Source organism: Miscanthus floridulus, chromosome 2, assembly GCF_019320115.1.
Source record: "Miscanthus floridulus cultivar M001 chromosome 2, ASM1932011v1, whole genome shotgun sequence".
Lineage (NCBI taxonomy): Eukaryota > Viridiplantae > Streptophyta > Magnoliopsida > Poales > Poaceae > Miscanthus > Miscanthus floridulus.
This window is the reverse complement of record NC_089581.1, coordinates 89,592,747-89,664,835: the sequence shown is the minus strand read 5'-3', so window position 1 is coordinate 89,664,835 and position 72,089 is coordinate 89,592,747. Positions and strand designations below refer to the sequence as shown.

At 46.2% G+C, this 72,089-nt stretch overlaps 1 protein-coding gene and 1 long non-coding RNA gene across 9 annotated transcripts; one reads left to right on the top strand and one right to left on the bottom strand.

Moving 5' to 3' along the window:
- Nucleotides 1-31,311: 31,311 nt before the first annotated feature.
- Nucleotides 31,312-36,446, bottom strand: LOC136526647 (uncharacterized). 8 transcript variants are annotated; one of them, XR_010776552.1, is made up of 4 exons: nt 35,871-36,333; nt 35,479-35,637; nt 32,211-35,290; nt 31,312-31,985 (listed from the first exon to the last, which is right to left on the bottom strand). It is a non-coding gene; the product is annotated as an uncharacterized lncRNA (long non-coding RNA). The 8 variants fall into 8 exon arrangements; XR_010776559.1 differs by lacking the exon at nt 31,312-31,985 and having other exon boundaries at nt 32,853-34,613; nt 34,731-35,290; XR_010776557.1 differs by lacking the exon at nt 31,312-31,985 and having other exon boundaries at nt 32,854-34,777; nt 35,216-35,290.
- Nucleotides 36,447-36,751: 305 nt separating this feature from the next.
- Nucleotides 36,752-60,494, top strand: LOC136526638 (vacuolar-sorting receptor 3-like). Its single transcript, XM_066519242.1, is given in 13 exon segments — nt 36,752-37,217; nt 41,068-41,462; nt 41,464-41,761; nt 42,010-42,098; nt 42,266-42,335; nt 42,404-42,487; nt 42,580-42,656; nt 42,754-42,835; nt 50,951-51,033; nt 51,118-51,184; nt 58,492-58,620; nt 58,699-58,808; nt 59,998-60,494. Coding segments are annotated over 13 exon segments (1,890 nt in total). The 5' UTR covers nt 36,752-36,913; the 3' UTR covers nt 60,100-60,494.
- Nucleotides 60,495-72,089: the final 11,595 nt, after the last annotated feature.

The following is a 72,089-nucleotide window of genomic DNA, read 5'->3' as shown; positions in this document are numbered from 1 at the left end:
GTTGGCAAAACAAGATAGAGGTCATCGAGGTAGAGCTCTAGAAGCTAGTGCAGAATGGCCTCAATGGGCTACGGGTGTTCCACACCTTGTTCTGCCATCAAGCCCCCCCCACTGGTGGAGATGAGGCAACTGATGTGGATGTACTCTGACCTGACGGATCCTGACCATGCGTCGCTAGAGGAGCTGGCGAAGGATCAGGTCTAGAGTTGACTTGACTGGGTGCTGCAACTAAGGAACAAGGAGTCCCTCAAAGGAAAGCCCAGACTCCTCCACACCACAAAGCTATCCACTCTGGTACGATCCATTCTCCTTACTTTGTGTTTTTCCCTTTTGCTCTCCTATATTTTGACTTCGAATCATCTATTTTGGTAGGGGCTTGCCGGTTACAAATCTTGGCTGCATCTCCCAAGGTGGCCAGAGGGCATAGCTCGGCAAGCTGCCAAAAGGGTACATCGGGGCTGGCACCGGTGCATGACCCACAATGGGGGGATGCCCCGCTAGCTGCTCTGGTGGGCACGTCACAAGCCGGTAGTCATGCTGGCTCATGGGCCAATCGGGAACGGGCCGAATCAACTCCCCCCTCGGTCGATGTGAAGGGCGCGGGTCATGACCTATGAGCTGTCCTCATCTGGCTGGCTTGTTGCCAGCGGGTTGGGGTTTCAGGTCCCTACCCCTTGCGCCTAGGTATGTATCCATGTTTCTTTTATCTCATAGTTGAGTTTTTTTAGTGTGACTAACCTGTACTTTTTTCGACAGTGGACAGATTCTGGTGAGACTGAGCATCGCCTCGCCTCCCATGTGGGAGGAGTGGAGGCCAAGCCTATAGCGAGTCGTGATGAGCGATAGGGAAACCAGGCTAGCGGCAGTGTGACCTTCACCTCTAGGGGTCGTGCCCTCCCAGCCAAACACGGGCTCAGCGGTAGTAGTAGTGGTGGTGATGGCGACAATCCCAGTGGCGATGGTGGAGGCTAGGTTGGAGGTGACCCTCATGATCCCTCTTGCACCTGCTACGATAGAAGAAAGGAGGAAGACCGAGCTCCCTGCCTCACCTGGTGGAGGGACACATGGCTCACCCTCCTGGTCAGAGCTGGAGGTGTCAGGAGGTGATGTGGCCAGGCCAGAGGCAGAACTTCTGTTGGTGGGCCATGGGGTTGAGGCAATGGAGATCCCCTCCTCCAATGAGGCAGGCACTAGGGTGGAGCTGCCGACGATCCCACCATCGTAGGAGCTGGAGGTGGTTCGGTCGTTGGCTAGGCCTTATAGTGGGTTGGGGGAAACCCATGACCTGGTGTGGCCCTGCCCTAATGACCCAAGGAAGGTTTGGTTCATCCTTTAGGATGAGGAGGAGGTGCAGCTCTAGGACATACTTGGGGGGGAGAGGACTCACAATGGAGTCCGATCTCACCCAAACTAAGGTGAGGCTCAAGGAGGCCTTGGAGCAGGTCGAGTCCATCCATCAAGCAATTACAGTCGACATACCCCACATCATAGACGTAAGTTTTCTATGTTTTTAGCATTTGTCCTTGATTCCTTGGTCTCTCACTGGTTGTTTCAACGTGTTTGCTTTTTACTTTGTAGGGTTTAGAGGAGATGTCGAGCCGCAAGTCCTGTTTCATCCAAGAGGAGCACGCTCGGGTGGAGCAGGAGGCTACAATGTCGCGGTGGGTCAGTGAGCTCGAGCGCTAGCTAGAGTACACCCACCACGAGTCCTAAGACCGGGTGGCTAAGGCAGCGAGAGCACGGGTGGTGGAACTGCTCGTGGTTGAACGAGCGACTGCCATCGAGTGGGGACTCAACATGGCGAAGGTCTGGCTGGCGAAGACTGAGGCGGTGCTCCAGGAGTCTTTAGATGCTCTAGAGATGGAGTGGAAGGCCCGATCGGAGGTTGACCAGGAAGTGCTCACGCTCCAGGGGCGGGCACTTGGGCTAGAGGAGTCGAACACCCGACTGCTCGAGAAGGTCACCCAGCAAGAGGAAGGGCTCTCTATCCTCAAAGGCACCCACCTCGATATGTATCCATTCTATCTTTGGTTGATGTCTTGGTTTTTCCTTTCCCTTGCTTCTAAGCTTGTCGTCCTTCTTCCAGAACTGGGCAAAAGGGTTGGATCACTAGAGCGGGAGCTAGAGACAGCCAAGGTGGTGATTGGTCGAAGTACGGAGGCACTAGCGAAGTCCCTTGAAGAGCAACTTGCTCTTAAGGGGGAGCTCGACCAGATCCACAATGTCGCCTAGGTTGTTGTCTCGAAGGTGTTTGGGTAGACACTGAGCACCAGCACGCCTGCCATCAAGCTGGCGGAGTTGCCAAATGAGGTTTGGGCCCTTATCTTCGATGGGATGTTCTATGGGACGTCGGGGTGCTGACCTCAGTAGCGATGCTCCACCTGGACCTAGACTTTGCCACCATCTGTAATGGGTACACCAAAGGCTGGAGTGCGGACGCCATCCACGCGCTTAGGGAAAGCTTGCTACCACACGCACAGTTGGTGGTCGAGCAAGTCTCCGCACAGTGGGTGATGGAGGCTCGCCGTGCGAGCGCGGCTGAAGGCATGTGTCAAGAAGACGTCACCCAGCTAGCGAATGGAGTGGAGGCTGGGTTGGAAGCTAGTGTTGTCCCACCTCTGATCGAACCGAACATCGCCCCATAGAAGATCGAGCAGCCCTTATCCTCATTGGTCCGCTATCAGCCGATACCACCAGGTGGCCATAGTAGAAATTAGAGTAGAAGTAATTTAGCAAATATAAAAGTTAAGTTCATGGGGGAGCCCCCATGTGAATAGTTGTATTAATGAATACATCAATTTCATTTTGTGATGAATCACTTTGTGAGGGGAAGCTTGTCCCATCCATTCTTTGTTTATACCCTAGCATAGCTCTATTTTTTATCTTTTCTTTTTCGCACCTACCTATTTGACCCGTAGGCTGTAACCTTAAGAGCCCAGGCGTGGCCTGTGAGGCTCAGCTGCTCATAACTGTAGGTCATGGCAGGGTGTGATCGGTCGAGAGTTTAAAACAAAGTTACGTAGGGTAATTAAAGGAGTGGACTACCCTTTCGTTCAGGCAAAATGTATTTACTATATGATAGTAAAAAAGAGAGGTGGTATCACACCCTCGTGGAGCCCCCGAGCGACCTAGGCCAAAAGTATTCGGGCCAAGGTGCTTTGTAGGAGCGAACGTTGAATGAAAGAAAATAATAAGACCAAATTTTTAGAGGAAGAAACAACGTAACTGTTCAATGTTCCAAGTATTGGTGAGAACGTTGCCATTGTCATCCTTCAGACGATAGGCGCCCAGTCGGATCACTTCAGCCACCATGTAGGGTCCTTTCCATGGTAGACAGAGTTTGTGTTTCTCCTTGGTTGATTGGGTTCTCCGGAGCATGAGGTCTCCGACCTCGAGGATCCTCCCTCTGATTTTTCTTTTGTGGTACCTACGGAGAGTTTGTTGGTAGCGAGCGGAGCAGATGACGGTCATCTCACGAGCCTCCTCGAGCAGGTCGACCACGTCTTACTGAGCCTCCATGGCTCGGTCGCGGTCGAAGGCCTTCACTCTTGGGGCGCCATGGTCGAGGTTGGAGGGCAGCACTGCTTTAGCTTCGTAGGCTAGGAAGAAGGGTGTGAACCCTGTGGATCGGTTCAGGGTCATTCTTAGGCTCTAGAGGATTGCTGGGACCTCTACAACCCATCGCCTGGCGTACTTGTTGAGTCGGTCGAAGATGCGTGGCTTGAGTCCTTAGAGGACCATGTCATTGGCTCACTCGACCTGACTGTTAGTACACTGATGTCCGACCGAGGCCTAGTCGATCCTGATACTGTATCCATCACAAAAGTCCAGGAACTTCTTCCCAGTGAAGTTAGTTCTATGGTCAGTGATGATACAGTTAGGAACGCTAAATCGGTAGATGATGTCAAGGAAGAACTTGACCGCCTCTTCCGAACAAATGTTGGTGATGGGCTTCACCTCTATCCACTTGGTGAATTTGTCCACTGCTATGAGTAGGTGAGTGAAGTTGCCCGAGCCCTTTTTGAGGGGTCCAACCATGTTGAGGCTCCAGACCACAAACGGCTAGGTGATGGGGATGGTTTGGAGCTCCTGTGTTAGCAAATGAGTTTGCTGAGCATAGAACTGGCATCCTTCACACCTGCGGATGACCTCCTCTGCATCTCATAGCATGGTGGGCCAGTAAAAACCTTGCCAAAAGGCTTTTTCGACTAGCAACCTCAGGGCTGCGTGATGTCCGCAGATTTTGGCATGGACCTCGAGGAGGAGCTATTTCCCTTGGTCGATAGGGTCGCACTTCATGAGTACTCGCGATGGACTTCGTTTGTAAAGTTCATTACCAAATACAATGAACGTCTTAGCGTGTTAAGCGATCCATTGTGCTTCAGTCCTTTCGAGTGGGAGAACCTCCTCGAGGAGGTAGGCGAGTAGCAGAGCTCACTAGTCGGCTTTATCGAGTGCTACCACAACGACATCGGCAGATGACATCATCATGGAGGCACCAAGATCGGAGCCCCCAAGTGCTAGGTTGGCATTGGGCTGTGTCTGGATCGGACCCTCTAGGATGTGGGTGGATGGCTCATGAAGGTCGTTGATGAAGACCCCCATCTAGAGACAGAACCCGCCTTGCTGCCAATTTTTGTGAGAAAATCTGCGGCATCATTGTCCTTTTAGGGGACATGATGTAGTTCGATCCCCTAGAACTTGTCCTCGAGCTTGCGCACCCCCTGGCAATATGTTGCCATGAGGGGGCTTTTGTAAGAGGACTCCTTCATGACTTGGTCGATGACCAACTCTGAGTCACCGCGGACGTAGAGCCACATAGCGCCGAGCTCGATGGCGATGCGCAGTCCATTGATGAGGGCCTCGTATTCCATGGCATTGTTTGAGGCTAAAAAGTGAAGGTGGATCACATAGCGGAGCCTGCTCCTATCCTGGGAGATTAGAACCACTCCATCACCTGAGCCGGGTGCCATTATAGACCCACCAAAGTACATCGTCTAGTACTTGTGGGTGACATCTGGGGTCGGTAGCTGGACCTCCATCCATTTGGCGATAAAATCCATGAGAGCCTAAGACTTAATACCGATGCGGGGATATACCTGATGTCGTGGACCATTAGTTCGAGTGCCCACTTGGAGATCCATCCCGTGGCATCGCGGTTGCGGATGATGTCTCCTAGTAGGTATGAAGTGATGACCAGGACTTCGTGGTCGATGAAGTAGTGTAGGAGCTTCTGGGTCACCATCAGCATGGCGTATAGAAGTTTTTGCACCTGGGGGTATCAAATCTTTGCATTGGTGAGTACCTCCCTGACAAAGTATATGGGTCATTGGACCTTAAGGTGGTGTCTCAGCTCCTCCCTTTCGATGACTAGGGCGGCACTCACCACGTGGCTGCTTGCCATGATGTAGAGAGGGGTTCTCCCTACTCGGGAGTGATGAGGATTGGGACCGACGTCAGTGACACTTTAAGGCTCTCCAAAGCCTACTATGCTTCCTCAGTCTAGACGAATGCGTCCATCTTTTTGAGAAGTTTGTAGAGAGGCATCCCCTGCTCGCCTAGCTAGGAGATGAACTGGCTAAGGGTGGCCAAACAGCCAATGAGCCTCTATACGCCCTTAATGTTGCATATAGGGCCTATGTTAGAGATGGCCATGATTTTTTCAAGGTTGGCCCCAATACCGTGTTCAGACACAATGTACCCTAGCAATTTCCCCTTTGAAACCCCAAAAACACACTTTTCGGGATTCAATTTGATGTTGAACCTTCGGAGGTTCGTGAACGTTGTGGCTAAGTTCATGATCAGGTCACAAGCTTAAGCCGTTTTGACCACTATATCATCGACATAGATGGCGATTGTTGGTTTTGGCCGCTCGCCTTGGTCCGGTTGGTCGAGTGGGTCAATTTGATCGGTGAAGCATTGCTGCATGCACCGTTGATAGGTGGCACCAGCATTCTTCAGGCCGAAAGGCATGGTTACGTAATAGTATGAACCATATGGGGTGATGAATGAGGTTGCGAGCTGGTCAGACTCTTTCATGGCGATCTAGTGATAGCCTTAGTAGGCATCTAGAAAGAAGAGGATTTCACATCTTGAGGTGGAGTCAACTATCTGGTCTATGCGTGGCAAAGGAAAATGGTCCTTTGGTCACGCATTGTTGAGGCCAGTATAATCAATGCACATCCTCTATTTCCTAGTCTTCTTTTTAACAAGAACAGGATTGGCAAGCCAATCAAAGTGGTATACCTCCTTGATGAATCTGGCTGCCAGGAGTTTGGTGACCTCCTCACATATGGCCCTGCACCTCTCGTCGTCAAAGCGACGTAGGCATTGCTTAGCTGGCTTGGAGCCCGGGACGAGGCATAATGCGTGCTTGGCGACCTCCCGTGGTATGCCTATCATGTCGGAAGGTTTCCATGTGAAGACATCGTGATTGGCGTGTAGAAAGTCGGTGAGCTCGCATTCCTATTTGGCCGGGAGCTGGGTCCTGATCCACACCATCTTGGTTGGGTCAGTGGGGTCGATCCCCACCACCTTAGTTTCCTCGAGTGGGCGGAAGGCAGTCAAGAAGGTTGGCTTGCTACAGTCCAGGACTGCTGGAGTCGATGAATCTCCGAGCTGAGGGAGCTTGGCTAAGTTGATGACGGTAGTGGCAAGCTCGAAATGCTCGTGGTCACACGTGTAGGTGTGCAAAAAGGTGCTACCCACAGTGATGACACCGTTTGGTCCTGGCATCTTCAACTTGATGTAGGTGTAGTTGGGGATCACCATTAACTTGGTGTAACTTGGCTGCCCCAAGATGGCATGGTAGGACCCTGGAAAGTCCACCACTTCGAAGGTGAGCACCTCTGAGCAAAAGTTTGCTCGGTCACCAAACATGACGAGCAAGTCAATCTACCCGAGCGGGTACGCCTGCATCTCTAGGATCACATCGTGGAAGGGAGAGCTCACTAGGTGGAGCTCAGACAAGGGGATTCGTATGGCGTCGAGAGTGTCGACGTAAAGGATGTTGAGGCCGCTGCCTCCGTTCATCAACACCTTAGTGAGGCGCTTCTTGCGGACATTGGGGTCGATGATGAGTGGGTAGCGACCTAGTCTGGCGACGTGGGAAGGATGGTCCCTCTGATCAAAAGTGGTCAGAGATTCTGACTAGCTAAGGAAGGAGGGACGGCTGTTTCAATGATGCATGCTTCTCTATAGCGCACTTTGTTCTGGCGCTTGGAGTAGATGGCATTAGATCCCCTAAAGATCATGAGGCATTCCTTGGGATTAGGAAAGCCATCCCCATCCTTACCCGCCTCGCCTCTTTTCTTGGTTGTTGTCTCCTTGCCCTTTCCTTCTTTTGGCCGTCGGCCTATCGCAAAAAGCGCTTGAGGAGTTCACAGTCCTTATAGAGGATCTTGATGGGGTAGGCATGGTTGGTGCATGGGCTCTCCATGAGCTTATCGAAGTGGTTAGGTAGGCCCTGCTGGGGCTGCTTGCCCGCATGATCAGCCACGGTGACCAACGTGGAGTTGGCCAGTCGGCACCGATCCTTCTTGTTCTTTTTGCCCCTCTGTGCGGAGGGGATCTCGTCTTGGTCCTCGCGCTTGGCCTTGCCCTTGTCCTAGCCTCCACTAAGGACTGCTTTGACTGCTTCCTCATTGAAGGCATGGTTCGTGGCGATGTCAAGCAGGTCAAGGGTGGTATGGGGCTTTAGATAGCCAAGCTTGTGGATCAAAGACTCATAGGTTGTCTCGGAGAGGAACGCGCTAATGATGTCCACATTGATGACATCAGGAAGTGATGTAGACTAGGCCCAATCTTCCAAAAGGTATGATATCATCGATTGGTGGAGACTCTACGTTCATGATCTAGGCTTCGAACCAAGACTGATTTGGACCCCTGCAACCATTACACCACTGCTCCGTTAGTTATCAACCACTCGAACGCGATTGACCTCACCGAGAAGGCTTTCCTGCAAGCGAATTGAGAGAACAAGCAAGAACAAGATGAATGCAATCTAAAATTGCAAATAAATATGAGGCTTATGATAATGAGAAAGAGTTCAAGTCTTTATTCAAAAGAACTAATCGCCACAGGTGAACAAGATCAAGAACTAGGGCCCTGGTTCACAGCAAGCAGCCTTGGCGGCGATAATTGCAGCAAAATGACGTCTGTTTCACGAGGAAATCAAGAACTAAAAAACCCAAACCCTAAGGAGAGTGACGACTACTATTTATAGAGTCTTGGGTGTCACCCCCCCAAGACGCGCCCCTTAATGGGCCCAAACACGATACACGATCCAATGGACCAAAAGACGGTGTCGCAGCACCCTGGTAGATTCTGGACGCAGACTTGTTTCGATAATTCTCATTGAGTCTGAAGGTATTTTGATGTGAAACCACTTGGATTGGCTTCCTTATTAAATTAGCTTTCCAACCATGTATGGATCATCGAAAACGGAGTCCGGATGTGTCCTGGGTGACCAGTTTAAGGCAGACTAGTCCTAGAGCCCGAGCCAAACTCGAACTTGATTTGGGTCTCCACCCTGGGGACTCGAACTGGATGAGCTTCAGGCCTCCTTCTCGGTTAGGACACCCTCGCTGATCTCCTTGGTCTATGGTTCTCCAAGCATGGTCATATGTATGGAGATCACGTCCTCATCATCCTCCCTTTCTTGACGAAAAGTCATCCTTGGCGTCGATCCTACACAACATGAGGACAATCGAGGTTTCCAAAATAATGAAAATAGACAATGTTGTGAGAAAGAATATGACCACATGTCCAGGTTTGTGTCATGTCTTGTCCTATAGACATGTAGTCTACTCAATTGAAATACACATGATCTTTGCCAATACTATCCTGCAAAAGATTAGTACTAACAAGAAACATATGCTCCCTTTCTTTGGATTCCACTTATGTTCGAAAAGCAAAACTAGAGGAATATGGCATAACAACAGTGTTGATTTTACTATCCTCTAGTTGATCATTACTTTGCACAACAAAAGGAGAATTTGGATTTGTACAAATGTAAACTCATTGTATCAAATATTGCCCTTGGTTGTTATATTTACCAAAAACATGATATGTATGTCTAGAGAACCACGGTAAATCAGCATATGCATAAAGTTTCTCCTCTAAAGAACTAAGATTACACGGAACATCAAATTCAATATAACCCAAAGTATTTAAAGAAGACAACAATTTTAGCTCGTCAACTTCACTAGCATTATGAATAACAAGTCTATTTTCAGCACAAGTGCTCGATTTTAGCACACATATAGCATGATCATTCTTTAATGATTGCATGGGTATAACATAAATATCATCATGCAAGTCATCTTTGTCACAAAAAACATCAAGCAAATCATCTTATGACAAAGGTAAATCAAGCGAAGGCTCCACTAAAATTTGCTCTATCATAGCATGATTGGTGGAAAAATTCAGCACATCAAGAGAACACTCACCTTCCGTGAGTTTAGCATCGTGGGCTTTACCTTTGCTCTCATGTTCAGTAGGAGTAATAGTTGATGGTTCTAAATTGTCACATGAGACTGTGAGCATCTCATTTTCTGTTACATCATCCTCGCTCTTTTGTACATTGTCCTACAAAAGGTTAGGCATAGCAGGAGGAATAACAAGAGATTGATCTAGTTGATGCATCTCATCATTTGAATTAATTACAAGAGATGGATTAACAAATTTTTCTCTCATAAGATCTTTCATATCATTCCAAGTTTGAGGTTTATCAGAAGGATCTAAAGACACCCACCAAGATAAAGTAGAATGTCGCAAAACACTAGATGCATTTTTTACCTTCCTCCTTGGACACATAAAGCGAGTAGCAAATATGTTATCTATGGCAATTTTCCACTTCAGGTACTCATCAGCACCTATACCATTATAAGTCAGTGGATATGAACAACCTGTCATTGTTAGAATCAAACAAGAAAACACACAAGTATGTATTTTCCTATGAACTACTATAGGATGTGGTCAAGGAGTAAAGTCATACACTCTCAAGCGTCTTACCACGGTCTTACAAGTGTTCTTACCAAAGCAATAGGCGGCGCAATCGGTCGATGACTGTGATACCGTTGTAGCTTGAGTGTAATAGTTGCAAGCTGAACCTATACTTGGTTAGAAGAAAGTGGAGCTTGGACAGGCACAATATAGTAGCAAGGAATAGCAAAATTTGTAACTGAATGGCAAAGCTGAATAAGTGTCCCAAGTACTTGTCTTAGTTGCTGGCCTACTCACGTTCCAAGTACCAGATGTATCAGGTGATGTGAACAGCAAGAATATGATTAGGAATAAGGTAGAAATCAGCACATGCAAACATAGCTCAAATGACGCTCTCTATGTGCTCCTTTAGATATTGTTCCTCTTTTGCCCCTCTCTTTTTCTATTTTTTGGGCTGTCGTTGTTTTTTGAGAAATTTTGACTTTTTCTTTTTATTTTTTTGATATTTTTTCTTCACTTAGGAGCACAAAAAAAGTAACCACAGAAAATATGAGCTTAAACAAGTGAAAGACGTGGCCTGTGGAATTTTCAGAAGACGTGCTCGAAATCGACAAAAACCTTATGACCACGAAAAGAGGATCTTGTGACCACTTTTTGACCAAAATAAAAATCTCCGACTATTGGTGCGGGACCCACGGGATACCCCACAAGGAAGGGAGAAGACCTAGTCTAATTAGGATTCTTCCCATGTAATCTTAGTAGCAGTGTTATTCTATAATTCTACTAGGAATTCTCATTGTAAACCGACTAGGACTCTAACCTCCTGACTATATAAAGGAGGGCAGGGCTCCTTAGATCGGGAGTTCAACAGAACAATTGTACACAACACAACACTTGACAATCAATCCAACGTAAAGGCTAACGCCGACTGGACGTAGAGCTATTACTCGATCAAAGATCGAGGGCCCGAACCAGGATAAATTGACTGTCTCTTGCGTTAACCATCGAGTTCTGCATATGCTGAAGCCTAAACATACTGCCTCGGGAACCCCCGTGGTAGGCTATCGGTGGTCAAACATCGATAGCTGGCGCGCCAGGTAGGGGCTTTCAGCGACTTTGCATCCGAGAGCTCGATGGACCTCGACAACATGATCTTCTCGAAGGGATCAATCTTCATCTTCGGTTCATGGATCTACGAGGCAAGCGACGATGGCAAGCTCCAAGGTCGTCTCCTCGAAGATTCAGATCATCATCAAGACTCTTTTAGTTCGACGACAATGATAGATCAGCTTGTTGGAAGATTTGTGTGGCTATCGATTTCCAATCCAACTTGGATTCTGTGACTTCACGCATCTGATTCGAACTCAGGTTTCGCTTCCGAGACAAAGTCTCATCCGAGTTCTTTTGGAAAACCGAGTTATTTTCTAACAAAGCTCCAGAACATGACGTCAACCTATCAAGAATATTACTCGGAGTTCACCGAAAATACTTTAAAGAAGTCGAGTCCTCTTCTGTTCGGACTCCACAGCATGGCAACACCTTATCAGACATGGCACGAAGGATCCACTTATCCCATGCTTAGAATGCCGCTGAAGGGAGCTCAGGAAGGTCTCGTTTTAACCATAACATCTCAAGACTGCATCATTCACTAGCCAGGTACTGTTCCTAAGGATGACGGCACCCAACTAGTCGATGATACGACAACAGTGATTCTACCCTACCAAGAAGGAGATTCGATCTATGACCTTGAAACCTATACTAAAGTTATCAATAGCTTAGGCTATACGAAAGTCAACAACGATGACAGAACAACTCACGCTAGAGAAGTATTGATGATTCACCATCCTCGATCACCATTGATCCCCCTAGAAGCACCCGACGTAAGGTCTTCAGATGAATCCAAATCCAACATATCGCCATTGATCCAGGGGCACGATGGTGAGACTAAAAGTCAAAGGCAAGCGAGGGAAAGGAAGAATAAATTGAAACAAGGATGTCAACGCCATGCTAAGCAGCGAAAGGACACTTGGATCAAATATGAGTCAGATCTAGCCGAGTACAACAGAAGAAAATCAGAGCGAGAAGTCGAAGAAGGACGAACAACGAATACACCCTACGATAAGATCCAAGAAGCATTAGAAGAACTCAGAGCAACTTCACATCCAAATGAAAAACAAGAATAGCTCCGAGAATTCCTCTGATCAATAGTCCTTAGGACGCATGACGGAAGAGCAACATCTCATGAACAGGAAGATCAAAATCAAAGAAAGTCCGCTTTCAAAAGGCTTGGACCAAGTGGAAGTCACAACAGAGAGAGTCGAAGAAATTACAGTCAAAACAACCGAGTCGAGCAACCAAGAAAGGCCAGAAGCGAAATGCCTACTCGAACAGCCACACAGAACTACTCTCACCAAGATGACAGTTGGCAAGAAGGGGGCACAGAATTGGAATATACAGAAGCCAGAACACATGATAGATTCCCCTGTTTTGCAAACAGACTTGCTTCGATACGACTACCTCACAAATTCAAGCCATCTAACCACTCCAAGTACGATGGCAAGACCGAACCAAAGCAATGGCTCAGGATTTACTCGCAATCGATTGAATTGGCCGGTGGAGACGATGACATCAAAACATTGTTCTTTCCCATGGCCCTAGAAACCATGCCACTTCAATGGTTCGACAAACTGAATCCAGGATCAATTAGAAATTGGGAAGACTTGCAAAGAGCCTTCTGTGAAAATTTCATGGGAATTATTACACATCCAATCACCCACGCAGAGTTAAAAGGACTCAAACAGAAAGGAGGTGAAAGTCTCATAAATTACTATCGACGATTTGGAGAACTACGAGCTCAAGTACATGACATCACACAACGAGATGTAATCGAAGCCTTCTCTCACGGAATCATGGCTAGGTGACAATTTCAAGACTTCTGTAAAGAAAACCCAAGAAACAATGAAGAATTCAGAAGAACAGTGGAAAAGATGATTACTACAGAGGAGAAGACACGAGAAAGATTCTCGGATAGGAACAACAGAGACAACCCGGACAGGCAAATTCCTCGAAACAGTAGACATCAGGAGAGAAAGCGTGGTCCAGACAACACAATAGCAATGGCTGAAAAATCAAAGAAATTCACCAAGTCCAGAAGATATGACAACATTGAGAACATACGTTGCCCTTTGCACCCCAATGGAAAGCACACCATCAGAAATTGCTACACCTTTAACGAAAGATACACTAGAAAAGATAGCAAGGGAAGCAATAAAGAAGACAATCAGAAAAAAAAGAAGGAGACAACAATGAAGATAAGGGATTCCAAAAATCCAGATGAACAGTGGCAGTGATCTTTGCCGGGGTTCTAGATTCCAGAAGCAAACATCAAGAAAAACTAGCGTTACGAACCATCATGGCAACAGAACCTGCTACACCAAGATATCTCAACTGGTCAGAATATCCAATCCAATTTTCAAGAGAAGACCAATGGACTAGCGTAGGAAACGCAGGCCATTACCCACTAGTTCTAGACCCGACCATTGCTGGTATGACCGTTACAAAGGTACTAATCGACGGGGGAGCCGGACTCAACAACATTTTTTAGAAACTCTAAGGAAGATGGGACTACAACTCGCCGGGATGATCACACCAACAAGCACACCTTTTTATGGCATAGTACCCGGCAAGGCAGCAATGCCACTTGGACAGATCACTCTACCGGTTACCTTTGGAACTCCCTCAAACTACCATACAGAGTTCATCAAGTTTAAAGTTGCAGACTTTGATTCATCATATCACGCAATCCTCGGACGCCTGGCACTAGCAAAATTCATAGCAATACCGCAATATCCATACCAGTTGCTTAAGATGCCAGGGCCTAACGGTGTCCTTTCTCTTCGGAGTGATTTAAAGCGTGCATTTGACTGTGACGTACAGGCAATTCAAATTGCAGCAAGAGCACAAGCAAACGAAGGAAGAAAAGAAATAGCCACTATTACTGCAGAAATAAGTCAAGAAGAACTAGAGATACCGGCTAAAAAACCAAGCATCCTAGCACCACCAAAAGAAGCTGACGTCAAGCAAATCGACCTAGGCACCGGTGATCCCTCAAAGACAGCAACCATCAGTGCGCACCTATCAGCAAAATAGGAACTCGCACTCACCAACTTTCTTTGGGACAACAAAGATATCTTCGCTTGGAAGCCGGCTGACATGCCAGGGGTCCCAAGAGAGTTGGCTGAGCAAAGAATTGATGTCAATAAAGGCTCCAAGCCTGTGAAGCAACGACTATGACAATTCTCTCCAGACAAGAAGGCAGCAATAAAAAGGAAATTACAAAACTAATGGCAGCTGGATTCATCAGGGAAATCCTCCATCCAGATTGGCTAGCAAATCCAGTTCTGGTACAGAAAAAGAACACGGACGAGTGGCGCATGTGTGTCGACTACATAGATCTCAACAAACACTGCCCGAAAGATCCATTTGGGCTACCACGCATTGATCAGATAGTTGATTCAACCGCAGGATCCGCCCTATTATCCTTTCTTGATTGCTATTCCGGATATCACCAAATCGCACTAAAAGAATAAGACCAAAGCAAGACATCTTTCATCACTCCATTCGGTGCCTACTGCTACAAGACCATGTTGTTTGGACTTAAGAATGCTAGAGCCACCTACCAAAGAGCCATCCAAACATGCCTTTGTGATCAGATCAACGAAAACGTAGAAGCATATGTGGATGACGTGGTTGTAAAACCAAAGAACCTGGATACACTGATTGAAGACTTAAAACAAACCTTTGAGAATCTGAAAAGGTGGAGATGGAAATTAAACCAAAACAAGTGTGTATTCGGAGTTCCTTCAGGACAACTACTCGGATTCTTGGTCAGTCATTGCGGAATAGAAGCAAGCGCCAAGCAAATTCAAGCCATAACAGAGATGGGCCCTCCTCGAAACATCTAAGATGTACAAAAACTAACAGGCTGCATGGCGGCACTCAACCGTTTCATATCAAGACTCAGCGAAAAAGGGTTGCCTTTCTTTAAACTGCTAAAGAAGACAGACAAGTTCAAATGGACAGAGGAAGCCAATGAAGCTTTCAAGAAACTTAAGACATACCTCACCTCCTCACCAGTCCTCACACCTCCAAAGAAAGACGAAGGCATGATGCTATACATTACAGCAACTACTACTATAGTCAGTATGGCAATAGTAGTGGAAAGGGAAGAAGAAGGGCGCGTGTATAAAGTACAACGCCTAGTATACTACATCAGTGAAGTACTGTTAGAATCAAAAATCCGGTACCCGCATGTGCAAAAACTACTCTACGCCCTACTGATCACTTCACGCAAGCTTTGTCACTATTTTGAAAGCCACAAGATTACCGTGGTGATAGATTTCCCACTAGGAGACATCTTACACAACAAAGACGCAACAGGACGCATATCCAAGTGGGTGGTTGAACTTGGTGCTCTCAACATCGATTTCACCCCATGAAAAGCAATTAAATCTCAAGCCCTTACTGATTTTGTTGCCGAATGGACAGAGATTCAACAACCCATGTCAAGCGCCATCCTTGATCATTGGAAAATGTACTTTGATGGATCACTCAGGCTAGGCGGAGCCGGTGCAGGCATCCTCCTAATTTCTCTAGACGGAAGACAACTAAAATATGTCCTTCAGATATTATGGCAAGCCACCAACAATGAAGTAGAATATGAAGCTCTCATACATGGGCTAAGAGTGGCTATTACCCTCGGAATCAAGCAACTACTCGTATACGGTGATTCGGCAGTAGTCATCAACCAAGTCAACAAAGATTGGGATTGCACCAAAGAAAACATGGGTGCTTACTATGCTGAAATCCGAAAACTCGAAAAACATTTTCAAGGATTAGAAATTCTACATGTCCTGCGAGATTCCAACATTGCAGCAGATGTTCTTGCTAAACTTGGATCTGACAGGGCAAAGGTCCCACCCGGTGTATTCATAGAGGAGTTATCAGCTCCTATCAAACAACCCAGTGAGACAACCACAGAACTCATAGCCAAAGGCAACCAGATTCTGGTGATCAACACTTCATGGACACAGGCTTTTATTGACTACATCAAAGAGAATAAGTTGCTAGTGGAAAAACAGGAAGCCACACAAGTCATCCGCAGAAGCAAGAATTACATCCTAGTAGGAGACAAGCTATACAGAAGAGCCGCATCATCAGGAGTACTCCTAAAATGCGTCTCATTTGAAGAAGGCAAACAAATCCTAGACGAAATACACTTAGGTTGCTGTGGAAATCACGCTGCTTCAAGAACACTAGTCGACAAAGCATTCCGCACTGGTTTCTACTGGCCAACCACTTTGAAAGACGCAGAAGAACTCGTCAGAAGATGCAAAAGTTGTCAAATATTCGCAAGACAGACTCATGTACCTGCCCACAACCTCATCTGCATCCCACCCGCTTGGCCTTTCTCTTGCTAGGGGCTAGATCAAGTAGGACCTCTCAAGAAAGCAAAGGGCGGTTTCAAGTACGTCTTTGTAGCAATTGACAAGTTCACCAAGTGGGTCGAATACAAACCACTAGCAAAATACAGCGTAGCCAAAGCAGTCGAGTTCATCCAAGACATCATGCACCGCTTCGGCATGCCCAATTGAATAATCACAGATTTGGGTTCTCCCTTCATAGCTATAGAATTCAAAAGTTGGGCACAGGATTGTGGTTTCAGCATAGATTATGTGTTAGTCGCACATCCAGAAGCCAATGGATAGGTAGAAAGGGCTAATGGACTCATACTAGCCAGATTGAAACCAAGACTATACGAAGAACTAGTAGACTATGGATCAAAATGGATTGAAGAATTACCCAAGGTTGTATGGGGGCTACGGACTTAAATAAGCAGAGCCACCGGTTACTCACCCTTTTTCCTGGTGTACGGATCAGAAGCCATACTACCCGTAGACTTGATCTGGATGTCACCAAGGATAGAGCAATACAATGAAGGAGAAGCAGAACACACCTGAAGATTAGAACTCGATAGTACAGAAGAAGTCAGAGTAAACGCTACCCTACAATCAGCAAGATACCTACAAGGACTAAGACGCCACTACAACAAGAACACCCAGTCTCGATCACTACAAGTCGGAGACCTAGTACTAAGAAGAATACAAAAAACCGACGGACGCCACAAACTACTCAGTCCATGGGAAGGTCCTTTTATCATCACAAAAGCCATCAGACCAGGCACATACAAGCTCATGGCTAAAGACGGGAAAGAAGTCAACAATACATGGCACATCAATCAGCTACAAAGATTCTACGCGTGAAAACAACTCAAGGGAAAATATGTATACAAGACATAGGAGATCAACGATCATGATCAAATAGCGTTATGTATCATTGTAACACATCAATATTCATGATCAATAAAGATGATTATCTCTCGATAAACAAAATGTCTCATGGCTCTCTCTGAGTTGTTTCTAAAACTTAAAATGGCTGAAAATACGCCTGAGCATCCCGACCGAGAGCAAAATAGCTAAAAAGACGCTTGAGCCCGTCGATGAGGGTAGCTAACAAGCTAACACCCGAAATAAAACGCAAAATGGCTAAAAATACGCCTGAGCATCCCGGCCGAGAGCAAAATAGCTGAAAAGACGCTTGAGCCTACCGATGAGGGTAGCCAACAAGCTAACACCTGAAATAAAATGCAAAATGGCTAAAAATACGCCTGAGCATCCCGGCCGAGAGCAAAATAGTTGAAAAGACGCTTGAGCCCGCTGATGAGGGTAGCTAACAAGCTAACACCCAAAATAAAACGCAAAATGGCTGAAAATACGCATGAGCATCCCGGCCGAGAGCAAAATAGCTAAAAAGAAGCTTGAGCCCGCCGATGAGGGTAGCTAACAAGCTAACACCCGAAATAAAACGCAAAATGGCTAAAAATACGCCTGAGCATCCCGGCCGAGAGCAAAATAGCTGAAAAGACGCTTGAACCCACCGATGAGGGTAGCTAACAAGCTAACACCCGAAATAAAACGCAAAATGGCTGAAAATACGCCTGAGCATCCCGGCCAAGAGCAAAATAGCTAAAAAGACGCTTGAGCCTACTGATGAGGGTAGCTAACAAGCCAAAACCCAAAATAAAAGCAAAATGACTAAAACTAAGCCTGGGCTTAGACTAGAGAGATTTCACGACAAGACCCTCTAGTTACTTGTTCCAAATAGCAAGAGGCTCAGGGGCTACACTGGGGATACCCAAGAATGCAAAGACCTACGTATAACGAGTTGTTTACATGGCACAAAAGAAGGCCGGACAAGTACTCAACAAATCAAGAAAGTTTGTCAAAATAGCACACAGAGTTGTTTGCAAGGCTAAGATGAAAGCAAGACAAAGTACTCGTCAAGTCAAGTAACTCTAGCCAATTGGACAAATCATCCAAGGAATAAGCAAGGCATCCGGGCAGAGAAGACCCTCAACAAAAATCTTCATTCAAAAGAGGCATAATGTCATATTACAAGGCACGGGCCTAAAGGACAAATACATCAAGCCTCATCATCAGGAGAAGAGAGAACAATGTTGAGATTATCTACTATCCTGCTAGCTAAGTCTTCAACCTCAGGCTCCATCCTCTCAATGGCATCAAAGTACTCTTGACTATCAGCTTCCTCTGCTATCTTGGATAAAGGAGCTGCTGGAGAAAGAACCCGGACCTAGGCCAGAACATTCTTGGTACACAATTGAGCGCACCTCTTCACAAACTCTTGGAAACGAGTTAGAATTTGAGGAATCAACTGAGCCCAAGATTGCCCATCATCCGCTAGAGTTCAAAGAACGTCGGCTACTGAACGAAAGGATTTCCACAAAGCCTTCTAGTTTTCAGTAACCGTAGCCAACTTGCCAGACAAGTCTTCAATGGTTTTTTGGGCCTACACAAGATCTCTATCAGCTCCACGCCTAATCAACTTAGCAAGCGCAAGTTCCTCCTCAGCATAAGTAATTACCTCCTCAGCCTTGTTGTGACTTGTACGAACAAGAGTCTTCATTTCTTCAATGCCCTTCGAGAGCTTCTGCTTTTCAACCTAGAAAGCTGAACGAGACAGCAAACAAAAAGTTAGCAGAAAGGAGAGTTTGAATACAGAAAGAAACAAAAAGAACCCTCAATACCGTTGCACTCCTTCTTCACGGCCTCCAAGTTCTTCACGACTTCCGAGTTCTTTCGAGCCTCATGAAGAGCGGCATCCCTCTGCTTCTCGATCTCAATAGCTCGGGCACGAAGAGATTTTTCTTCATCCTGATGCGTTTGACGTTCAGCCTCCATCTCGGCCTGGAGGAGGTCAAGATCAGCTTTCAGGGCGCTCACTTCTGAAGACAACTTTTTCTTGTTTTCAGACGAGAAAAAGAAGCCGGTATGATTATGAGAGAAGGACTGAGCAAAAAGATACAAAGAAAAACAAAAAATGAGGACCAAAGAAAAGTGAACATCCAAAGAAGGAACGGTGAAAAAACTTACCTGGAGCTTTTCTCTAAAAGAAGTCGCAAGGGACGACAAGCTTCCCTAGGCAGCAGTTAACTCCGATAGCCGATGTGTGGCATCAAATTACTGCACCACATCATCAGCAAAAGGCGGACCACCGAAGGCAAGAGAAGGAGAAGGAGAAGCCAGCCGAGGCAAAGAAGGAATGACCAGAGCAATCTCTCGAGAAGAAGAGGCCAATCCTTCAGAAGGACCCACCGCAATGGCCACGGTCACCTCCGGGGCAACCAAGTCAGTAGCAGCATCACCACCAGAAAGACTTGTCACCCCCGCAACCACTTCACTAGCGGTGTGCTGCGAGTCCTGAAGTTCAGTACTCGATGGCACAATAGAAGGCTGAGAAGAAGCTGACAGAGGGACGGGAGATGACGAAGGCCTGAAAGTTAATAAAAGAACTCACCGATGAGAACAAGAGAAAAGGAGAACAGAAGCAAAAAGGTGAAGCCAGAACCCACTCACCCAGCCACCTTCTTCTTCGCAAAATAGAAAGAGGACCTCATACGAGGGACCATGGCGGCAAAGACGTCCCCACCACTTGGTGGCAAGGGCGGTGTAGCCGATACCGGAGCCCCTGAAGAAGCCGGGACTAGAACCTCAGAAGAACTCAGTACTAAAGCTGTGGAAGAACTCGGTACCAAAGCTACCAAAGAACTCAACACCGGAGCTTCAGAAGAAGCCGGCGTAGGAGCCTCAGAAGAACCCATACCCGACGTCCGGTTACTACAAAAAGATCAAGACTAAAAGTCAAGACAAAGAGGAGAAATTCAATGGCAGGGGAATATGAGAACAACTCACTGCTGCATGATAAGGGGTACTTCATCATCCTATTCCCCCTCGGTCTCAACCAAGGTCACCAGGGCACCCGCTAAAAAAGAACAAAAGTACTCGGTTCAAGATAAAAATAAGAAAACAAAGGGACAAAGAGTATTAAATATGCTCACCTAAGAGCATGCTAGCTATAACTGGAGTACCTGGACGAGTACTTAGCTTGCGAGACTTCTTGGAAGCAGGCAGACCAGATGAAGACCCATTCGTTCGCCCCCTCTTTGAAGCACTACGAGGACCTCGAGGGACTAGACAAGGAACATATTCTTCATATACATCAACAAATCCGAAAGAAACCCCAGAAAACACTATGGAGATTGGGAACTTACTGGTTGCAGAAGCCCCAGCAAGTTTCTCCCCAGTGTTCGCCACGGCGGGAAGAACATCAAGAGGGATCGGGTCAACAAAGTTGCACCCAAATTCCTACGAAAAAGAACAAAACAACAAAACAAGGAAAAAGAACTCGGAGACGGTAAGCGGGACAACGCTTGCTCCTTTTAGCATCTTCTGGAGACGCTCGAGTACCTCTTCATCGGTCAACTCAAGGGCAGGGACCATGCATGAGGGATCCTCAGCCCCAGAGTACTCAAAGCCAAGGTGCTCTCGCTCCTTCAAAGGCTGAACCCAGCGACGAAGGAAGCTCGAGACTATGCCAAAACTGGTCAAGCCCTGCTGTTTCAGCATACTAATCCTATCAAGGAATGGCTGGATTGCTTGAACCTCAGCAGACATCATAGGATTCTTATCCCATCGGTCATTGACTAAGGGACCAGATCTAGAGTGGACAGCAAGAGAAGGGATCAGATTGGCGGCATAAAACCAGTCGGCACGCCAATCTCTTACAGAATCAACCAGGTCATAGTCAAAGAACTTGCTCTTAAGACCCTAGCGAAATTGGATCCCACAACCACTGAGAACACTGGTTTCTTCATGGCGGGGTTGGGGTTTCAGGCAGAAGAAGTAACAAAACAGAGAAAGAGAAGAGGGAATTCCAAGGAAAGCTTCACAAAGGTGAACAAAGACAAAAAGGTGAAGAACTGCATTAGGAGCAAGATGATTCAGGCAAATCCCAAAATAGTTGAGAAATTGATGAAGAAAGGCAGAGGCAGAAAGACAGAGTCCAGCGCGAATGAAAGAGATGAAAAGAACAATCTCACCAGGACCTGGGGTAGGGACCCAATGCTCGCCTAGAACTCTCCATTCAGCAAAGGCCTTGCTCTGAATCAAGCCATCACCGATGAGCTCGCGAAGCTGCTCTTCGGTTGTTGTCAGAGCCAGCCAAGACTTCTGAGCAGCCCTCATGGCCATGAACTCCTGATTCTCAATCACGGAGAGTGAGGACTCCTCATCCATGAAGGTTGACTGGGACTTGCTTGCGGCTTTCTTCTTACCCATGTACTAATGGAGGCAAAAAAGAAACTAGGGGAAGAGAGAGTTTGGACGGCGGCGCTAAGACGGCGGCGGCAATGGTGACGGCGAATGTCTGAGAGCTAGGGTTTCAAGGCAAAAGAAGGACAGTAAAGAAAAAGAAGATGAAGGGTCCTTAAATAGATTTTTACAGCGATAAAAACGACCCACTAGGCCTATTAAAGCACCGTGTGAAAACATAATGGTCCATTTACCGACACAGCTAAAATGACGAAGGGCATAAATCCACACAACGGTACAATTCAACGGGCAGATTTCAGACTTATCCATCCAGCACTACGGTAGAGTTATCAGATTACTACAAAAAACAACCCGTCAACCATGAAGAAAAGAAGGGCTACCTCACAAAGAACATAAGAAGTCAATAACTATGGAAAGAACTTGGTAATATCATGTACGATAGGGATTACAGCACAAAAGTAAAGGACAACTCAGAAGACAAGATTCGTTCCATTACAAGCGACTTCAAAAATAGAAGATTACAAATCTTACAAGACCCAACGAACTCGGTACCATGAAAAGCAAAGTAGCAAAGAGGAACATGGACATGGCTAGGCTCTGGAACGACTATGTGTCCCAAATTACTACTCAGAAGGACAAACTGTCGTCGGCTACACTATTTTCTTCAAAGGACGGACATAGTGCATCCAAGGTGGAAATCAGCAGCACGGTAGGACAACATGGAGCAGAGAAGGCAGGCAGACATCTATCTACCCAAGACCGATGTGATGCTGGATATGGTGTTGATTTACACCGGACAGTCTCAAGACAGGCGACGAGGATCAACCCAGAACTACCAGATGAAGGAACGAAGTCCACATCACAAGACTTCCTCCAACTACCGCCACGTACAACCTAGTACAATGCTGCTGCGGGATCAGCCTACCTCTAATCCCTATCACAAGACTTCCTCCAGCTACGACAAGACACACAGGAACTACAAAACATGCCCGGGGGCTGCTCTACTTCACAAACTACCATGTTCATGACCACGAAGGTTTCAACAGAATGTTCAATGGATGAAAACAAGCACTCCAAGAAGGGTATTTATAGATCAAAGGAGCGGTGCACATGGACTAGGAGTACCAATGAAGTAAGCCTAACAAAGGACACAGTGAAAAGATAGGACTCAATAATGGAAGACTCAGGCGAAAGGGAACAGTACTCAAAGATGGGCATATTCGGAAGAATATACCGGCACAATACAACCCGTGAACGAAAGGCATTTACACTCAACCACCACCATACAACTACATCTGACAATAGCAGACTACCAGAGGATACACCAAAACTCTACTTTTGAGTTCCTCCTGAACAAAACAACCCAAAACAGTACTCAAAGACGGGCATATTTGGAAGAATATACCGGCACAGTACAACCCGTGAACGAAAGGCATTTACACTCAACCACCACCATACAACTACATCTGACAATAGCAGACTACTAGAGGATACGCCAAAACTTTGCTTCCGAGTTCCTCCTGAACAAAACAACCCAGATATATGCTCGGGGCTGCAAAAAGGAGAGGTACACAGTTCTATCGAACAACATAAGATTCAAGACCCTCTAGCTCCTTGTTCCAAATAGCAAGAGGCTCGGGGGCTACACTCAGTGAGTGCACTTTTTCCTTCGAAAAAGCGCACGTCACCAAGAAGACTTCTTCAAGACAAAGCTACTTCAAGGACTCCTGACAAAAAGAAGCCGGACCGAGCTATATCCAAGTTCTTTTCGACAAAGAACCCGGGTTATGCTTAGGAGCCTTTCAACAAAGAATCAGGACGATTTCAAGAAAAGACCCTCAAGCTCCTTGTACCAAATAGCTAGAGGCTCGGGGGCTACATCCAAATAGGAGTACATTTTTCTTCAAAAAGATACACAACCACGCGAAGATCTCACGAAGCGCTGCACAGTTTCGCTCAAGAAAGCACTCGGACGACGCTTGTTCCTACTCAACGAGGCTTGAAGGAACAAGACGAGGCTTCCAGAACTCAACCATGAAGTGCTCGGGGGCTTGTTGGTGCGGGACTCATGGGATACCCCGTAAGGAAGGGAGAAGACCTAGTCTAATTAGGATTCTTCCCCTATAATCTAAGTAGCAGTGTTATTCTGTAATCCTACTAGGAATTCTCATTGTAAACCGATTAGGACTCTGGCCTCCTGGCTATATAAAGGAGGGCAGGGCTCCTTAGATCGGGAGTTCGACAGAACAATTGTACATAACACAACACTTGACAATCAATCCAACGCAAAGGCTAACGCCGACTGGACGTAGGGCTATTACTCGATCAAAGATCAAGGGCCCGAACCAGGATAAATCGACTGTCTCTTGCGTTAACCATCGAGTTCTGCATACGCTGAAGCCCGAACATACTGCCTCAGGAACCCCCGTGGCAGGCTATCGGTGGTCAAACATCGACACTGACCCCAACAAAGCGGGGGATGGACAGATCCAAAAAAAATTTCGATCGATTTTGATATATGGAACGTCGAAATCCGAGTTCGTATGCGAAAACTAGACCAGTTTTACGAACACACTCTGAATTAGAGGACAAAACGGGAACAATGCGCGCAAAATTGGTCACGACAGTAAGGATTCGATGGAAATAGTGAAGACAAGTGTAGGAAATTAGATGACATGGACTAGGGTTTGATGGATACAAAGGAAACTCAACAAGACTTGGTGATGTTCACGGATTATGATGAAAAACAAAGGGAAAACACAAACTGGACTTAAAAACGATCTAAAATCAGCAACAAAAACTTGACCTAGGGCACAAACTCAACAATGCGAAATAGAGACGAACTTGCACGGCACAATGAGGCTATAGGATAGGGAATATGTGATGATGTATATTTTTTTTGGCTTTTTGTGTACTATAGGTAATGCAAAAACAGTAACAATCTAAAGGGGAAACAAAGTTATACCTAACGGGCAACAAGGTCTCTGATACCACTTGATGTAGACTTGGCCCGATCTTCCAAAAGGTATGATAGCGTCGATTGGTGGAGACTCGACATTCACGATCTAGGCTTCGAACCAAGACTAATTTGGACCCCCGCAACTGTTACACCACTACTCTGTTGGTTATCAACCACGCGAACGCAATTGACCTCGCCGAGAAGGCTTTCCTGCAAGCGAATTGAGAACACAAGCAAGAACAAGATGAACGCAATTTGAAATTACAAATAAATATGAGGCTTATGATAATGAGAAAGAGTTCAAGTCTTTATTCGAAAGGACTAATCGCCATAGGCGAACAAGATCAAGAACTAGGGCCCTGGTTCACAGCAAGCGGCCTTGGCGACGACAATTGCAGCAAAACAATGTCTGTTTCATGAGAAAATCAAGAACTAAATAAAACCCAAACCCTAAGGAGAGCGACGGCTACTATTTATAGAGTCTTGGGCGTCACCCCCCTAGACACGCCCCTTAATGGGCCCAAACACAATACGCGGTCCAACGGACCAAAAGACGATGTCGTAGCACCCTGGTAGATTCGGGATGCTGACTTATTTCGATGATTCCCATTGATTATGAAGGTATTTTGACATAAAACCACTTGGATTGGCTTCCTTATCAAATTAGCTTTCTAACCATATGTGGATTGTTGAAAATGGAGTCCGTATGCATCCTGGGTGACCAGTTTAAGGCAGACTGGTCCTGGAGCCCGAGCCAGACTCGAACTTGATTTGGGTCTCCACCTTGGGGACTCGAACCGGATGAGCTTCGGCCTCCTTCTCGGTTAGGACACCCTTGCTGATCTCCTTGGTCTCCATATGGTTCTCCAAGCATGGTCATATGTATGGAGATCATGTCCTCATCAGGAAGGGAGTTGCATCGTTTTGAGAACCTATGGATGTAATCTTGTAGGGACTCATTGGGCTCCTGCTGGCACCTCTTGAGGACCTAGGAATTCCCAGGGTGGACATATGTCCCCTAGAAATTCCCGATGAAAATCCTCTTGAGGTTCGCCCAGTCACGGATGCTGTCATACGGGAGGAATTTGAGCCACGCTAAAACATGTTCCCCCACGTAGATGGGGAGATATTGAATGATAAAGTGGTCATCATCCACTCTTCTGGCTCAGTAGGTGAGCTAGGAGTCTTTGAGGCATATATCGGGATTCATCTCCCTAGTATATTTGGCGATGTTGGTAGGTGGTCTGAAGCGCTGTGGGAATGGTGCCTTCTAGATGCGACGACCAAAGGCCTGTGGTCCTGGGCCATTCGGGCTAGGACTTTGATCGTCTGGCCGGTGACCATGCCTAGGGTGTGTTTCCCTGCTCCCCTCGATGGTCCGGCCAGGGCCCATGCCACCTGCTCTCACCGCCCCTCGATGGACGTCATCGTCATGCCAGGCCTGACGCCAGTTGTTGATGATGCTGCAAGCATCTCGGTTTGGCCCGAGGCGTTCGCACACTGGTGGTCGGTGTGGAGTGGGCGTTGGGTTAGGCTATAGTGCGTCTATGGCCTCCCATTCTGCACCTAGCGACTGTAGTGGTGAGTGGATGGAGCGGTTTGACTAGTGCGCCCCTATTCCTCCGGTGGGGAGAGAGGCCGTGAGTCGGTGTCGTGACACGGAGCTCTCCGCCTACTGAACGGCGACCGTTTCCACCAGCGCCCGGAGGTTCCGGTGGATCGCCTGCTCCTAGGGGTCGACCGGCTATAGAAGGCCATGCAGAAGCATCGCCATAGCGGTGATGTTCAGGCCAGCTCGAGTGAACTATGGGGGAACGTTCCCCCCGTCCATGATGTTGCACTAGACTTGGGGGCACATCCTCGGGCACCGCTCGTTGGGTTACGTGCGTGTGGCGCAGCGTGCTACGCCGAGCGTGCCAACGCAAGTGGTGGCTGGTTCTGCCACCTTTGTTGTAGCTCCTCGCTGTGCTCCTATGCACACGTGAGGGTCTCCATGCGAGGGTCTGCAGGGGTGTGGGTCTATAGAGACTCTGCTACCATCGGCGACTATCCTAGAGTGTCCGCCATAGTGCACTCCTGAGACAGAGGGTGGCTAGGTGCCACGACGTCGCTGCTGTGGCGACCTCCTTGCCTATGTCCCTACGCCTCTCGTCGTCAAAGCGACATAGGCATTGCTTGGTGGGCTTGGAGCCCGAGATGAGGCATAATGCATGCTCGGCGACCTCCCGTGGTATGCTTGTCATGTCAAAAGGTTTCCATGTGAAGACATCATGATTGGCGCGTAGAAAGTTAGCAAGCTAGCATTCCTATTTGGCCGGGAGCTGGGTCCCAATCCGCACCGTCTTGGTTGGGTCGGTGGGGTCGATTCCCACCGCCTTAGTTTCCTCAAGTGGGCGGAAGGTAGTCGAGAAGGTTGGCTTGTTGTAGTCTGGGACTACTGGAGTCGACGAATCTTCGAGTTGAGGGAGCTGGGCTGAGTTGATGATGGTAGTGGCGAGCTCAAAATGCTTGCGGTCACACGTGTAGGCGTGCGAAAAGGTGCTACCCACAGTGATGACATCGTTCGGTCCTAACATCTTCAACTTGAGGTAGGTGTAGTTAGGGATCGCCATGAACTCGGCGTAGCATGGCCGCCCCAAGATGGCATGGTAGGACCCTAGAAAGTCCACCACTTCGAAGGTAAGGACCTCTGAGCGGAAGTTGGCTCGGTTGCCAAATGTGATAGGCAGGTCAATTAGCACCTTGGTGAGGTGCTTCTTGCGGACAATGGGGTCGATGATGAGCGGGTAGCGAGCTGGTTCTGCTGCCTTTTTCGTAGCTCCTTGCTGTGCTCCTGTGCACACACGAGGGCCTCCGCGCGAGGGTCTAGAGGGGTGTGGATCTATAGAGACTCTGCTACCAGCGGCGACTGTCCCAGAGCATCCGCCATAGCGCACTCCTAGGACAGAGGGTGGCTAGGTGCCACGATGTTGCCGATGCTAGAGCCATCCCTCTCAATCTCGTCATCCATGAGGTCATGGAAAGAGGCGAGAGCATAGCTCGCTATTCCCATGAGTTTAGACATGAGAGGGGGTGGCATCAACATCTTTTGGAGCCCCCATGCGTATGTGTCCATGGGGGACACGAGGTCGTAGGGAAACTAGCCACATGGCAGTCATGGCGAGGACAACAGGGGTCCCTCTAGAAAGTCAGCGGAAGTTATTAAACAGCAAGTAAAGAACAATATGTACATTACTCATAGCGGGGTTTGAGCCTAGCGTAGGCTCAAAGCGAAGCATAGGCGTCTCATCATTGAGGTCGCTGGGTGTCTCAGGTCCGACGGAGGGCGCTCCTCCTCCGGTGGGTGCTGGGGCAAGTGCCTCCTCGCAGATGCGAAGCACGCCGAGCCGATCGGCGGTGAAGTCTAGGCTTCTAAAGAGGAAGGTTTGGGATGGCTCGAAGACAGGAGGCACCCACATCCGAACAGGTGGGAGTGCAGGAAACTCCAGCGAGCTGAAGCAAGTCATATCATTTGAGCCCGCCATGCCGAAGATGGTGGGAAGGTGGGCCATCCGATGACCAAAAGCGTGAACATACGTTGTCTTCCCCATGGACGGCGCCAACTGTCGATGCGAAAAGTGACCAACTAGTAAATATTTATTGTTTTGTCGTATGTTGTGATCGGATGTGGCCTAGCACTCAATGACATAGGATTTATACTGGTTCAGGCAACATGCCCTACGTCCAGTTTGAGTCGGTCGGTGACTTTATTCCTAAGCCCAGGTGCTCGAAGTTTGCTGTGGCGTTACAAATGAGAGGGAGTAAGATGGGGGTGTAAGAGGTCCGGTCGGACTTTGGACTGAAGAGCCGAGAGTGTTAGGAGCTCCTACGTGCGCTAGGTATTCGAACGTACACTCTATGTAGCTTTGGAATGTTTAAAGCTAGTAGAGAGTGAGTCGAAATGATCCATGTGTTGTTTGTTGTTTGTCGAATCGATCCCCTCTTTTGGGAGAGGATGCATCCCCTTTTATAGATGAAAGGGATGGCCTTGCAAGAGAGAGAGAGGGAGTGTGTGCTACCTAGTCTTGTTACCCACGTTGTCGGGTACGAGATGGTTTGTCAGCGCCTACAATACTGTTGACACCCTGTACATGTGGTTGGTTCCACCGTGTTCTCCGGGTATGGTAAATGTCGACGCCTACCATACTATAGGACAAATATCGGCGCCCACAACACTGTTCGTATCCTGACATGTCTAGAAGGTTGCAAAGTACCCTTCTGATATGGCCTATCAGTACTAGCCTGCAGGTGTGCAGGGTACGGTCCTCGGTATTGCGGTTTGACTTGTGTGCCTTACCTTATCTGCTCCGCCTGATTTCTTGGGTCCTCACCAAGCAGGCATCCCTGTTCGGTTGTTCCTAGTCGGCTCCGACCATGCCGATCGGAGAAGAGCCGCAAGCAGAGGTTTGGTGTGTTCTCGGTCGGAGATGCGAGTCAGAGTCAGAAGCGAGCGTCGCCCCTTTTTGGCTAGGCCTTCCAGTCGGAGAGGCAGGTCAGAGTCAGAAGCGATCCGGTCGGAGACCAGATCACTCTTATAGCCTATCGTTAGGTATTTGGGCTGGCCCAGGAGTTGCACATCGTCCACAATATTGTCTGTTGGGCTGAGCTTTTTGCTGGGAAGCAGGCCCATCAGGGACCCTGGGTTTAGAACCCGACACTCGCCATCTTCACTCTTTGGGATGTTTTGTTCTAGTGGTAATGTTGATTTTGGTTTTGAGACTTTATTAGCAGGCTCAAAATAGAACTTCGCATCAGCATAGGACTCTACTATAGTGAATGGTTTTTTATCAGCAAAAATCCTTATTATATCTCCTAACGGATCTTTATATTTGATGCATTGATGGAGTGTAGATGGAACAACACCATTTCATGCAGCCATGGGCGACCGATGAGAGCATTATATGAGGTGGCTGCATCAATCACATAGAAGTTTACATATGTCATGAGATTTTCAAACTTTAGAACTAGAGATATGGTGCCCAATGCTTCCTGACCAGCTTGGTTAAAGCCATGAATGACAACATTTGAGCGACATAGGTCTGCTTTAGAATACCCAATCTTTCTAAGAGTGCGCAAGGGTAACAAGTTTATGGCTGAACCATCATCAATCATTATTCGATTAGTGGGGAGATCATCAATCTCGCCGAACATAAGAGGTCTGTTATGCTTTTTATTTCCTAACAATAGATGCTCATCATTGAATGTAATACTTTGAGTTTGCGGTGATTTTACATCTGCTTGTGAAACCTCATCCCTATAATCTTCAGGGAAGGAAAGTGCAGTAATAAATGCATTTCACAAATCAGAAGAGAGACACAAAGCATAATACACAGAAAAGCATAGCTAGTATTTTCTTCAAGTGCGAGGTTACATCATACTTGACCGACACATTAGGAGTATGGTCAATCACATCATTAGAAGTTATATTTGGGGGAGATGGCCTAGGTAGTTGACGACCTGATCTAAAGCTGAATTTCATCAACTTCGGGTGCCTCTTCTTCAGGGAAGTGACAAAGAAACTCCTCATCATCCTCAAAAACTGTGATGGGGAAAGTAGCATACTCTTTGAGGGAGTCATCCTCATGTTTCTTTATATTTTGGTAGAAGCATGGGCCTTCGCCCTTTTCCATCATTCGTCGAACAGCAAGTCATCTTGATAGTTGTTGTCGGCATTCTCCTGATCTTTGGGAACTTGGTGGTCCATGTTTTGGGTGTGGATCCACCGAGGGGAAGCCTTGCCTTCATGCCAGTGCTTAGCTTGCTGTTGCAGCCTGAGAAAGACATATTAACATGCTCAAGTTTTGATATCATACATTGATCATAAGTTGGCCACATTTTTGGAGTTCCACAACTCACCGGATCATTTTGAAAGGTGGCAACATTTGACATAGCCGTTTTTTTCTACTCTTCATGCTTTTGAGTAAATCAGCATCTATGGTGCCTTCATCTATGAGCTTTTGTATAATATTTTTAGCCACAAAACAATCCTTGAACATATGACCTAGAATGCGATGAAGTAACAGAAATTTAGCTCATTGAATTTAGAAGCTTCTTCTGGTCTTTTCGGTTTAGAGATATCAATGAGTTTTAACTCTCGTAGGCCCATGAAGAGATCCTCCACTTCTTCGACGGGGGAGGAGTACTTCTGATTTTGATGCTCGCTAAGAGTTGGCCTCCTAGGAGTTGGTGCACCCCCTTTGTTTGGTAATCTTGTGATGGTGCCCCTTGTTTGGAACTTTTGGGGATCACCGTTGTCTCCATGGCCTGCATTTGATTCAGCTTAGAAGATGTTGGCTTATCTCACTGGTTGTTTTTGTCCAATGGCGCCTTGTTGAATGTCCTTGGCGGATGAGACATGTGATGCATATAATTCTCTATGTCTATGGCCTTTGAGGACAATTCTTCGAAATTTATTGGCCTCACACCCTGTAGATGAATGGCCATGTCCAGGCTCAAGTTATTCATACACATATGAACCACTTCTAGTTCAGTGATTGTCTGTGGGCAGTGGAGGCTTAAATTCATCCACATGTTGATGAAATCTACGGCCTTCTCATTTGGCCTTTGTAAGGTTTGAGTCAGCTCAGTTATCCCCACCGTCCTTTGAGTGCTATAAAAGCGCTCTAGGAAGGCATCCTGCATTTGTTCCCATGAATGGATGGAGCCATGTGCCAACTTGTTGTACCATGTGAAAGTCGGACCTGATAATGTTTGTACAAATTGACGGAGGAGAAGAACTCCATTGTGTGATGTATCTTAACATGCAACAAGGAAATGGGCCACATGTTCATGTGGTGACCCAGTCCAATTGAATTTACTAAATTGAGGTTGATGATAATTGTTCGGAAATGGTACCATGTCTACCTCCAGCGGATATGGTTTCACATACCCTGGATGAATGGAGTAATGTGTTTGCATATACTGAGCCCTTACACCTTTGGAAATCATCCTCTGTATGGCTTCGAGTGTGATTTCAGGTTGGGGATGGGGACCATTATGACTAGTCGAAGCATTCACATCATTTGTATGATTTTTGGTGTTGGCCACCTGCTCACGGAGCGCGGCCAACTCTTCTTCTTTCTGTTGTAAGGCAGCCATCATTTGGTTCATCTGCTCTTCAATGGATTGACCTTGATTTGTGGCAAGCACTTGTTCAGCATTTCCAGGCTCACTCTCACTATGCGGAGAATGTGAGTCATCATTGGCAGGCTCACTCTCACTATATAGAGATTGTGAGTCATCATCACTTGAGGCTCGTGGATCTTCACCATTTAGTAGGTTTGGATCAGCCGAACCTGCAGTATCCAATAATTCATTTTCAGAATTAGAATGATCATCAAATAGGGGATTATAAGACCCTACATAGACCGCATGATTTTTTCTGAATTGCCAGAGTTTGTTAGGCTTCAAGTCACTAGACGATGACCTAGCGGAATTTTTTCACGAGGCTTCTTTCTTTTGAAGTATGTAGAAGCAGAGGAAGCATCACTTGTGTTGCAGGTTGCTTCCTCAACACTCACCGGCATCGAAGAGAATACCTCAAAATGGTTGTTTGAGGCTCTTTATGAGGAGGTCGATAAGCTGGCGTTGTTGTATTTTTCATTCTTGGAGTGGCTGATTTTATTTCTTTTTGGGTGCCACCAACATGGCTTGATGATGTATCCCCTCATACCCTACGAGACGTGGAGTCAGTTGGTATTGTCATCTCCCTTTGCTTTAAGCTGGCATGCCTTGCAAGTACATTGGCAGCTTGCTTTGTATATCTCTCTCGCCTCGAGTCCTTTTTTTATGAAATCTTGATGCTCGGGCAATTTGGCCAGAGCTTCGGCGCGTCGCATGATTTTAACATCAATATTATCTGAGGATGTGGATGCTCCAAGCAACAAGCTTTTTAGGTCCTGGCATATGATCCTTTCGATGGAAGCCTGGAAAGCTTGCCTAGCAGCATTTTAGAACCTGCGATATTCCCTGCTTTGCTGAGCCAAAATTGAATCGCAAACATAAGCACATTGTGCATTAGTCATAAAGTCAATTGCATGGCATGCCCTTTGGATCTGATTGGTTGGCTACCAATTTTTGCTCAACCTAAACCATGGCATGCCAAAATTTATAGTCATCAATTGGTTCACTATCAAAGAATTAGCACGCCAATACTTATGGCCAAAATTTTGGCAAGTCGCTAGAAAGTTCTTAAACTGCATAAGAGAGAAAAAGTGCTTCATATTACTAGTATAGTGCCCATGCTAACGCAATGGCTTTATTTCAGAGATGCACATGAAAACAACTAAACAACGATATTTTTTTTCTATAGTTTAAGTTGCACGCAATTATATATAACCATGTATGTAATCCGGAAAACACTCATACAAAGGTACTCACGTCCAGCTTTTGAAAACTACAACATACATTATTTGTTGCTAATTGAGTCATTCAAGCAATGATACTAATTGCCTACAGTCTTGACCGATTCTTACTTTCAATTTCCCCAATTTGGAGAAATAGCCCTTGAAACCTGCAAAAAAATATTTAAGTAGCTTCTTCCGTTCAAGTTCCCCAATTTGCTAATAAGACATTATTTGTATTCTCCTCCTCCACTTACTTTTTTCTCACCATGTTCAGTAGCATCTTGAAGTTAATGTGAATATATTCAAAGATATTTGAAAGAGAAATTTACCATAGGATAGAAATTACAAATCATGAATGCTTCAAGGCAATTACCTAAAAATTCTTTAAGCTAAGTGACACATCTTAATATTGCTCCTCAAGGCTGATCCTAAGTTCTTGAAGTCCTGGAAAGAAAATATTTATAAAAAAAGAACTACATCCTGATATGAACAACAGAAACTTTTAGAATGCAGGGGTGATCCTTACTGAGAATACCAAAGGTCATAATTTTAAGCTATGCCAAAGTGCCAAACACCATATGAAGAAAAATATAAAGAGGCACACCTTCATATTTGTGCAACTATTTGCAACTGAAGTACTTGAGATTCATGGAAAAAAGGAGGCACACCTGCAGATTTGTGCAAACTGCATAAAGGGATTCATCTGTGATAAATGTTCCACCTATGTTCATGTGCTGCAGAGAATTAGCCCTTGAAACCTGCAGGGAGGTTTGAGAAAACCACAATTTTTATGATGGCAATTAGCACCTTGGAAGTAGTAGTTTGGATAGAATTTCGAGGCAACTTTTGTCTTGCACACGGCAAAGAAAAAAGTTAAGAAACTTATAATGGCAACTAACGCCTCAAAGGACACGCCTGAAAGCAATTGGCAAACTAGCATTATTCTGAATATTTTGTCGTTCTGAAAGCAACAAGCTAATAGTCTATCTTATATATAAATCATATAATCTGAAAACATTTATATTGCCTCAGTCCAAATGCTGAAGTGATCTGCAAAGAAACAATGAGTTCAAAAATCTAACAAAAGATGGAGACCACAACTAAATCAGTTTATTAAATGGAGCATGGCATTCCAGTACACAGATAGAGATATATTAAAAAACTGAAATTTTTACTAAGCTAGAACAACCATCTATATTCTAATGACTCCTCATTTTAAAATTAGTCAAGACACTGAATAGCTAACAATCAACATAATGAGAATTATATTACATAGTACAAGCCCCATCGCAGGCAATTAACTGTGTAGAAATGACTTCCAGGAATCTAGTTGCGGACATGTATTACAACAGAGTTCAGAGTTCAGAGAAGTATGTTTATTTGATTTGGTAGCGTTGCAGTTGCAAAGCTTGCAAAGTCATCATGTCTGCTTCCTTTTCATATGCATTTCTCTGGCATAAGCATTTTCAAATTGCTCCATTCAGCAAGGTCCTACAGGACTGTTTTAACTCATGCAAATATATTTGTTCCTGAAATTCTGAATGGTGAACAAATGGAGCAATCACAAGCATCAACCACCTATAGCAAAAGCACTCAGCACCAGGTAGCTGACATTAATCCTAAATTTCCGGTCAACAATCCATCAAAAATAGACAATTCAACATATGACAAGCAAATGAAAAATGGCATGCTTACCACATCGATGACATTATTAACAGAAATTTGAATACCTCCACCAGTTGCTGCAGCAACATGTTGCAAGTCTTATTGACATGACCAGCACAGAAAAATAGGCGTTTTAAAAAGTTCATATTAAAAAACCTGAAGTATGTATGATAGTCATGCACTCTATGATGCGGGTTCAGTACACCTCAGACTGACCAAACAACAGAAATAGCTATAATATCTCATGACTAAACAGCTACATAGTATGTACTTTTTTTAAAAAAAAGTTTATCTTTTGTCATTAGCTATATGATGTAGCACATATCCTGAATTGCAAAATGGCACGATTACGGTCTATGGATCAGTTTCGTGAATTTTCAATTGATTACACAGATCAAAATGGCAGAAGTACCCAAGCATCTAGATCACTTGTTCGCATTTCAGAAACATCATCCCAAGTCCTAGCTATTTCACTGTTACCCTCTTGCACATAGAGAAGAGAAAGGAATACTCACTGCCATGTCCATTCCTTTTCCTAGTGACCCCTTGTGCAGCCAGCCACAGCCCAAAAGCGAATCATTTTAGGAAGCCTGTGTATGCTCAATTAAGAGTGTGTATCAGCCAGCAAGTACCAATTAATTAAGAGGGAAAACACTCAATGGACAAAGATGCGGTGAATATTTATATAGGTAAAAAGAATTGTTAATCACTGCGTATAAGGTTGTTGGAAAAGCTGTAATCCAAAGCTAGCAACTAACTTCGGGTTTTGAAAGCATACTTTCTCCACCTTGAGGAGCACATTGTCGTTGCAGAAGATGAGCTGCAGCTTTTCCATAGTGCCAGTCAGGTGCTCCAGTGCAAAGATGGAGTTGTCGCCTCTCACTCCTTGTCCAGGACGTCTGTCAGATAGTCCTTTTCTTTCCTGCACATGCCATCACTAGAAAACAATGTCAGTGAGATTTATTATGTCAGTTCCAAATGCCTATTTCCAATTCCAATGCACAAAGGTTTAGTCCTATGAGATTTGTTATGTCAGTCAAACATATAAATCGGCAAAGTAACAGGCTTTTAATTCGGCTTCAAACAACACAGATTAGGGCAGCCAAACCCTAGGGCGCCTCCAAATCTTATCGGCCAGAGAGGAGGGAGAGAGAGACAGCGATATCTTACAGATCGGAAGTGGAGGTCGAGGGCTCCCCTTGCATCGGCATGTTGGCGGTAGCAGCGACGGCGGAGGGTGCGATTGATGGGATCCCAAGAGCAGCGTCTATGATTTGGAGAGGGGTCTGCGCACGAGTTGGAGAGGGACGGATGCCCTCGAGATGAAGAGAGCGACGGCGACGGCGGCAGGAACTGGCTCAGGCTCCTCGACCGGCGGACGCTGCAGCCGCCACCGCCGGTGGCTCCCGCGAGTGGCGGAGCTCGCGTCCTCTAGGGCCACGAAGGCATCGCCCCGCCTCGTTCTCGGCGGGAGCGCTGCAGTAGTAGCAATCGCCACCGTGCCGCCGCCGGCGGCCTCCGCTCTTGCGGTGTCCCAGCACCGATCTGGAAGAGGAGTCGGCGCATGGGGAGAGAGTTACACCTTACGCGGTCGCTCCAGCGAAAAATGGATCGAAAAAAGAGAAGCTGGGGATCGAACCGTGGCTGCGAGGCGTGGGCGTGGGAGGCTGGGCACGGGCAGGGTAGATGGGAGTGATGAGGAGGTTGATACACGTAACGTGGACCGTTGGATTTGAGTGAGCAAGGAGAGACGGTCTATGAGTATGTCTGGATGATTTGTCTTATTGTTTTTTCTACGTATATTTGTCTGGATAGACGGATGGTGGGCTTTTCAGTGGAAACATTTTTTTTATCTAGTAAAGAAAAAGTCGGTGAATTAATAGGGTAGATTGTTATGGTAGTCCGCTAAATGCATGCCTATACTTTTTTCTAACTTTAGCAAATCTAAGTTTTAGCTTACCATAATTTTAATTGGGCTAAAATTTGTAGCCAACCAATCAGAGCCCTGGTCCATGGTGAGTCGGTGACTACGGCCAGCATTCACAGCACTCGCGCTGACCACGCGAACCACGAGCTGAGCGAGTGCGATACAAGAGAGAGAGGCAGATATCGGTGGGGCAATAAAAAGAAATAAAGAAAATCTGCATCCGTATCGATTCCGTTGAGCCTCTCTTCTGATCTAAAGCCCTTGCCGCCGCCGGAGCTCGCACGCGATGGGCGCACTAGGGTTTCGGCGGCTGCTGCTTCTGCTGCTGGAGCTGCTCGCGTCGGCAGCGGCGGTGGAGGCGCGCTTCGTGGTGGAGAAGAACAGCCTGATGGTGACGTCGCCGACTTCGCTGCGGGGACGGCGCGACAGCGCTATAGGAAACTTCGGCATCCCGCAGTACGGCGGGAGCATGGCGGGCGCCGTCGTGTACCCTAAGGACAACGCCAACGCTTGCGACGATTTCGACGGCAGGCATCCCTTCCGTGCTAAGCCTGGCGCGATGCTCACTTTCCTCCTCGTCGACCGCGGGGGTAAGTGTCCCCCGATCTCTCGATCTCTGTCTTTGCGCGGCTGATTTGGGCCATGCCCTTTGCTGCAAACTAATTGGTTAATTATTACCGGTTGGTTTTGTGGGTTGTAGCATACTACAAAAAGGTGGTGCTAGCTTAGCATGTTCTAAGTTCTCTGGCGAGGAGGTTAACACCACTATAAATTGTAACAATGGATTAGGTTTTTTATTGTCTCCATTTCATTATTAAGAAAATAAATTGGTGGATCCATACATTGGATGCTGAATACGGGCTCCTGTAGGCATACACGCCAAAATTGGTGGTTTCAGATAATTGGGTCTGTTCATCGAGAGGCTTATGCTGCTACTGAATAGACTTGCAGAATGGTGATGCAAGAGATTTTGTTGTAGTACTAAGCAGTGAGCACGAGTGAAGAGTGCTGCAGACCATTTTGATGAATTGGTCTTCTAATGCTGCATTGATTGCTTTACATTGCCATCTGACCTTAGCTGTGCATTGAGTCAATTGAGAAAAATATCTTACTAGGAAATTATTGATTCTCTGGCTTATTTTTGCATTAGTTTCTCTTTGCGCCGAAAATTTGACTCTGATCTCACATGACTTTCTGCTATACTAGAAGAATATCCCGCGTGTTGCTGTGAGACTTTCTTAGGAATAAATTTATTGCATATATAGCATTATGGTATGGTACCATGGCTACTCTGTATATATGAGCTTGGTTTGCATGCTATTTTATTGCATCGGATCCGGTAAAAATCGGTAAGCTAATAGAAGAAAAAAGTTAATAGAATATTAGATCATGTTTTAGAACTGATAGGATGATAAAACAAATAACATACTGTACATGACTTATATACAACAACAACAACAACAACAACAAAGCCTTTAAGTCCCAAACAAGTTGGGGTAGGCTAGAGTTGAAACCCAGCAGAAGCAATCAAGGTTCAGGCACGTGAATAGCTGTTTTCCAAGCACTCCTATCTAAGGCTAAGTCTTTGGGTATATTCCATCCTTTCAAGTCTCCTTTTATTGCCTCTACCCTAAGTCAACTTCAGGTCTTCCTCTGTCTCTCTTCACGTTACTATCCTGGCTTAGGCTTTCCACTACGCTCCGGTGCCTCTGGAGGTCAACGTTGGACATGTCCAAACCATCTCAACCGGTGTTGGACAAGCTTTTCTTCAATTGGTGCTATCCCCTAATCTATCACGTATATCATCGTTCCGAACTCGATCCCTTCTTGTATGACCGCAAATCCAACGCAACATACGCATTTTCACGACACTTATCTGTTGAACATGTCGTCTTTTCGTAGGCCAACATTCTGCACCATACAACATAGCAGGTCTAATCGTCCGTCCTATAAAACTTAGCTTTTAGCTTCTGTGGTACCCTTTTGTCACATAGGACACCAGATGCTTGGCGCCACTTCATCCACCCTGCTTTGATTCTATGGCTAACATCTTCATCAATATCCCCGTCTCTCTGTAGCATTGATCCTAAATATCGAAAGATATTCCTTCCTAGGCATTACTTGACCTTTCAAACTAATATCTTCCTCCTCCCGAGTAGTAGTGCCGAAGTCACATCTCATATACTCAGTTTTAGTTCTACTGAGTCTAAAATCTTTGGATTCCAAAGTCTCCCGCCATAACTCCAGTTTCTGATTCACTCCTGTTCCGACTTTCATCAACTAGCACTACATTGTCCGCGAAAAGCATACACCAAGGGATGTCCCCTTGTATGCCCTTTGTGACCTCATCCATCACTGAAGGCAAACAGATAAGGGCTCAAAGCTGACCCTTGATGTAGTCCTATCCTAATCAGAAAGTCATCCGTGTCTGCATCACTTGTTCAAACACTAATCACGACATTATTGTACATGTCCCTAATGAGCCCGACGTACTTCGTTGGGACTTTATGTCTGCCCAAAGCCCATCATATAACATTCCTTGGTATTTTGTCATAAGCCTTTTCTAAGTCAATAAAAACCATGTGTAGGTCCTTTTTCTTCTCTCTATATCGCTCCATAACTTGTCTTATTAAGAAAATTGCTTCCATGGTTGACCTACCGGGCATGAAACCAAATTGGTTCATAGAGATCCGCGTTATTGCTCTCAAGCGATGCTCGATAACTCTGTCTCATAGCTTCATAGTATGGCTCATCAACTTAATTCCCCGGTAATTAGTACAACTTTGAATATCCCCTTTATTCTTGTAGATCGGTACCTAATATACTTCTCCACTCGATCGAAAAATATGGTTGAAGAGCTTGGATAGCCATACTATAGCTATGTCCCCGAGGCATCTCCACACCTCGATTGGGATACCATCCGGTCCCATCGTCTTACCTCCTTTCATCTTTTTCAACGCCCTCTCTGATCTCAGATTCTTGGATTCTCCGCACAAAGTGTCCTATTGGTGTCATCAAAAGAGTCATCCAACTGAAAGGTTGTGTCCGTATTCTCACCATTGAACAATTTGTCAAAATACTCTTGCCATTGATGTCGGATCTCATCCTCCTTCACCAAGAGATGCTCCCTTTCATCCTTAATGCACTTAACTTGGTTGAAGTCCCTTATCTTTCTCTCACGAACCCTAGCCATTCTATAAATGTCCTTCTCTTCCTTCCTTCGTACCTAAATGTTGGTAAAGATCCTCGTACGCTCTACCCTTTGCCACACTTACAGCTCGCTTTGCAGTCTTCTTTGCCACCTTGTACTTCTCTATGTTGTCCATACTCCTGTCATGGTACAAGCATCTATAGCATTCTTTCTTCTCCTTAATAGCCCTTTGGACTTCCTCGTTCCACCACCAAGTATCTTTAGCCTCGCCTCCACTTCCTTTGGTTACTCCACACACCTCTGAGGCCACCTTTCGGATGTTGGTTGCCATCTTCTCCCACATGTTGTTTATGTCCTCTTCTTCCTTCTAAGAGCCCTCTTTGAATAACCCTTTCCCTGAATACCTCTGACGTCTCCCCTTTCAGTTTCCACCACTTTGTTCTTTCAATCTTAGCTTGTTTATCCCTACGGGCACGCACCTGAAAACGAAAGTCTGGCACCAAAAGCTTATGTTGAGAAACAACACACTCCCCTGGTATCACCTTGTAGCCCAAGCATGCTCGTTTGTCCTTTCTTCTTGCGAGGATAAAGTCAATCTGGCTAGAGTGTTGTCCTGTTACTGAAGGTCACTAGATGAGATTCTCTCTTTCTAAAGAAAGTGATTCTCTCTTTCTAAAGAAAGTGTTGGCTATCATCAGGTCAAAAGCTACCTGCGAAGTCCAGAACTTTCCTCCCCCTTCTGATTCCTACTACCATACCCAAAACCTCCATGAACTGTCTCGAAACCTGCGCTTGTAGTACCTAAATGCCCATTAAGATCTCCTCCTATAAAAAATTTCTCACTACTAGGTACAGCTCTAATCAGGCCATCTAAGTCTTCCCAGAACTGTCTCTTAGCACTCTCGTCGAGGCCTACTTGGGGGGCATACGTACTAATTACGTTCAAATGTAGATGACTTATATGTTGATAGATTAAAAGATTAAAAGTATTGCACATAATGAGATGACATGGACAACTTTTGTAATTAATAAGACATGACATGGATAGCTTGCATGAAAGAATTGCAAGTTAGTGGGGCACTTAGTGGGGGAATGATGTTGACACCTTACATGAAGAGATAGAACATCTAGTGGGGTTTAACTTTGAGAGTATATAGATTAGCTGTTTTTTCTTATCGTCCCTAGTAACTTCTGAAATATATCCTTTATTTCCTTGTAACCTTCATCATCACTGTTTTATTTCCTCAAGCTTCATGGTAATCTAGTTTTCCTCCGTATGTGTTTTCTAGACTGCCTATTTGCGAAGAAGGTTTGGAATGCGCAAAATGCTGGTGCCTCTGCAGTACTTGTAGTTGATGACAAGGATGAACCATTGATAACAATGGATTTACCTCGTGAAGATGATGAGGCTGCAAAGTACATACAAAACATAACCATTCCTTCTGCACTTATAGATAAAAAATTTGGTGACCAGTTGAAAAAGGCTGTTAAAGATGGGGAAATGGTTAATGTGAATCTTGATTGGAGGGAGGCTGTTCCACATCCAGATGACCGTGTTGAGTATGAGTTATGGACAAACAGCAATGATGAGTGCGGGCCTAAATGCGATATGTTGATGAATTTTCTCAAGGAATTTAAAGGAGCTGCCCAACTACTTGAGAAAGGTGGCTATAGTCAATTCACTGCCCCATTACATTACTTGGTACTGCCCTCAAGCATTTGTCATCAGTAAACAGTGCAAGTCCCAATGCATAAACCATGGGAGGTACTGTGCACCTGATCCTGAGCAAGATTTTAGCACAGGCTATGAAGGAAAGGATGTGGTGGTAGAGAACCTCAGACAGTTATGTGTGTTTAAAGTTGCAAATGAAAATAAGAGACCATGGGTCTGGTGGGATTATGTGACTGATTTTCACATAAGGTGCCCAATGAAGGAGAAGAAGTACAACAAAAAATGTGCAGAAACTGTCATCAAATCACTAGGTTGGCTCTGTTATTTTCTCCCTTTCTGAAGAACACACATTGTATATATTTTTTGTAAGCATGTTTGTAAGCTTTTAACATGCTTGGCATCCACTTGCTAATCTCTGTTTACTCTCACTTGAATTAGTGTTCAGATGTTCACAGTTCATAACATGACATGTAATCAGACATGCAACTTGCAGATATAATGGTTTATCACTTCAGTATACATACATATAACAGCTGTAATGTTTTTACACTTGAAATAGGTCTGGATGTGAAGAAGGTCGATAAATGCATGGGAGACCCAAATGCTGATTCTGACCACCCGTTGCTTAAAATGGAACAAGATGCTCAGGTGAAGTGACCTAGTATTACGTAGTTTGTTTTGGAGCTTTTATTAGTAAAATAAAGCACCATAGATTTATTTATTTTTTAAAAAATTAACAGTCACACAGACTATTTCATTGAACATTTACTGTCATTGATTATTTATGGGTTAATTTGTGCTGTTATATTGTATAGATTGGGAAAGGTTCAAGAGGAGATGTTACTATATTGCCTACTCTTGTTGTGAACAACCGGCAATATCGAGGTAAATATTCCACAGGTATACAAACTTACATCCACTCTGTATGACTTTAACCTGGAAAAGGAATACAGGGAAGCTTGAGAGGAAAGCTGTCCTCAAAGCTATTTGTGCTGGTTTTGAGGAAACTACTGAACCAAATGTTTGCCTGAGTGATGGTAAGCACACATAAAACTATTTAACACCTAATGCACAGTAAGCAGTAATTTATTATATGCAGGCTACTAATTGTTGAGCTGTTTCGAAACAGATATAGAGACTAATGAGTGTCTGAATGACAATGGGGGTTGCTGGCAAGACAAATCTGCTAATGTAACAGCATGTAGGGTATGTGTAGATAGGTACAATATATTCATTGATGTGTATGTCTGAATAATTTTTCTATTTTCTCACATCAATGTCATTTAAACATTCTTTTACTCAGGACACCTTCCGTGGCAGAGTGTGTGAATGCCCCACTTTCAATGGTGTACAGTTCAAAGGCGATGGCTACAGCAATTGTGAACGTAATGTCTTTTGTTCTATTTTCTCACATTCTAAAATGGTTAATAATATAACCTTGGTGTCAGCTATATTAACAAGTTGCATTTTGGAAGGGGCATTTTGAAACAAAAAGCTTGTTAAACAAAGAGGATGTTAAATATGATAGAATGTGCTATTTAAATATGATAGATGGCAGCTAGAGGATATTTCAATTTGGCATTTAGGAATTGTTTTCTTTGGTATTTAAACCATCATCAAAGAGGATATTTTAAATCTGCTAAATAGTACTGAGAAAATGTTACAACCAGCCTTTATTACTATAGATGATAATAGGGTAAATACCATTGGAGGGAAGCAAGATTGTCAATGGTTGAAAAGGAGTGTGTGAGACACTACACTTGGAGAGAATTGCTAGCATGCATAAGTTCCATTTAAATATAGAACAACTTGTAAAAATTTGATCAAAGAGATGACAGATGAAGATAACTAAGGAAGATATTAATCCAGAAAAGATGGAGACCGATAGTAAACTAATCAAGAATCATTCAACTATAAATAGGGATGAAAACGTGATGGATATTTTCCTGATATCCATCCGTCACGAAAGAGTCAAAACCCTACGTGGATAGTCCATATCTGAATCCGAACATTTAATATTCGTACCGTATCCATTTTTTATATGTATATGGCATAGATATCAATATCTGACATATTTGGCATGATCTGTATCTGCTTTCGAGATCCGAGAAAAAAATATGGGATTGTATCCGATCTGGTTTCATCCCTGTTGGTCCTCGATCTCCTTGCACAGGTGAGCAATCAGCTCACCAACACCCTCGCACTCACCCGCGGCTAGAGATAGAAGACGGGGTGAGAATAGAGTACGCACACAACACACAACACAAGTCTGAAACTCTAAATGTGTGGCAAACTGAACTGATTTGCTTCATTCCTTTGCCTTGGTGTATATACAAGTCTAGTACTAAGGCCTTGTTTAGTTGGCGAAATTTTTGGCGAAATGGTACTGTAGTGCTTTCGTTCTTATTTGGCAATTAGTGTTCAATCATAGTCTAATTAGGCTTAAAAGATTCATCTCGTGAATTTCGTCTAACTGTGTAATTAGTTTTATTTTTTATTTATATTTAATGCTTCATGCATGTGTCCAAAGATTCGATGTGACGGGGAATCTTGAAAAATTTTGCAAAATGGAAGGAACTAAACGGTACCCAACTACAAGGTACATTAGTACATGGTGAATACCGTTGGCTCACCAACACCCTCACACACACTCACAACTAGAGGTAGGAGGATTAGAACAGAGCTCACACACATACTGCAAGTTTGAAACTCTGAATATGTGTAGCAACTGAACATCCTATGCTCTATTGCATTGCCTAGTTTATATATACTCTAGTACATGGTGAGTACACCAACTACTTGTACTAATACTACATGGCTGATCTCAGCCCACTTACTACTACATGGCTAAGTTATGCCACTACAAGGATGGCCTATTGCCATACCTATACAATGCAATACAAGGACAACAAGAGCTAACCAAAGGTCTAACACCTGGTGCAGCAAAACAAAGAGCAAGAGCAGTAGATTATCACACAATTCTTCCGCTAATCCTGCTGCTAAGCCTTAGACTTGAGATCCACCATGCCAATCTCGTTCTTCAACTCTAAAAACTGAAGACGCCCAAGTGGCTTGGTGATGATGTCCGCGAGTTGCCGGCCGGTCTCGACAAACTCTAGGAGGATTTGTCCTCCATAGATGCAATCCTGAAGGAAATGAAACTTGATGTCGATATGTTTGCTCCAGTCAGTGGAGGACTGGATTCTTGGCAAGGGCGATGGTGGGCTGATTGTCCACCATCAGAGTCAGCGAGCGAACTTCTTCCCCGATGAACTCGCCCAGCAGCCGGTGTAGCCACTAAGCCCTAGCATGTCGCCGTGGCCGTCGCGATGTACTCTGCCTCGCACGTCGACAACGCCACCACCTTCTGCTTCCGTGACTAGGCGATCGGAGACGAATAAAGGAAGACGAGCATGCCAGAGGTGCTCTTCCGCCTATCAACGTCGTCCGCCATGTCCGCAGTCCGCATCACTGAAACATTTGAGCCGTAGCCCAATTCCGCTAGTCTTGGGGAAGACCACACCCTTGTCAGTCATCCCCTTGACGTAGCGCAGGAGCCGCTTCACCGTAACCCAGTGATCCTCCCTTAGATCCTCCATGAATCTGCTCAAGTAGCCCACGACGAACAAAATGTCCGGCCGTGTGAGTCGTGTAGCGCAGTCTGCTGGTGATGCTTCGGTAGTTCATCGCGTCCACCTTCACCGCGATGCTTTCAGCTGCTCCTCCATCGGAGTTGCTCATGTCTGGCAGTCCGCCATGCCGATCCGCTCCACCAGCTTCTCAAGGTACGCCAGCTGGCACAGGGTGACCACGCTCCTCCCTTGTTTCACCTCGATGCCGAGGTAGTAGGAGAGCAAGCCAAGATCACATATGCGAAATCAAGCTGCCATCACACGCTTGAAGCGAGTGATCTCCCGTCCACCAGTGATGATCAAATCATCCACGTACACATCGACGATGATTTGCTCCTCCCCTAGTCGTCGCATGTAGAGTGCATGCTAGGTGGCGCATTTGGCGTAGCGGAGCTCGCCCAGCATGGCGTCTAACTTGGCATTCCATGCTCGCGAGGTCCTGCCTCAGCCCGTAGAGGGCCTCGCGCAGTCGGAGCACCTTGTGATGTTGCCCCTCGACGGCGAAACCTGAAGCTAGCTTGACAGAGACTGTCTCTGAGAACTCGCTGTTAAGGAAGGTGGACTTCACGTCCATGTGATGGGCGTGTCAATCATTCGCCGCCGCCAGCACCAGCAGGAGGTGGACGGACTCCATCCACGTCACCCATGTGAAGGCTTCCTCGAAGTCGATGCCCTCTTGTTGGATGAAAACCCTGGTGATGAGCTAGTGCCTTGTGCTTGGCAATGGTGCCGTGCTTGACCTTCTAGACCCATTTGAGCCCAATTGGATGACACTCGAGAGGCGGATCAACGAGCTCCCACGTCCCGTTGTCTTCGATCGCCTTCAACTCCTTGATTATGGCCTACCACTAGTTCTGATCACGCTCGGTGTCAATGAACGTGGGCGGCTCCTCTGCACTCATCAGTAGCAGCTCCTCGTCATCGAGCACTCTGCTCGCCAATCCCGAAGTAGCAGAGCCACTGACGAGGTTGTCCATGGTGCAGAAACACACCTCATCCTGATGATGCGCGTCGACGTGTGTGTCCTGGTTGCTCGGTGGAGTCGTGAACTTGACCGGCGTCGGTGGAGGAGTCCCTTGGCTTGCCGGAGTAGGGGATGGTGGTAGAGGCGTCTGCTCTGCTGTCGGAGGAGTCTGTTCGCCTGCGCTGTCGGGAGTAGGGGATGGCTAGCGCAGGCGAACAGACTCCTCCGGGACTTGGTGGCTCATCTAGAGCTGCCGCTGCTACTGTACTCGTCGTGTCCGCAGCCGACTCCTCCTGCATCTCCATCACTATGAATGGCCAAGTACTCGATGATGAAGGTGCCCCTGACCCTGCTAGCTTCCCCTGTGCCCGCATACTCCCAATCCTAGGCCGCTTTCTCGTCGAACACGACGTTGTGCGAGACGATGACCTTGCCTCCGTGTGGGTCAAACAACTAGTATGCCTTGCTGCTGGCCTCGTACCCTAGGGGCACTAGCGGCGTGCTCTTTGGCTTCGTCGCCTTGACGTTGCCAATACAACTGAACGTTCTCATAAATGAGATGTTGGGCTTCCTCCCGTGCCAAGCTTCGAAGGGTGCCCTTCAGGCTCTTCATCGGTGCACAGGTGAGGATGAACATCGCCGTGCTCACCGCCGCCTCCTAGAATTCCGCTGGCATGTGCTTTGCCTTCATCATGCTGTGCGCCATGCCGACGACGGTCTGGTTCCGCTGCTCCATGACGCCGTTCTGCTGCGGCGAGTATGGCACGGTCAAGTGGCGTGCCATGCCACGATTAACGCAATACTCTGTGAACTTCACTGAGGTGAACTCGCCACCACGGTCTGTCCTCAGCACTCGAAGCCCTCCTCGTTGACTCCACCTTTGCTTGAGCTTGGAAATTCTTGATCGCTGCCGCCTCGTCCTTGCTTGCTAGGAGCTGCAACCACATATAGCGGCTACAGTCATCGACTAGGAGTAGGAAGTACCGCAGCCCTCCGTGCATTGCCAGAGTAATTGGTCTGCAGAGGTCATCATGGACAAGCTCTAGCACGTCGCCGGCACAGTACTTGGCTACCTTGGGGAAGGGCAGCCTCTGCTTGCTCGCTAGGCAGCTGTCGTACCTTGCCGGCGTGTTTGATGTGCGGCAGCCTGCGCACCATCTGCTCCTTCGCCATCCGCCCGAGCGCGTCGAAGCTCAGATGCCTGAAGCGAGCATGCCACAGCCATGGCTCCTTGGTGTGCCACGCCGCGAGGCACACTAGCTGCACAACCTTCAAGTCAAGCATGTAGAGGTGGCTACGGGAGCGCTGTACCTTGGCGAGAAGTTGCCATTCGCGATCCATGATGCGCAGAACGCCGCTGTTGATGAGGACCTCAAACCCGTGATTGTCCAACTGTCCAATGCTGACAATGCTCGACTGGAGCTTCGGGATGTAAACATTTGTCAGCGCACGATGCTCCCCATTCTGGCACCTGAAGATGATGGTGCACACACATGAAGGCCTTATTTAGTTCCTCCCCCTAAAGTTTATTCCCTATCCCATCGAATGTTTGGACACATGCATGGAGTATTAAATATAGACTAAAAAAATTACTAATTGCACAGTTTGCGACTAATTTGCGAGACGAATCTTTTAAGACTAACTAGTCCATGATTTGACAATGCGCTTGCTACAGTAACACATGTGCTAATGACGGATTAATTAGGTTTAATAAATTCGTCTCGCGGATTACTTACGGATTCTGTAATTTGTTTTTTTATTAGTATCCGAACACCCCATGCGACACCACTATGTGACACCCCAAAACTTTACACCCTGGATTTAAACAAGGCCGAACTTGAGCAGCACCGTGTCCATGTGCTCACGTCACGTCGCCCACCGGCGGCACGCCCCAGATCAGCATGGGCATGCATAGAATCAGTTTTGCATCTAAGATTTTCCGAACTTTATCAAATGAAGAAAAACTTTGAACGTGGGCATGAAGAATTTGACAATCAGAATACCATTCCGTACACCCTTGAATATAAAATAATTATTTTTCTAGCTTGTCACTTGAAAAAGAACCATATGAGGATTAGTTTTTTTTTTTTTTGAATACTCAGGAGCTGCGCTTCATTGTATTAGAAGAAGAAAATGGTGCCCATACAACCCACTGATCTCATACGGGGACCAAATATGAGAGGTGGTTTGAGCATCAAAATAAAGACGAAAAACTTGAGCCAAAAAACAACATGACCCGACCAAAGCTACAAAGAAAACTAGATTCTACCACCAAACTCTAAACCCTTCAGCTTGACTATGTTCATCTTTGAATTCCCTTGTAATTGATGTTACCGAAGGTGCAGCACCCTCGAACACATGCATTTCTATGCTTCCAGATAATCCAAGCGACCAAGATTATCAGAGGATTCACTCCCCTTCTATGCTCTTTCTCCACCCTTTTCATTGTCTTGCGCCACCAGTTGGCAAAGTTACCTTCATTCTGTCTAGGAACAGAACCAGCTAGACCAATTGGAGCAAACAATCTGAACCAGAACTCTCTTGTCACTACACACGTTGTTAGGAGATGCTGTATTGACTCATCTTCTTGATCGCAAAGAGGACACTTATCAGGATGAGAGAGCCCCCTCTTAGCAAGCCTGTCCGCTGTCCAACATTATTGCGGTTCGCTAACCAGAGAAATTTTTTGCATTGTGTCCGGGCCCAAGACTTCCACAACCAGTGCCAAGGTTCAAAGGTCACTGATCCATAGAAATAAGCTCTGTACGCAGACTTGGAAGAAAAAACCCCAGAAGCATCAAATCTCGAGACATGACGATCATCTTGATCATTCAATGGAAACTCTCGAAGACGACATGATGGTCATCTTGATCATATGAGGATTAGTGGACAGCTCTTCCCCCACACCCTTGCGCTAAATTTTGAACTAGAGTTTTTTTGTTAGTGTCTTCAAAAAGGCATTAGATTTGAAACTAATAAACTGATAATCTATTAAGACCAATGAAAATTTTGAGATATGTAGGCATTAGATGGTCAACCATTCGATTGGTGAAGCCTAACATGGCGATACAAATCTTGTGGATTCAAACATTTAGGAAGTGTGATGTTAGCTTTACCATATTCAGAAGATGGCAATACTGAACGGCTGATGGATGAATATGATGGAGGTTAGTGTAGTTATTAAGCCATGTGGATATCATGGTAATTTTGCTATGTCCTTGTCAGAAGCAAACTGCAGGATGCTATGAACTGTTACGATCATTTCTTCATGTATACAATGAGCCAATGGAAAAAATTGGCAGAGACCATATATAGGAAAGTCTGAACTATTTCAAGCCTTATTCTTAATTTTGAGCCTGTAGTAAGGGGCTGTTTGGATGCCCGCAGTTGGAAGCCACGCCAGGCTGTGGCGCGCCACAGTCTTGTGGCGGTGGCGTGCCAGTCTTGTGGCGGAGAAAAAAGCTCGCCGCACCTGTGGCGAAAAAGCTGGCGCAAATGAACCTGTGGCGAGGCTCACTTTATGCACAAACCAAACAACATCCGATTTTCTGTGGCGAGCCACATCCGTGGCAGTGCAATCCAAGGCTGGGCACCAAACACCCCCTAAATCTTTTTACAGAATATCGTCGAAGGTTTGTTAAATGTCTAATAATATTTAATTGATCAGGGGCTGTACCATAAATTAAATTAATGCGTTTGTGCCTCAGCCATGCATATAAATATAACCCCACAAATTGCAAGTAATGATCAAAGTAGACCAAAAGGAACAAATCTTGGTAGTGTGCCCATGCATAAATATGAACCCTACGTTTACCTGCCAGGAGAGATAGCTGTGGCGGCATGGAGGTTTTGGCAGGAGGTGCAGTGGGCAGCCACGAACAGTCAATAGACGGCCCGGCATGCCTGCTGCTGCCGTAGGCAAATTGGGCTTTTTGTGCCACGGCTGTCAATGGGAAGGCTCGAGCGACAATGGGTTGCCGGTGATCCATCCACCGACCAGGAAGACATGCGCGCCGCGTGCGCAAGGTGGCCAACTCGCCACCGCCTGATTCATCTGACTATCCCCGTGTGCCCACTACTTACGGTTGCCTCCCTCATCGTCGGGATTCCCGTGCTGTCGCGTCCTTCGCCCTAGTCGAGCCGCTTCCTTAGCGCACGGAGGCACGCGATTTAGGGAGGAGTGGCCCACGATTGGACACGACGGGTGACGGCTCTGGATCCTCCCCTCCGATATTGTGGCGGCGGACTGCTCTTCTTCGGACGCATTGGAGCGGAGGCACGAGTGATTCAGGGAGGCGTTTTTCCAGAGACGTGGCCACGTGGGAGCGCCGGAGCGGTTTAGGAGATCATCAATCATCATATCTCGCGGAGACCGCACAGGGGAGATGGAGGAGATGGACGACGGACGAAACTTTGTGCACTGACGGCACAGACACTTCGTACTTCATATAGTAGAGATGTAAGGAGAAGCGACAAGAGTGAAGCTAGCAGAGCTGTTTTCACTTGAAAGTGTCTATTCAGCTTGTCACCTTCATTTTCTCCGTTGTGCTCAAAATCCAGATATTCCATACAAATCAAAAGATGCGCTTATAAACAAGTCAAATGGGGTCCAGTAAACATTGATAATAAAACGTTTAGTGCACTATGGATTAAGTTCATAAAATATTTTATTTGTTTTGTTCGAGTGATCTATTGAGCTATTGAGCAGTGACAGTTTTTACCATTGTTCTGGAATTTAATTATGTTGTAGTATTGTAAACTTGCACACCTTGGTATGAATTTGCCTTCCTTAAATTGTGGAATATGCATCCCTTTTTGCCATGCATTGAAACATGCACAGTTTGTTTAAACAATTTATGTAAGGTAATAAAGAAGTTCATAATAGTCACCTATGTTATTTGCAGCTGCTGGACCAGGAAAATGTTTGATAAACCATGGGGGATGTTGGCATGAAACTCGTAATGGAAAAACATTCTCTGCTTGCCAGGTAGGTTTAGGACTTGTTACATGATATATGGCTTTATTACTGAATATCGGTCTGTTGCTTCTTAACCCTTTTTGTCCTTTCCAGGAATCTGGAGATGGGAAATGCCAGTGCCCAGCTGGTTTCCGAGGAGATGGTGTTAAAAAGTGTGAAGGTGTTGTGTTTACTAATATAAGTTGCCTCAGCATAACCATTTCTTCTCGAACACATAGGAGAGTTGTGTATCATTATGTTTAAAAGAAAAAAAAGGAGTCAAAGGAGAGACTCATACAAGCCCTAAAGGGTTTGCAAGCTTCACTCGCCGAAGAATACTAAAGGCGACTACCAGACCACCCATACGACCAGACTGTGGCCAAATGTGCCCAAGTCCTTTGGCCCCTGTCACACACAACATTTTTGCCTCACCTCTATTCTCTTGTACTAAGGGGCTAGAATTAGGAGAAGCCCCTAAAAAGCACATCTATTCCTATGCTTCCAAATCCACCAAGGGACCAGCACAACTAAATAATTAAAACCCTTTTTGGTGGTGTTTATCTAGTTACAGCAGAACGTGGCACCACCAAGCAATTAAGTTAGAATCAGTAGGCCGTGTTGCATGCCTGCAATTGGTAAAACTTTTGCCTCCCTTATGGTTCTAATTAGAAATAATTATTTATGTGATGTTCAAAGTTCTCACATAATCGCTGTAAGCTGTGGCTGGAGAAGAAGCCAATGAGTCCTCATGCAAGGCGGTAGCCCTTTGTGTTGATGTCGAGGTAGTCGAGCGTGATGCCAGGCTGGAGATAGCTGTGGTCAACATAGCAGTGGAGGCAACCGATGCCAAGGTGGTGAAGCCACAGATGCAGAGGGGCTGTGATGATGATGGAAGCGCGTCGAGGCAGTCGTCGTGGGAGGGTGCGATGCCAAGGTCGACGCAATCAAGGCCATCGTGGTCGTAGAAGAAAGTCAACGATGCAATCGAGGTAGACGGGGGGGACGGTAGGGTCGAAGCTGTCAAGCTGCCTGAACCGAGATGTGGGCTCGGTTTGCTAGACCCATTAGTGCGTTGGGGACGAAAGCACGCTACAATGTTGCCAATATTGGACGGACAAGGGAGAGGGGCCCCAACCAGGAGTGGTTGTGTTGGACGAAGAAAAAGTAATGTGGGAATAGACACCTCCAACCCGAAGGTGAGCAGTCCATAAACAAAGTACGGCAGCAGCACCGCGGGTCGATGTCAACAAAGAAGACTTGAACATGACGAAGACCATGTGCAGACGATGGCGCAACAGAGATTGCGCAACACAATCGTTGATGCACAGGGGACAGCGATATATATGCAACGGCTAGGGACATGGGCAGCGATGCTGCAGCTCGATCAAGTGCCATAGCAGCAACCCGGGCTTGAAGATGTGTGTAGTACTCAGCGACAGATGTCACGGGAGTCTGGTGGATCACATGTAGTCGGTTGTACGGACCGAGTATGCACGAGGCGAAGCGACGATGGAAGAAGCCGACGGAAGCGTCCCGATTTGTAGAGGTAATGATGAACCGACGATGAAGACTTGTGGATGCCACGTGAAGGCGTCCCCTTAGCAAGCGTTCCCGACCTGGTCGCATGGTCGAAGAAGTAGAGGCTGGTGTAGTCGACACCAATGTCGGAGTAGCACGCGAGGTCGATAGGTGATGGGTGACTCAACCCTGATCGGTGACCGAAAAAAAGATACAATAGCAGCAGTGGGATCCTCTGTGTGCAACTCATTAATTGCACCTAGCAATGTCCTCCATCCTTTTGTCTCCTAGCTTTGCCTCATGGGCAAAAAGCACATGGAGAAGAGAGTGGAGTGAACAGAGAGGAGAGGCAGGGGCCTCCAAGCCTCACGAGGAGGCTGGTGCGGTGAGGCAGGCAAGCCCTGGTTGGTGGTAGCGTGGCCCAACGCCGCGGCTCAGGCGAGCAGCACTCGTGCAGATCGATGGGGCGGAAGGCCGCTCGGCTGGCAGCAACACGTCGTAGCCTGCCACCACCACGTGGACATTGTATGACCCAGCTGCCTCCACACGGGGTAGATCTAGATCGAGGCGGCGACAGCCTGATTGCAGCGACGATGAGTGCGAAGAGGTGGACCTGATCTGTTGCGTGACGACGATGACGAAGATGGCAACTGGTTCAATAGGAACCGGCGCCTAAACAGTGGCGTTGCCCCCGGCGGAGATCGATCTCTCCACGGGGGCACGCGGTGTGGAAGCTGCGATGGCTAGGGTTGGGATCTAAACCTAGACTTGTGATAACATGTAGGAGAATAGAATTGGTGGGATAATCATTGTATTGCATAGGACTAAGACCCCATGTGGGTAGACAATGTGTTATTATTCCTATTTACTCTAACAGATACTGTTGGCCACAACACCACAAATGTATCTCAGATCTGGGGCCCACCAGAGGGCAGCTTGGCACTAGGCCGCTTGGATTGACTTGAAGTGCAATACTTGGGATACAAGAAGGTCCTCACTAGAGCAAAGTGGTCTACCTGCTCCAGTATATTCTAACCACTAAAGTGGATGCCGAGCATCTTCCTAATATAAGGCTTAGTAGCCTGAAAAGTAAATGACGAAATAGTAAAGTAAGATACATAGCACTAGGCTTAACTATCAATCTCCCCATAAGCCCGGTGCTGAATGATCTGCCTCAGTCCAAACCTTCCCTTCATCTCCTGGAACTTGCTCTTGCCCAACGACTTGGTGAGGATGTCTGCCAGCGGTGATGTGGTTGGCCTTGATGCTCCCTTCCTCCAAGCAATCCCTACTGAAATGGTACTTGATACGGATGTGCTTGCTCCTGTCATGGAAGACTGGATTCTTGGCCAGAGCAAGAGCAAACTTGCTGTTCACCTTTAACTCCACCACATCGACCTTTCTGCCATGGAGCTCTGCAAGCAACCTTGACAGCCATAGAGCTTGTGTCGCCGCAGTGGTAGTGGCAATGTACTCTGCCTCGCAGCTTGACAGTGCCACCACCTTCTGCTTGATGGATGGCCAGCTAGCGAAGCAGTCACCGAGGAAGAACATAGTTCCACTGGTTGTGTCGATGTTGCCGGCAAGGTCGCTGTCACAGTAGCCGACGAACCACATCGTGCCTGGAGCACTCTTGTAGTGACCGTAGTCTAGGGTGCCCGCCACGTATCGGAGAACGTGCTTCACGGCCTGCAGGAGCTCCACTGTGGGTCGCTCCATGAACCGGCTCACGAACCTGACTGCAGACGCCAAGTCCGGCCGGGTGTGCACCAGGTACCAGAGGCTGCTGCCAAGCCGCCGGTAGTGCGTGGAGTCCACCTCATCTGCCTGAGCTCTTCCATCGGGGTGAATGCTGGGTTGTAGCCAGCCATGCCACCGAGCTCGAGGATGCGCTTGGCGTAGTGTGTCTGACGAAGGGTGATGCCGCTGGCATCACGACGCACCTCGACGCCGAGGTAGAAGCAGAGGAGGCCGAGGTCGCTCATGTCGAACTTCTCCATCTGCGGCTTGAACTTCTCCACCTCTCCTTCAGCGCCGGTGACGATGAGGTGGTCAACGTAGACACCGATGAGCAGGACAGTGAGCCCGCTGCCCCGCCGGTACACCGCCGCCTCGTGCGCGATATGCTGGAAGCCGACCGCCTTGAGCGTGGCATCTAGCTTCGTGTTCCAGGCGCGCAGGGCCTGCCGCAGGCCGTTGAGGGCCTTGCGTAGGCGATACACTTTGTCTTCTTCCCTGGCGACGGCGAAGCCTGGCGGCTGATACACGTACACCTCCTTGAGGTCTCCATTGAGGAATGTAGACTTCACGTCCATATGATGAACTCGCCATCCTTCCTGGGCAGCCACCACGAGGAAGACACGGGCACGACTCCATGCGCGCCACGGGGGCAAACGCGTCGTCGTAATCGATGCCTTCCTACTAAACGAAGTCGCGCGCCACCAGCCACGCCTTGTGCTTGGTCACCGCGCCCTTCTCATCCTTCTCTAGTTTGAACACCCATTTCAGGGTGAAGGGGCAGTGATTAGCAGGCAGATCGACAAGCTCTCAAGTCTTGTTCTTCTCGACAGACTCGAGCTCCTGCTCCATCGCCGCTCGCCATGCTGGATCGCCTTGCGCCTCAACATAGGTAGTTGGCTTGTCGGCGTGCGTCAGGTGTAGCTGGGTGAAGAGCCGTGGCGCCTGTCCTGACGGAGTCACCATGCGGTAGCGGAGAGGCTCATCGTCGTAGAACTCGTCCAGATGGTCCTCATCCTCCAGTGGCATGGCGTACTCGATCAGAGCTTGATTGGCGGGCGGTGGTGTGGCAGTAGGGGAAGCAGGGGACGTAGCAGCCAGAGATGCCATTGATGAAGTCGGTTGGTGCGCGGGTGGAGTGCCAGCTGTTGCCCTTGCGCTCCTGGTCTCCCCCGGACTTGGTGACGGTGAGCACGGCGGAGCAGGGGACGCAGCAGCCAGAGACGCCATTGATGAAGTCGATGGAGATGCACTCTGTGCTCCCGCATCTCCTCCAATCCACGTGTAGTCGACGGTGAACTCCACTGCCGATGTCGTGCCTTCCCCAACCTTGGTCCAGTCCCAGCCGCGTCCTTCATGAAAGATGATGTTATGCGTCACACGCACGCGCTGGGACTTCGGCTCGAGGATGCGGTAAGCCTTGGTGCCCTCAGCATACCGATGAAGACTCCAGGCTTGCTGCGATCATCAAGCTTCGTCACCTGGTTCAGCTCCTTGGCGTAGGCGAGGCAGCCGAACATGCGGAGGTGCGTCACCGTTGGCGATCGCCCATGCCATGCCTCGTACGGGGTCTTGCCCTGCAAGCTCTTCGTTAGCGATTGGTTAAGCAGATGAACTGTCGTCACCACCGCCCCCCTGTACTTGGCCGACAACCCCCTCTGCTTCAGCAGCGCCCATGCCATGGACACCACGGTCTGGTTCCGGTGCTCAACGACGCCGTTCTGCTACGAGTAGGGGGGCCGAGAAGTGGCGCTTAATGCCTTCATCCGTGCAGTAGGTGGTGAACTCCTGGCCGTTATCGGTGCGCAACATCTGGAGCTTGTGGCCACTTTCCTTCTCCGCCGCTGCCTGCACCTACTTGATGGCGTCTGCAGCAGCGTCCTTGGTCGGCAGGAGGACCACCCACATGAACCGGGTGGCATTGTCCACCAGCAGCAAGAAGTAGCGCCGGCCTCCAGGAGTCGCTGGCGTCACGGGCCTGCAAAGGTCGCCGTGGACAAGCTCGAGTTGCTCTTGGGCGCGGTACTGGGCTTGAGCCGCTGGGAAGGCGCTTCTCTGCTTCGTGATGACGCAGGTGTCGCAGAACTGCTCGACGTGCTTGATCACCGGCAGTCTGCGCACCATAGCCTCCTAGCCAAGCTTGTGTAGTGCCTCGAAGTGGAGATGCTCGAACCGCTCATGCCAGCGCCAAGCTTCGTCATCCTTGCGTGCGGCGAGGAAGAGCGGTTGGGCCGTCTCGAGGTGGAGGACGTAGAGGCTGTTGGCACCTCGTCGGACCTTGACCAGAAGCCGGCCACGCCGATCCCAGATCCTTAGCACGCCCTTGTCGATCTCCGCCTTCGAGCCACCCTCGTCCAGCTGCCCGAGGCTCATGATCGAGTTGCGCAATGTCGGGATGATGTAGACGCCGTGAAGCATTCGGTGCTCGCCGGTCTTGGCCTCGAAGACGATCGAGCCGACGCCTTGAATCTCCACCCTTGAGGCGTCACTGAACTTCACCGAGTCGCGGACTTTGCAGTTGAGGTCGGTGAATAGCTCGCGGCGACCGGTCATGTGGTGGGTGGCGCCGCTGTCGGCCATCGAGCTTGTCCTCGCTGGAGCCGGTGTTGAGGAAGGCACGGGCTCGTGGCTCCTCGATGTCGAGGCTGGTGGCGGAATCGGTGCAGAAGGTCGAAGCTTGCGCCTTGCCGTTGCTCCCTTCTGCGCCCAGCTCCAGGAATCCGTGCGCGAGAAATAGGGCAGCCTCCTCTGCTTCCGCGACGTTCGCTGCGCCGCCACGCTCACGCCGGGGAAAAGGGCAATCCTCGGCCCAGTGCTCGGCGCCGTCCTCCTTCTCGAAGGTTTGCCACTGCTCAACCGTGTACAACAACTTGCCTCCGAGAGCACTCGGCTTGGTGTGACGCGCCTCCTCGTGATCCAGCCTCTCGGTCACCTCCTCGACGGAGAGGTCCTCAAAATCGAGGAGCTTCTCGATTGCGAGCACGATCTGGGCATACTTCTTCGACATGCACCGCAGGAGCTTCTCCACCGCACGAGCCTCGGTGAGGTCGATGTCGCCGCTCCGCGCCATCTACTGCATCAGATTGGAGAGGCGGAGGGCAAAGTCCTCGACTTGCTCACCAGGGTTGAAGGCGAGCCCTTCCCACTCCTGGCGGAGTTGCTGCAGCGTCACGCTGCGTACTTTGTTGTTGCCGATTCCGAAGGCACGATGGGGCACAATGCCTCCAACGCCCGTCGATTGTCGTTGTAGCTCACGCCGCCAACGTCGACTGCCTCACAGAGCTGCTGGGCCTGCATCTTCACCTTCATGAACAAGCTCCACTCGTGGTAGTTCGACTTGGTGAGCATCGGTCATGGCGTCCCCGCTCCATGAGTCGCGGTAGACCGTCTGCACCACCAGAGAACGGCCGCGGCGCCCACGACGCCGCTCTGGTGATGGCGACTAGCGACGGCGCCCGTCCGGGCTTCGTGATCCCCTAGCCGGCTCTCGTTCCAACTCGGCGCGCAGCGCTGCAGCCGCAGCCGCCGTGGCCCGGGCCGTAGCTGCCGCCTGCCTGGCCGTCTTGACCGTCGCCGTAGCCACTGCCTCTGCGGTAGCAAGGCACGTGGCGCGATTGTCGGCTCCTGCTGCTGGACCGCCAGGGTTGATCATCGCACCGGCAGCAGCAGCGGCGCACGCTCTCTCGATCTGGCTGGTGGTGGACATGGCTGGCTCACTCAAGAACCCTGGGCTCTAGATACCAATTGTTGGCCTCAACACCACAAATGGATCTCAGATTTGGGGCTGCCAGAGGGCAGCTTGGCACTAGGCCGCTTGGATTGAATTGAAGTGCAATACTTGGGATACAAGAAGGTCCTCACCACTGCTACTTATAGAGCAAAGTGGTCTACCTGCTCTAGCATATTCTAACCTCTAAAGTGGATGTTGAGCATCTTCCTAATACAAGGCTTAGTAGCCTGAAAAGTAAATGACAGGAAATAGTAAAGTAAGATACATAGCACTAGGCTTAACTGATACAAGAAGGTCCTCACCACTGCTACTTATAGAGCAATGTGGTCTACCTGCTCCAACAGCATATTCTAATCTCTAAAGTGGATGCTGAGCATCTTCCTAATACAAGGCTTAGTAGCCTGAAAAGTAAATGACAGGAAACAGTAAAGTAAGATACATAGCACTAGGCTTAACTATCAGATACAGCATGCCTTAAACCATATTTCTTTTAATTTTTGCAGACATTGATGAGTGCAAGGAGAGAAAAGCTTGTCAGTGTCCTGAATGCAACTGCAGAGATACATGGGGTGGCTATGACTGCACTTGCAGTGGTGACCTTTTGTACATCAGAGAGCATGACACCTGCATAAGTAATTTTTGAACTGAGCTGATAGCTTTTGCTTATCCTTAGTGTATCAATTGTGTATATGTGAATGGTTAATCTGCAGGCAAGACAGCAGTTCAGGCTAAAGCAGCATGGGCTGCAGTGTGGGGTATCTTGATAGTTGTTGCTGTTGTAGCAGCGGGAAGTTATGTTGTATACAAATACAGACTAAGGGTAAGCTAGCACATGCACACCCTTACTTTTGTTCTTTCGTTGTTTGACCATGTTTCACGATGAGTGATTTTCTATCTCTGAGCCTATTCCTAATGTAGGAGTATCTATTTTTGTTAAATAGATTCCATTTCCTAAAGACTTACCCTTTGAGGTTTTTGTATTATCCCTTTTATATTAAGCAGATGGCTGGATTTGTGCCGTCACGTGTAGACATATCCAACTAGTCTAATTTGCATGAAAAAAGCAAGTGTATGATCAACTTGATATAGAAATCGATGCTGTTGTACTATCACTTAAGTACTTAACATTTGACTAATGATGCATCCAAAACATAGTGATGGAAGTAAAACATACTAGGACGTAGGGATGCAAGTAGGTAACCACTGGGTAGTTCTAGATCACTTTAGTTGTCTTCTGTACATTTTAACTTTTTTTGTTCATTTGGATGAGTTTTGGGTTGATCCAATGACCTAGAGAACAAACTTGCATCCATAATAACATGTAGCCGTAAACCAGATGTTGCATTTTACAGCTTGTGTTTCACTTACTCATACTTAGTGTACATTAATTTTTGTCACTTTTATTTTGCCATGTGTACACATAACTTGTCCGACTCTTTCTTGTTGGTACATGTTTGTGACACCAGTCCTTGTGACGTCAAGTACATTTTACCTATTTTCCACCTCCGCGTGGCTTGCTAAACCTGGAAGAATGAGTTCTCCGTCAATTTATACATTCTACTGAAAAGAAGGCAGAAATGATGTGTACCCATTACATCATAATCATATATTGATTTACCTGGGTAAATGCTTCATGTTTTAGTACTATGGAATGGTGGCATTATATCTGCTACACATTGGAAACCATAATTTAGGTTCTCATTCTAACAGCACCTGTTGCAAAGGAGTGACTTGTTTAACATAGATATGAATTGTGGCAGCTTGCTGCGCTGATTTTGTGCCGTTTAGTTTGCAATAGAAATGTCATGAATAGATTTTAGCAGTAGCTTGTGTTTTTGGTAGTTGATATGCTCAAATATTTTGTCAGCTGTAGTTCACATGTAGATCAAACATTTTACTGCTGATGACGGATACATGATATTGTAATTTTTCTTCAAACACATTTCAAATTTTTGCTAGTTTTTGTTCATTAATATCAACTGAATTACATTTCCCTATTTTTGTTTCAGTCATACATGGACTCTGAGATTAGAGCTATCATGGCACAGTATATGCCACTAGACAATCAAGGAGAGGTCCCAAATCATACACATGACGAAGATCATTCATAAGTGTGCAGATCATTACATGGTAGGCCATGGCCTAAACTGACACCAAGGCAGATCGTCATGAGGTATACAAACTGATACTACAGGTCAATAATAGTTTGATTTAGTGCACACACGGATCTGTTATTTGCCTGCTAGTTTATCTGGAGCAGTTTCATTTTACAATCACTGTAAGCTCCATTTGTGAGTATGTACATCTTAGGATTTTTGTTGACCAGTATATTCATACGTTTTTAGCCTATCAATGTATTGTTGGCTCGTTGCTGGTCATTGTAATAGAAGCGCACCAGTTTTCTGCGCACGGCAAGACCTAACCTGCCAACATTTTTGTAGTACCTTATGGTGTATCACCTGCTCAATACATTAGTTTTCTTGGAACATTGGAAATAATAATGATCTGTGTCTTGTGACCACAGAATTGAGAATACTTGCCATCAGGTTACCATATGAGAATTCCACATCTGATTTCGTAGGGTTTTCTTCTGAAATTTGCTCGAAATTTTGCACAACAAACCTGAGCTTATCATGCGGGGCCTCATGTACTATAGACGGCAGCCAAGACATGAACGATAGCAGCGTAGAGATAATCTTGGTTTTGATGGCATTTGTAGGTTCAGTCATGTTTGCTTAGGATCATTAGCTTGGGAACCTCGGCCAATTGCATGCAGCAAGCCCGACTGACCAGAGTCTTTAACACAGGTTATGTAAAGTCTAAAAAAAGGAGATAGTGGATCAACAGAGCCCTCGACCCACTCTGTGAATCGCTTAGGGGCTTAGGGGGCTATCGCTTGGGTACGCTCGTGCGTACCCTCTGCAGGAGTCAGGACGAGCCAAAGCATGCCCGCCGTCGCTCGGGGCTTGGGGGCTCGGCCCTAGCTCTGGACTCCTGAACGACAAGAGCCAGACCTAACCCCCGCACTGGCAACCGCTCAGGCCTTTGCCCGCACGGCAACCAACGTCCTGAGCCATGACCAGAAGCCGGCTTAGGAATCTATATAAAAGCCTAGAACCTGATAGATGCAGAGTTGATGCACCGTCCGCCCGTTCCACAACTGTGAGGCACTATCGGTCACTCCCTTGGCAGGGTCACGCAACGAGTACGACGCATTAGGACAAGGAAAGCTCCAAGTGCAGAAGGCTTCGGTCTCGCTCGTCAGCCCATCTAGGCGGAACCAGCCCCGAGGAAGAAACCAAGAACCCTAGGATAGCACCGCACAATCCCCTACCAAATTCTCTCTCAATTCCTTTGTTGTAAACTCCTGATTGGGCATTCCTAACACGACGAACACCATACTATTGCACGTAGGATTCAAAAGCCCTGAACCAGGATAAATCGATTGTGTCCCTTGTGTGTTTTGAGTGTTTGAGTCAACTGAGACCCACACATTGACCTTTGATGAACAATCCCGATGCTTGCTGCTGTTCTGAACCCACGAAAGCTGGCGCACCAGGCAGGGGAGCACATCGTGTGTGACTATCGCTCTGCGGTGGCTAGAAACACCCGCTTGCCACCGAAGCTGGCGACATCGTCCTTGAGTGTCACACCCTAGATGTTAGTAAGGTTGTTAACATTAAACATGAAAATCAGGTTAGAGTAAAAGGAACTCAAAAAATACGAAGGAACAAAAACAAATTTATTAATTAGAGCAACCTGAGTTGGTCAACTCGTTCCTAGGTGTCACAAAGAAAACCCTAACTCACAAAGACAAATAAAGTCAACACTAGTCAACCTTCTTTAGTGGAAATCAAATTCTTTCAAACAAAGTCAAACTCTGTTTGGTGAAAAAGGTAATTAAGAAATTATTAAATATTATTAAGGACCAAGAATGTAAATGTAATCCAAATCACCCAATACATGATATACAAACCTCAAGTCATCATTCACATAAAAGAAAGAAGGAAAAAGAATAAAAGTTAAAGTCACATGAAATGATAACACATACAAGCTCTAATTAGCATTATAAAATATTTGACCAAAGTCAACCATGTGACTAAATACACTCTAATTAAGTTAATGAACAATTTTATTAAGAAGTCAAACCTAAACTAAGTGAAGAAAATGACTAAACTAGTCAAAACCCTAAATTTCAATATATAGGTTGATAGGATTTTAGAAGGCAAATAAAATGATTGTTTTATTAAACACTTCAACCTTTACCAAAATATGAAATATATTTGAAGTCATCTTCTTTGACATAGTGCAAAGCCTTGATGATACCATGGTGTTTAAATAGATTAACTATTGCTCCAAAGCTTGAATCCAAATTCACGATTGCAATAAACTTAGAAAAACTTGTTGGCAATGCCATATTGGCAGCTCTGTTCCATCAAATAATTGTAAGTAACCACGAAAACTTAATCCACCATTTCATACAATAAACGTAGTACAACATCCCTAGGACAATTTAAACCCAATTGCAGATTGTTTTGGTAATCCAAACATGCACCAAAAATACTTAAAACAGATTATCTCGGCTCTATTCTTTCTATCCAACAGCAGCCTGACAGACCCCATTAGAGCCCTCTCTATCTCCCAAACCAAATCTCGTTTAAGCTTAATCCTGTAACCAAGTTTGTAGTATGTCACGTGTATAGTATTTTTGCTTATTGGATCATGGGCCAAAACCAATTAGAAATGAGTTAATGGGCTAACCCAGAACCCTAAACCCAATTTCTAATTTCGGAGGGACAGCGCCAGTCGCAGTCACCACCGTGACGCGCATCCATGGCACGAGCCCTCATGCCCTTGGCCCCTGTCCCAGCGCTGTGCCTTCTGCCTTGCTGCCCATGCTCCACCCTATCCCGCTAGCCCAATCGCATCATGGACAGCTAGCCTTGCCGCGCCGTGCACCGCGACGACGCCACGCAGCCGCGGACACCTGCACCGACATCGCCCCATGCTGTCGTGTGCCCTGGCTCGCATGCCCGGGCAGCGCCTCCCCTGGTTAGCACCTCCCTCGACCACCTCTGGCCCTTGCCACATGCCCACTAAAAGGTCCTAAATAGCTAGAGAGGGGGTGAATAGCCTATAAAAATTCTCTACAAAATACTAGAGCAACCGGTTAGACAACTAAATGGCATAATGTGTTTTGGTCTAGCTCTAATAGGGTTGCAAGCCACCTAACCACAATTCTAGTTATTATGATCACTAAGGCACACAAATGCTATGTCACTACTTGACTAAGCTAGTGAGCTAGCTAAACAACTAATTAACTAACTACAACTACACAAGATAAAAGAATGTAAATACTAGGAGAGGTAGAGAGTGTTATACCGAATGTGGCAAGTGACAATATATGAATACCAAGTGAAGATCAAAGAGCCAATTGCCACAAAAATTTTCTCTCAAGGTTCACTTGCTTGTCAGCAAGCAAGTCCCGTTGTGAAGGCCGGTTCACTTGGTGATTCACGAGTTAATAGGCATCACAAGCCTAGCCTTACACAAAGGCGCCACAAGAACCTACACAAGATGAGGGCACTCAACTTCAAGAGCAATTTACTAGAGTGGCTTTTGGCGCTCCACCGAGGAATAAGCCCAAGAACCCCTCACAAATCACCGGGAGATAGCCATGAACAATCACCAACTCTTGCCAAAGCTCCTCCACTGCTCCAAGCCATCTAGGTGGTAGCAACCACCATGAGTAACAAGCAATCCCATAGCTCACACAATCAATAGTGCCACTAGATTCTCAAACTCTAAGCAAATGCACTAGAATCACTCCCAATCTCACTTGGATGATGAATCAATGAAGGAGATAAGTGGGAGGTGTTTGGCTTAGCTCACAAAGATGTATCAATGATCAAAATGTCAAAGAGGGTGAGATAGAGCCGACCAACACCTATTTATAGAAGTCCCAAACTCTACATACCTATTGGCCCCTTCATTGGGTTGACTACGTACTGATCGGACTCGCAGGCCTTGACCAGATGCGTCCGGTCCACCTCCACTCGCCATGTGTCCTAGCCGTTGCCTCCCAACGGCTCCTGCGCACGTGATCGTACACTACATTCGATCGATTGATCAGACTCTACTGAGCCCGGCGTCTAGTTCACTACAGAGAGCTCCTAGAGCGGCATTTTCATGACCGGACTCGTCCAATCACCCCTGTGTGGACTTGCCTTAGCGTCTAGTTGCTCTGCCCAGCGTGCCTGCCTATGAACAGTGTCAAAGGCGCGTCTAGTCGCCCACTTTGCCAGTGTTCGGTCCAACCAGTGCTGCTGGACCGTGCCTAGGGTTAAGTACTAGATGCGTCCGGTCAGTCCGGAGCCAGCATCCAATCACCCAGTGAACCCCTTTCTCTTCTCCTTTTCATCCCTTTGTGCAAATGTGTTAACTCCACCAAGTTTTCAACACTTGTATACGTGAGTTAGCATTTCATAAACATGTTTTCCAAGGGATGTTAGCACTCATTAGGTCCTAATGCAAATGCATGGAGTTAATTCACCTAGTGGCACTTAGATAATCATAATCACTTTGAGATCACCCCTCTTGGCAAAACAAAAATGGCCCTATTTATATGCCTTTGCCTTGAGCCCATTTTTGTTTTTCTCTTTCTTCTTTTCCAAGTTGGAACCTTGATCATCATCATTTGTCCACCTTCATCACCATGGACATCATCTTGCTCCACCCATGGTGTGTATCAACCTATCTCATAAACACTTAGAGCAGTGGTTAATACACTTAAGGTTTCATCAATTATCCAAAACCAAACTAGGGCTTTCAATCTCTCCCTTTTTGATAATTGATGATAACCTTTCACAAAGATATGAATTAACAACAATTTTGGATTCATGTTTCTTGCCCAATCATTTTTACCATGTGTAAAGGATTTGGACAAGTTTCATAAACCTGAATTGGTAGCATTAGCTCCCCCTACATATGTGCTAAGAGTTTGGCTTGAAAGTTTGCACATATGCATAGATAGGAAATGTGGGAGAGTAATGACTACCAAATGATGCTAAGGTGTAAAGAATGGACCTTAGAAGCATGATACCAATCGGAGTGTCAATTTACCACTATCCTTAGCACCATGGTTAGCAAGATACAACAAAGACTATATACCTCATGAGATCAACATTAGAAGCAAGGCTCTAGTACCACTTGAAAAACTACACATATATCTAGCTATCATCCTATGTATGCTAGTTTTCATTTCATCAACCATTTTCTATGACTAACATACACCACACAAGCATGGATCTTCAATTGAAAAAACTTGTGCTATGCAAGAAAACATATGTAAATGCACATTCAAATGCATCAAACAAGTTCATGAGCTTGCTCCCTCTACTTGTGTGCTTCAAATTTTAATTGACCCCCGTCTATTTTTATATCCCCCTATAGTATGACCTCCCCCTTTCTTTGTGAATTACTTCTCCCTCTTTTTCATTAATAAACACAAAAGGTGAGCTCAAATTTTAGAAAGTTGAGTTAGCCTACTTGAAATCAATGGGGTGATTTGAGGATCATTAATTCACTTTGGTTCAATCTAGATCATTTACCAAAGAAATTTAACTCAGTTTGATCCAAGGACAAGCTTCTTCAAACATCTTACCGTGGTTACCTTGCCCATGTTGAGTTAAACACTTTTAGCTCATTTTGTAGATTAATCACTAGGTTCACAAGCTCACAAACATGTTATATGTTACCACTAGATCATATCAAAACATAGAAGCAATAGTGGCATCATATAAGCATCAAATGCATTTGATTTTCATGAATGAGCCTGATAACATGAGGAATGACTAGTGCACTAAACATGTCCTTAGCAAAGGATGTTAGCCATGCCAAACAATTTTACCTTGCTTTGTCGAAGGAGAGGCATGTCATATAATGGGGGTGCATCAACACATATTTGAGAAGTCAAGTATGTTCAATTCATTCCTTAGCTTGTAAAACCTTTTCTCACCAAGTGGCTTGGTGAATATATCAGGCAAGTTGATCTTTGGTGCCCACACTTTCAATTGAAATGTCCCCTTTTTATTGATAATCTCTTACGAAATGATGGTAGACATCAATTTGCTTTGTTCTAGCATGTTGAATGGGTTGTTGGTGAGCTTCACGGTACTCTCATTGTCACATAGCAATGACACTTCTTTGAACTTGATTCCAAAATTATCTAAGGTGGCCTTCATCCAAAGTAATTGTGCACAACAACTATCCGCCGATATGTACTCTGCTTCGATGGTTGAAAGTGCAACACTATTTTGCTTCTTTGATAACCAAGACACAAGTGATCTTCCCAATAATTCACATGTGCCCAATGTGCTCTTCCTATCCACCTTGCATAATACATAATCGGAGTCCGAATATCCAACTAGCTCAAATCTTGACCCCTTGGGATACCACACACCGACATTTTGTGTGTATGCTTTAAATACCTTAATATTCTATTTATTATCTTCAAATGACTTTAACTTTGCACACATGCATACACTAAACATGACATCCGGTCTTGATGCGATCACATAGAGTAGGCTTCCAATCATTGATCGATACAACTTTTGATCCACCATGTTGCCACTAGCATCACTATACAAGTTTCCATTAGTCCCCATAGGTGTACTAATAGCTTTGGCTTCATCCATGCCAAATTTCTTAAGCATGTCTTTGATGTATTTACCTTGACTAACAAATGTACCATTCTTTATTTGCTTGATTTGAAGACCAAGGAAGTAACTAAGCTCTCCAATCATGGACATCTCAAACTCATTAGCCATCATGTTTCCAAACTCCTCACAAAAATCTTGATTGGTTGATCCAAAGATGATATCATCCACATATATTTGCAACACAAACAAGTCCTTGCCAATCTTCTCAGTGAAGAGAGTGGTGTCACCCTTGCCCATCTTAAATCCCTTAGAGAGTAGGAAATCTCTCAACCTCACATACCATGCTCTGCTTGCTTTAAACCATACAATGTCTTCTTCAACTTGTAAACATGGTTGGGCTTCTTGTCATTGTCAAAACCGGGTGGTTGCTCAACATATACCAACTCATTGATACACCCTATTCAAGAATGCACTCTTCACATCCATTTGATATAGCTTAATGTTGTAGGCACAAGCATAGGCTAGCAAAATCCTAATTGCTTTCAATCTAGCAATCGGGGCATATGTTTCTCCAAAGTCAAGACCTTCAACTTGAATATAGCCTTGTGCTACCAATCATGTTTGTTTTCCTTATCAATATCCCATCTTGATCTTGCTTGTTTCGAAAGACCCACTTGGTTCCAATCACATTATAATTCTTAGGCCTCTCTACCAATTCCCATACTTGATTCCTTGTGAAGTTATTCAATTCTTCTTGCATAGCATTGACCCAATCAACATCATTCAAAGCTTCTTCAATCTTGGTTGGTTTAAATGATGACACAAATGAGAAATGCACACAAAATGAAGTCAATATTGATCTAGTTTGCACACCACTTATAATATCTCCAATGATATGATCCAATGGATGATTTCTTGCAACATTTGTTGGTTGGAGGATTTGAACTTGATTGCTTGCACTTGGTTGCTCATTTGGTTGATTCACTTGAGATGAACTAGCTTGTTGATCTTGCACTTGAGTACCACTAGTACTAGCTTGATTCGTACCATCTTGCACATTCAGAGAGGATATCACTTGATCTTTGTCATCTTGCACATCTATCACTTCTCTTGGCCTTATATCACCAACATCCATGCTCTTCATAGCATTTACCAATTGAATGCCTCTCACATCATCTAGATTTTTATCTTCTTCTTAGGAACCCTTGGTTTCATCAAATTCAACATTATGAACTTCTTCAAGAGTACCACTTGACAAATTCCAAACTCTATATGCTTTGCTTGTAGGAGAGTATCCAAGTAACACTACTAAAGATTGGGATACCACTATCACCACTTTCACTTGCTGTAGAGATAGAAGCGACTGTTGTGATACTGCCACCGTCGATTGGACTGATAGCGAGGCCTCCTAAGGAAGGAAGATGGCAGGTTGAAACTTCTACCATCCGACGGTTGAACCATCGATGTGGTGGTGCTAGTGGGGTTGAATTACACCATTGTATGAAAAGCCGAGCCGACTGAGATACGTGTTATGGCCGCCGACCCTACACTGACTGTTTGGTCTACTTGCGGTAAAGTCAGCAGTGCATAGTTGCATCACCATTACTAACACTTCTCCATCTTCAATTGGTCTATTTAACCTAGGTCTAGATACACCTCTTAGGCTCAATCCCCACACTCGTGAGCCAATCATCTTTATTCATCGCCTAGAGGTGCTTTGTCTTCCTCCTTGCACCTCTCACGGCCAGGAGGCCGTGAGAGGTGCAAGATGGAGATAAAAGCACCTCATAGGGATGCTAGTGTTTGAAGAAAGCCTTCAAGATGGGGTGCTTTAGATTCCATAATCTTGCTGCCCTTGAGCATCGAGATGCAGATCTACATCCCTCGATCCTCAGAGGTAAGCAAGATTATGCAATATAAAGAATTGAACCTCACTGAGATGTAGGTGCAAGTTTTGCAAGGTGCTCCTTGTCCATCTAAGGCGAGGTGTTACCGCTGAATAGGAGGTAGACCTTGATGATTGCAGATCTTCTTGTAGATCTTGTTAATAGAAGATCTGCAATCATCTGGTTCTCTCCTGTTTAGGGGCTCCATACTCAATTGGGGGTGGTTCAAGTTTGCGAGGTGCTTCGTTCTTCAAGATCTCTTGACCATGAGAGGTTCAGGATGGAAGGTATACACCACCTCACTGACATGCTGGTGTAGTGTTGCTTTGTATAGCCGTATGATACGAATCTGTTATAGCGTAGACATAGAATCGCCCCGGCCCGTTCCCTAACTCTAGATCAAAACCTAGCAGCACCTCAGCGATATTCCTCCCATAAGAACACTGGAACTAATAATTAATAGGCAATGCACACTCATGATAATCAAGTAAAGTTTCACTATCATAATAATTAACATAACGTAAAATAATTACATGTCTTGTTCTAGGTTTATATGCTAGTCACGCCTGCTTTCTTGATGGAAAATACCTAAAGAAGAGTTTCCTAGTGCACTCAATGGAAAATACCTAAAGTAATACTACCCAAGTATTTGGATCTATGCTTGATAGCCGAGTCTTATCGGCTCAAAATAACCGACACCTAGAGTATCGTCTTTAGAACAAAAAATAACAATATAAGACATAGGATCCAAAATGATAGTAGATCCTAGATATAATCTATGGTCCTAAGAAAGCATTGTTTACAACATCTTCTACATGGATGATCACTGCAATAGCCTCGGTAGCATCAGTGAAGTCTTCAATGAGGTCCTCTTGATCTATGAATCAATCAGTGTCTGAAAAACTAGGTTCTAGGTGATAGAGCTCATACCCTGCATGCAGTTGTGCTGTAGCCATAGTGGCATAGGCACCATAGTGGACCCCATGAGTTGCCACTTCTCTGGCACTGAACCGGGATATCCTATAGGCGATCTTCAAGAGAAACACCCCTAGCGTTGACTGCTCCAACTACACCTTGTGCTGCCCATTGGAGGATCTTGTGGCGATTCTCTAGGTCAATCTCCTGGTGACGAGCCTCCTCGATCTCATGACAAGAAGCAGCTAGTTGTTCATCCATATCTAATGAAAATGAAAGGTTATCGGATAAACTCGCGAATATAAAAGCAAAGACTCCTCAAGGAAATTTTACCTGCTGCCCTAGCATGAGCTTGATTAGCCATCATCCGAGCAACATTAGCCTCTTCTTCAGATGTAGAGAGGGCAATTTTAATGGCATCGAGACATAGCTCGAGCTGACCTACCTCACGCGTTGCTTCAGAATATAGGTTTCTAGCCTCCCTCCTTTCACGAATAAGATTATGAACATCCTGACTATCATATGACTCAGAGGATGAGATGAATATGAAGATACCATGGACCCAGCAGATGTGCTTCGATAGCACACACATTCGAGGGTTCTCCAACCTTCCCTGGAGTTGGCCGATGTACCGCAGCATGAGAGGTAGCCCTGCATATTCAAAGGATTAATGCAAGGCAACTAGAGAGATTTGCAGCATCATTCCCTCTCACCCTTGGAGACAAAGTGTAACAGAACCACCCAATTTATAAGAGCACAAGTACAATAGCGATTATCGAAGCGATCAAACTATCATACTTGAGCCCATATAAACCCGCTGGTCCGATGAAATCACGAAGGATCACAAAAATCAACATACAAACCAAGATCGTACATGATTCAACACAACCAGTCACATGTTACATCATAGTTCACAAGCATCTCACATACATCAGAGTTCACATAGTTATTACAAACCAAGTTCAAATAGCGGAAGGAAAGTAGTTTGACATCAACATCACACTTAGTTCAAATACATGCCAGTACCACGGTCATTTCCAGCAAAAGCGGAATAGAGGGGATAACTCAGGAGTACCATGCCCCATGGTTTAGTCCTCATCCATGACAGGATGAAGGCAGTTCTTACAGTACCCATGATACATCATGTCATCTACAACAAGAGGGAATAAACCCTGAGTACTGAGAATGTACTTAGCTAGACTTACCTGTCATAAACCAGAAATAATATGACTCCAAGGAGTATGCAAGACTTTATCGGTGGAGTTAGCTTGACAACATTTTGCATAAAAAGCTTAAGTAACATAACTTGAAGATTTAGTACCTCTAGCATCAATTTGAATACCTATTCAATTAAGCATATCTAGATTAGCACCTATACCAGAGCAATCACTTGATTAAGCTAACAAGCATTAGTAACCATATCCGGTATAATAATTTGAGCATCATGATAACCATCAAGTTTCCATTAAGTTACTCTACGTTGCCGCTGCTCAGTCAAGTTCTCACTATCTAGGAGAGATGGCGAATTCGAATCAATTCCTACCCTAGCTAGGGAATTATTCCTAACACAAACCCATACTTCCCCCTTCGGGGTCGCATCGGGTCACCTTTGGTATAACTCAGGAACCAACTTCGCAGGTCCTGATCATGTCGCACCCTTAGAGATTCTACTAGTCTACCAAGAAGTTTAGGCCTGGCCTACCCTTGGACTCACGCCACTGGCTCTCTGCACATCCTTACTGCCTCTAGTGTGCGCACTTTCACTTACCGGGGCCTGGCCTGAATCGAACTAGTCGGCTTCATGGTCAGAACGACTTATCCGGCCAACTAAGTGCTAGGCATGCGTTCAACATGACATGAGGACATATAGCGAATCAGTCCTTAACCAACATAGACAGGGATAAATGGGCACCAAGACCTTCATGCCTTGTTGTAGGGTCGAGATGGCGGGCTAGAGGGGGGGTCATAGTCCTTTCTAAATTCAATCGCATCAGCTAACCAAAACAAATGCGGAATTAAAACAATCAATCTAGCCAAGACTACACCCCTCTATCTATGTTCTCTAGCACCTTGCAAAGATCCTACTTAAGCAACTAAGGTGCCAAGCTAGCTAAAGCTCACCTATCCAATTCTAGGAGCAAGGTCACACAAACCTATGCCACTAGTATTTTGCGCACCGGGGAGCTCCTACACAATTCTAGTAAGTAAAAGCACAAAGCTCTTAAGCTCACTAGCAATGCTCAATAACAAGGCAACTAATGCCAAATTAGAGAGCGTAAATACTTAGCTTCACAAACTAAGCAATGTGACTAACAAGATTACACAAACCAAATTAGCCACGCAACGTAGCTACTTCTATGCTACACAAGCAAGAAGGTAACTAGTGAGCTACACAAGCTAACTAATTACAAGAGCAACTACACAAGCACAATGTATATGAAAGTAATTACAAGCTAGTGTAAGGCGATTGCAAACCAACGGGAAGAACAATGTTGACATGGTGATTTTTCTCCCGAGGTTCACGTGCTTCCCAACACACTACGTCTCCATTGTGTCGACCGCTCACTTGGTGGTTTGGTGGCTAATTGGCATCACCTGCCAAGCCCGCACCTCCACACTTCATATCATCACCTGATCATA